Source organism: Oryza sativa, chromosome 1 (assembly GCF_034140825.1).
Source record: "Oryza sativa Japonica Group chromosome 1, ASM3414082v1".
Classification (NCBI taxonomy): Eukaryota; Viridiplantae; Streptophyta; class Magnoliopsida; order Poales; family Poaceae; genus Oryza; species Oryza sativa.
Window position 1 is genome coordinate 36,902,166 of NC_089035.1, and position 70,247 is coordinate 36,972,412.

Here is a 70,247-nt window from a genome sequence, read left to right on the forward strand (position 1 = left end):
GAGAACTTTCCGGGGGGGGGGGGGGGGGGGGGGAAATGAGACATAACCAGCGACAGCAAAGTAGCTTAAGCCACTTAATATGCGGTCAATTCCAAAGCCTGGCTGATTAGCACAAAAGAAAATTAAGCTCCCGGCTAACTACTCCTCTTTCTTTTCCCCTAGAGGTAGAAGGTAATCTGACCCCGAATGACAGTTGCTGTTCCTTTAAGGTCATGAGCACTCGGTTTGGAAATACTCCTCCGTTCCTTTAAAAAAAAATTTAATCTACAAAGAGATGTGACCCCTACTAAGATAACGAATATGTACGAATGATAGTTTAGATTCATTATACTCTGGTTTTAGACCCTTGTATTTTTCACTATAGTCTACACATTAACCAAAATACATTTCTAACAAATATGCAGGTCAGCCCCTAGAGTCATTCAAATAATTACACCCCAACCCATGATCCCACATGTCAGCTATCAAATGTTTCTCCTCTCTACCATCGAATTGATGACATTGGCGGCTCAACATTGCCATCCTAGCTAACCTTATTTCCGTCACTCTCCAATCTCATGCCATTGGCTCCTGATCCCCCCTACTCCCTCTCCCTTATCTTCCTGCAAACCGGATCACCATCGGCAACGAGGTCCTAGGCGGAGGGCGACAAGATCGAGCTTCTGCCTCATTTCCTCCGTTTGCCACTATTGGCGCAGATCGGTGATGGCTTGGACCTCTCCAGTGATGGTGCCTGCGACAAGCTTCCTCCCCACCACGCAACTCATGAACCTTGACTCCTTGAGCTCACCGGATTCAGCCTTGTGCTCACCGGATCCGTGCGAGGACGATAAGGTGAGGAGCAGATGACGACCTCGATGACCTTGACGGCGTGTTCTTTTTGCTTATCTCTTAGACCACAAGTCTAATCTCAAACAACCATCTCTCCTAAAATCACTGTTACCTATGCAGATTCCTCTATCATCCTGCGAAACAACTCCAAACTTTCAATGTGACAACCTAGTTGGAACTTAAAATCATAGACATGAGGCACCGCGTTATACATGGCCTAGGGTAAATTTTCAGACCTCTCCAATGGAGGAACCTTGCCGAGAAATTAAAGCAACAATCTCCTCCCCAACGCCGGCAAGAGCATTGGAATGCGTTTTTTTCGCGTAGCTGTTCACATGGTTACAACTTACAACTCCTGTTCGGTTGAAAAAACACGGGAAATCTTCTCCAAGATCAATGATGGATCCAATCATCCAATATACAAACGGACTGATTTGGCCATGGATGGACCATTTACCGTGCATTCCATTTGTGGGAAACTCACAAAAGGTCTCATCAGCTTCTTATCCAGAACTTGGCCCAGGATTGGAAACTCGTCAAGGATTTTTTTTTTCAAAAAATAAAGATTATACTCGTGCGAGTCCCCGTCAGAATACCTGAGGCCGTGCAGCGGGCAGGCCCAATCCGCCCCGTCCGTGCTCCCCGCACGAGCGAATCTAGGGGCTGCCACGTGGCTCGCACGCGCACGTGCCTGGGCCCCACCTGGTGCTCTCATTTACCACGTGCGGGCCCCACCGTACCGGCCCTAATCCCAAATTCCCAGTTTAACGAGAAGCCTGATGACCACTCCACCAACTGGGCCCCACATGTCAGTCGCCCAGACAAAATAATCATGTCACTTAATCCGTTCACTAAATACGCATAATCCGGTACAGGCCCCGGCCCCGCGTGTCAGTGAGGAGTTACTCCTGCGCCAGCGCCCGCAATAAAAGTTATAAAACCCTAGGGGTTCTTGCGGCGGGGGAGATCTGGGCCGTCGATTCGTGGATCCGACGGCGCCGGTGCTCCGAGGGCTCGTGCTTATCACTCCGCCGTCTCCTTCCTCGGGCAGTCGGGTTCCCCCCTCCGGACTGCTGCTTACCGTGTGCTCTCCCCCATTCCCCCACTCCCCCCTTCCGCGAGCAGGTTCGAGGTTTCGGTGGCCGAAAATGGCGGAATCGCCGGCTGATCGGAGCCCAATCTGAGCCTGGACGCGCAGATACCGCGCCTTCCTGGCCCGATCTCTCGAAACCCCTTGAAAAATCCGAGCCGAAATGGCGGCCACCGCCCCGATCGGGCTTGCGAAGCGCGATTCGGTGGTGCTCTGGCCTGGGGGTCTCGCGAGCTGCACTTATTGTGACTGAAAGTGTGGTCGGCTCTTTGCTGGTTGGTGTGGGCTTGGGTCGCGGAGAGAGTAAAGGTGCGTGTGTGTTCGCCGCGAGGGTGCGATTCTTCCTACGCGCTTGCCATTTTTGGGGGGATTTTATGGCGTGTTCATTTTGTGCGATTTTGGTGATTTGTGGTGTAGGGTTTGTGGCATGATCAGCGCTAGCGCTGTGGCGATGCGTGGGGAGATGGGTGGCGGTGGCGGCGGCGGCGATGAGGGAGAGCTGGAGGACGAGCTTGATGCCCTCCTCGGAACCGGTGGCGCTGGCGCGCGTCGGCGAGGTGAGGACGCGGGAGAGAGGGAACGGGAGCTCAACATGTTCAGGAGCGGGTCGGCGCCGCCGACTATAGAGGGTTCGCTGAACGCCATCAGCGGGCTGCTCCGCGGCGGTGGAGAGGCAGCCGTTACCGTTGCAGCGATTCCCGACGCTGAGACGTTGAACGGGCATGGTGGTCTCCTCTCGGAGGATGAGCTCCGGGCTGACCCGGCCTATCTATCCTACTACTACTCGCATGGCAATCTGAACCCAAGGTTGCCACCGCCGGTGCTATCCAAGGAGGACTGGCGGTCCACACAGAGACTGAAGGCGGGGGTGGTTGGAGGAATTGGTGACGGAAGGAAGGTATCGCCGGAGGAGACTGGACATGAGCCGACGGTGGGGAGGCCTGTGTTCTCGCAGAATGTTGGTTTTGATCAGGAGGAGGCTGCAAGGAATGATGTAGGTGGTGCTGCAGAGTGGGTGGATGGTGGAGGTGATGGGCTGATTGGTTTGTCGCTTGGGCGGCAGCGCAGCTTTGCTGATATCCTTCAGGTTTGTCTCGATTACCAGTTGTGACCTGGTGGATAATTCTTTGTATGACGTTGCTGCTGTGAGCTACTGGTGGTAATTATTGTGCATGTTAATATTTTACTGGCTTATGTTGGAATGCTGAATTTAGTCAACAGCAAACACACAATGGATTATCACGGATAGAATTTTGCAGTTTGTTGCTTCATGTTTTTGTTAGCACTGGGTTTTGGATCCACTTTGTTTGGCAGGCTATTCCCTTGTTTCTTCATGTTATCCATTTTTAAGTTGGATATGTCATGGGAAAAAGATGCAGCTGTCCCATAAGAAGTTTTGAATCAATGAATTGTTCCAGCTCGAGTATAATTATTGGCAAAGCCACTGGATGAACTTTAAGCCAGTTGTTGGAATCCTGTAATGTCAGCTCTTGAAGTCTTGTGAGAACACTGACTTCATTTCTGATCTTCCTGATCATCCGATAGTTTTTATGTAGTTTTTAGTATACCCGAACAACATTGTGAAATTATGCACCTAATAAAGCATGCCATTGAAATTACACATTTCTAAAGAGGGAAGTTCTATACACTCATCAGTGTCATGAATGCTATTTTACCTTTTAATACTTTTATCTTTTCGTCATTTAATAGTGCAGTAAATTTGTGTTTAGTTTCTGCTGACTTCGGTGAATTGCATGTTTGATTGAGGAGTCATCAGACATCAATTGGTTTGATCTGTCATGGGTTCAAAACTTCCAATAGCTTGGATTTATTTTATTCTATTGTCTTTGGACATAATTGATCCCTTGTAACGTAGCTAGCATTTTCTATCTTTGATAGATAGATTACTTTGCAATTACTTCTCAAGCTCTATGGTTTTTATAACCCTAGAGTATTTTTCTCGTTGCAGGACAATATTGGCCGCAGAACTCCTGCTTCAGAGCATCCCTCTCGTGCAGTTAGTCGCAATTCTTTTCTTGACAATCAGGAACTACTAAATTCTGCTGATAGCCAGTACTCCATGCATAATGATATTCTGGAAGCACAACGTGCTGTCGGAAATGTGCAAAATGTCAGTGGCCTTCCCAGTATTAATGCATCCGCATCTCAAACTTTTGCATCTGTTCTGGGTTCATCTATTTCAAGGAATGCCACACCAGATTCTCATTATGTCCCTAGGGTCCCTAGTCCTGGCCTTCCACCTGTCGGTGTTAGGATTAATTCTAATGAGAAGAAGCTGAATTGCTCATCATCATTCAACACTGCATCTTCAAAAGCAGTTGAGCCTGATGATATTTTAGCTGCAATATCAAACATGAACATGTCAAAAGATGGTACTTTGGGTGACAGTAACAGCATTAGTCAATCAAAGTTCCAAAGTGAGATAAGTGACCACCAGAATATTTCTCTTGATCCAAAAGCTCTCCAAGTTAATAAGAATCAGCATTCGCTGATGTTGGAAGCTGATACTGATTATTTGGGTATACCACCAATTTCACAACCTTCAAATCCTTCCTTTTCTGATATTAACAAGAATGTCTCAGGTTTAGCGAACATAAGAAATTCTACTAACACACGTATAGATGGACACGCGGAGATGCAAAGGTCTTCTACTTTGTCTACTCGGTCATATCAGAAGTCCCCAACATCTTCCAATGCGAGCCCAGGTGGTTCTCCTGCTCAACACCAGAATATTGACAATATAAATTCAGCCTTTTTGAACTATGGACTCGGTGGGTATCCACTCAGCCCGGGTTTGCCTTCTATGATGATGAACTGTATGGGCTCTGGCAATATGCCTCCTTTGTTCGAAAGTGCAGCTGCTGCATCTGCTATAGCTTCATTCGGGGCAGATTCGAGAAACCTTGGTAACAATATTTTGTCGTCACCTACCTTAAGTCTATCTGATGTGCATAACCTTGGCAGAACTGGTAACCAAACAGCCACAGGTCTTTTGTCGCCTCTTTCTGATCCATTTTATGTCCAGTACTTGAAGGCAACTCAATATGCAGCACAAGGAACTGCCAACTGCAGTGATCCTTCCTTGGAAAGAGGTTTCATGGGTAGTCAATATGGTGATTTAACTGCTGTTCAGAAAGCTTATATTGAAGCTTTGCTTCAGCAGCAGAAACAATATGGAATGCCACTTGGTAAGTCAACCACGTCAAACCATGGCTATTATGGCAATTTGGCTTTTGGCATGGGCATGGCATACCCTGGAAGCCCTTTGGGAAGTCCTGTTGCTTCTCCATCTGGTCCTGGCAGTCCACTTAGACTCAGTGAGCGGAATATGAGATTTCCTTCTAACTTGAGAAACTTGGGTGGCTGGAATTCTGATCCAAGTGGCTATATGAATGATAACTTCCCATCTTCACTATTGGATGAATTCAAAAGTAATAAGGCCAGAAGTTTTGAACTTGCTGAGATTGCCAGTCATGTGGTTGAGTTCAGGTATACCTAGTCGTGTACTTCTGCAATACTGATATGAGTTTGAATCATACTAAAACCCATGAAAAAACATCCAATTACAAATAGGATGAAATGGTCTCCAAAACACAACTGATCACTAATTTTTATTGCAACATGTTTATAATTGGTAACTTAGAATATTTGGACAGCACCTTTTATGGCAAATAAAGATGCATGTATAATGTCCAATTGTTCATTGAGATATTATCAGCTAAAATTTTTAGTAACTTTTTACTGCATGCGTCTGAAAGTCACTTTTTTTTTACTGAGGGAGTATCATCAAAGCATTCTGTTATAGTATCTATCAAAACATTATATTATTTTATTCTCGTCCACTAATTAACTTGTCAACAAAAGGTGAAAAATGGAACTGCATCTTGTTTTTCCATGGTCTGTTGCTCAAATGTAATGCACATAACTAGTCATTCAAGCTTGCAGTCATCAGAGCATCTAGTTTGTGTACCACTGCTTCACTGATAAATAATGATTGTCGACTGACTAATCCTTTTTAGTTATTGATGCATTCTAACTCTTTGAGCTGGTTGTGATGTTCACTTTGATTATGCAGCGCTGACCAATACGGAAGCCGTTTCATACAGCAAAAACTTGAAACCGCAACAGTTGAGGAAAAAGACATGGTTTTTAAGGAGATCATGCCTCAGGCTCTCTCGTTGATGACCGATGTATTTGGGAACTACGTGGTGCAGAAGGTTTTTTTTTTTTCTGAAACTTAGTGGTGCTTCTCATTAGGGAGCTGGGCCGACCATTTTTTTTCTCATAGTACTTTGTCTTTTAAGGTTTGTTTAGCAGCGTCATGACTTAACCTGTGTTTTCTACATAGTTCTTTGAGCACGGGAGTGCAGCACAGCGTAGGGAGCTGGCTGATCAACTATTTGGACATGTGTTAGCTCTCAGCCTTCAGATGTATGGATGCCGAGTTATCCAAAAGGTACTGCATGGCTTGGCTCTGTTTCTTTTTTGTGAAAAAAAATATTCTTATCTTTCAATGATATTTATATTCACATTACTGAAGGCAATAGAAGTGGTTGACCTGGACCAGAAGACAAAAATGGTTACTGAGCTTGATGGCCATATCATGAGATGCGTGCGTGATCAAAATGGAAACCATGTTATCCAAAAATGTATTGAATGTGTACCGGAAGATTCGATTCAGTTTATCATCTCAACATTCTATGGTCAAGTTGTTCCATTATCCACTCATCCCTATGGCTGCAGAGTCATACAGGTTCACCATTGAGTTCTTACATTTATATGTGGTTCTTCTGTCTCTAATATTATCTTGTGTAAACTCACAATTTCTTTTGTATTCAGAGAGTACTGGAGCATTGCACTGATCCAAAAACACAGGAAATAGTCATGGATGAAATATTGCAATCTGTGTGCATGTTGGCACAAGATCAATATGGAAATTATGTTGTTCAGGTTTGTATCCTCTGGAACTATTTTAGTCCATACTACTTTTTGGCTTTGATGTAGCATTCTAGTGTTCTTTTCTACTCTGCAAGACTTAATGGTCACGGACTTGACATTTTTTGCTTTAGTGGCTTGTATGAAAAACGGACATCGATCGTTTCAGATGTATTTAATATTTATGACTTTGTTTTGCTTCTACAGTGAGGTCTTATTTTTCTTCAAGGAATAGAAACATGACTTAAGAGCTGGGTTTGCAACACCAGTTTTGAACTTCTGGAATGTATGAGTTATGCAATTATTCCTCTGTGCTTGTCTAAAATGATTTCACAATCAGTTATAATAGATTTATGCTATCCACACTGAACAGGACAAGGATTCTGAACTTTATACATTCAAATAGGTTGCCTGTGCTGATCATTTTCATTGGATACTGAGTTGCACGGTGTAGGGTCTAACATGTACTGCAATGATTATGCCTAATCACATTTCTGCATTTCATGTCACTTTATTTACATGAGTTAGAATTAGGGATGAAAAATGTGATGGAAATTTCTAACCGAGTACCGTTTCTGTAAAAGTGGTACCTTTTCCAATTCTAGCCATATATAAAATTTTATTTTATTTTCTAGTTTCTGTCAACGTCATATTGATTTCGCTACTAAAATAGTTAAATTGATAAATATAGAAAATTCCTGATCAACTGAGAATTGTTTCTGTAGAGATGATATTGTTTATGACCGTTTTTCATCCCTAATTAGAATCAATTGGTCATCCATATTACTCTAATACCTTCTTTTAAGTGATCATATGTATTGATGACATCCCATTTACAATTGCGCAGCATGTTTTGGAGCACGGGAAGCCTCATGAGCGATCTGTCATTATTGAAAAACTAGCTGGGCAGATCATTCAGATGAGCCAACAGAAATTTGCCTCAAATGTTGTTGAGAAGTGTTTAACATTTGGCGGACCTGCAGAGCGGGAAGTTCTTATAAATGAAATGCTCGGAACTACTGACGAGAATGAGCCTCTTCAGGTTTTCATTATGATATTTGTGTTTTATTGGTGTCCAATTATCTCATGGATTAGAGCTTCATATTTTTCTGGGGGCAGTAGGGCAATTCAATGCGCCTTGAAATAATTTTTTTTTAATTTAACATGGTTTTTTAGGCAATTATTTATGAGATACCATGTTAGGCTCGGTACTGCATTGTGAAATTGTGATTACCATATCTTCTCGCACTTGGACTCGCATGGCAAAACTTTTATTCACCGTAGCACTTTGTCAAGATTTCCAAAAAAGATATCAAGCTTTTCTAGAAAGCTATGTTAAACTCATTTGTCAAAAACATGGCGTGCTGGATTGATCTTGAACGTGCAAAGCTTACTGAAGTATTAAGCTGAATTGCTGAAGAACTGTGTTGGTGTAACTGACCTCATATAAGATGTGAATTACTTTCTGTGTGGTGTTATTTTTCCGATGGTTTAGCGTTTTGCAGATTTTAGTCAGATTTCATATTTACTAAATCATAGACTTGCCTTTGCTGAGCTTTTCTTTTCCCCCCGGAAAAGTTGCATTCAACATTCTGATCTCTCTGTTTTTTTGTTTTTGTTTTTGTTTTGTTTTTGTGTTTTTTTTTTGAAAAATAACACTTGCAGGCCATGATGAAGGATCAGTTTGGTAACTATGTTGTACAGAAAGTACTGGAGACTTGTGATGATCAGCAGCGTGAGTTGATCCTGTCACGAGTAAAGGTTCATTTAAGTGCACTGAAGAAATATACATATGGGAAGCACATAGTTGCCCGGGTAGAAAAACTTGTTGCTGCCGGTGGTAAGCTTTTGTGGACATCTTCACTGAAAAATTATTGAAATAATTTTGTCTTGAAACCTTGGTATTTTTAGCCTCCCTGTGTTGTCTGGTTATATTTATCCTTTTTAACACAGTTTTCTTTTTTCAAAATTTAAATGCAGAGAGGAGGATTGGGCTTCAGGCACAATATCCTTCATAATGGCATGAAAATGACAATGTACAGCTAACCATGGCTAGCCAGATCTACCCTGTGTCTCCTGCTTTGGGCTGCTACAAGCCAACTTTAAAAATAAACGTGTTGTACTAAGAAGATTGTACATTTTGTAGTTTTTGCTTATAGTCATGTCAGGGGTGAGGCTCAGAGTTTATTTACCTGATGACGCTGCAGAGAAGATAGGCGTTTTGTATAAGTCGGTTAGGTGTAAAAAGAGGAAGAAAGTCTATATTTTGCGATGAGACTGTACAAATCTGCGATCCTGAGAGAGCTACCAGCTGTTCCTGTTTAGGATAAGATTTTAATGATCTCCCATGTTTATCACTGATGAATGTACTCAATACTAATGTAATTGTTCCAGCTTCTGAAGGCATGTGCCTTTTACAACCTTGAATCCTTAATTACTGGTTGTGCTGTGTGTTTGTGTTTCGACTGGTTAGACCAGCATGTTCATGATGAGCCGTGGACTGCCATTCTCCGGTGAAGCAATGGCTTCTTTCTGGTGAAGACAATTCAAAACTGGATCGATCGGTTTCATGTGCCGATGTCATTTGAGAGCTACCGTGTCTTACAATTGCAACAACTGAGCCGTCTAAATATAAGTGACTAGGCATTGGACAGCCCCGTCGTTGACATGCCCAAGCGATCTCAACTTACGGTTGTTTAACAACTGAGGAGAGTACGACTACAACTCCTCCGCGTAGCATCGCTGTTGAATCGTTATCCTTTCTACCGACGAAGTGACGTGAGTCTATCAAACCTTGGGGAACCCCAATATTCTCTCCAAAATACTACTCCACTCTTCAGATTTTAGGCGTCGCTCTGCCACTACCCAACGCCTACGGCGGTGAGACCTGAAACCGGATGAGAGGGGCGGCCTCACGACTTCACTGGCTCACCGCCTCTCGTATATATGCGGATATGCCCGCAATTGCAGCGCACCGCACGGGAGTTGTTCTCCTTGATCTGCCCATGGCGTATTGGATGGCCGCCTCGCGTTTTGTGTCGTTCCGAGGCAACGTCGACGGTCGCCACGCCCAGCGAAAACCCGTACCCGTCTCGTCTTATTTTAAAGACGCGTCCGCCTGCGCGCGCGCGACCGCTCCGACGGACTCGCTCCACCGCCAACCCACTCCCCTCGCGCGCCCACTGCCTCGGATCGCCAGCAGCATCCACCCGGCTGTCGTCAGAGGCGCGAATCTGCTGGGCCCCGCCACGGCGGCAGAGCAGAGGGAGAGGCCACCGGGACCCACCCGGACATAGGTTATGTTATCCGCTCGCGGCGGCCGGCCCCACGACGCCGACGCGCCATTGCCCTCGTCCTCTTCCTCTTCCTCTTCCTCGTCGTCGTCGTCGCCGAGCCGTCGCATGGTGGACGCCGCTGCGGCCTCCGGGGACGCGTGCGGCCGCGTGACGGAGTGGGAGACCGGCCTGCCGGCTCCAGGCGAGATGACGCCGGTCTCGCACCAGCTCGTCCCGCCGGCGCTCGCCGCCGCCTTCGGGATCGACCTCGCGGCCGTGGGCGTGCTCCTCCCCTCTCCCTCCGTCGACTCCCCTGTCTCCCACCTCTTCTTCCCCGTCGACGAGGACGACGACGAGGATGAGGAGGGGGAGGGCGAGGGGGGTAACGATGACGCCCCCGCCGCCGCCGCCGCGGGCGGCGGCGGCGGGAGGTGCGGGAAGAAGGCGAGGATGGTGTGGACGCCCGAGCTGCACCACCGGTTCGTCGAGGCGGTGGCGCACCTCGGCGAGAAGGGCGCCGTGCCCAAGGCCATCGTGCGCCTCATGAACGTCGACGGCCTCACCCGCGAGAACGTCGCCAGCCACCTCCAGAAGTACCGCCTCTACCTCAAGCGCACGCGCGTCGCCGCCACGCCGCCTCCTTCTCCACCACCACCTCCTCCTCCTCCTCCGCCCCTGCCGCCGGCGATGTACGTCCCCTGCTTCGCCGCGAAACCACCTCTCGACGCAGCTAACCGCAGCGATTCCCCTCCTTCCAGAACCTCGGACGCAACGACTAAGCAGTAAGCTTTATATTTTGCAAATTTTTTTCCCCAAAAGATAGCCAAAATCAGATAGTACGTTTTTTTTCCTTTTTTTTTCTCATATTTTCGAGGATCCAAGTAGATATATTGAGTATTTAATTTCGTCAGGAATCAAGTGAAACCAATCAAAGAGGTACAATATATTGAACTCCTGTCGTCTGCAAAATCGAAATTTGGCTTACCGTCCGATGGCAAGTTGAGGGATAGTACATTTCAAGTACAGTTATGCACATATCGGGAACAAGATATAGACCACACTAAAATGCCGCTCCTTGCAAAAATTTATCAAACCATTGCATATATTAGTTTTCTCTTGGTGATAGAGTTCATTCTTTTCGGTACCAGTGTTGTCCTCCTGGCGAAAATGTTTTTAGCCACAGACATCCTTGGGCCGTTTAGCTAGAATTACTCTCTTTTTTTTTTCTCTGCGCTTGATCCGTATAGAATGTTTGTTGTTTATACTTTTGTAAATATAATACTTACTACTAGTTACGAGTACTATATTATATTAAAAAAAACTTAACGTTTACATGTCTTCCTTCTTTCTTCTGTAACTTAAAAGCCAACTTTTATGTTTGGCATACATATCCATTGTTGTCGCAACCAAAATTCATTAGTTAGATAGCAAAATATAGTAGTTTCTGTTTTCAGTAACGCGATGATAGACTATTGAAAGCAACTTTATGCTCACACCACCTTCCCTTTAAGAGCAATTTAGGTATTTAAGTTCTTTGAAGGAACTGCTGTAATGATACCCAGTTGATGATTGAATGGTGGTGGGGTTATCTGTAATGTGCTTCCTTGAATCAGAAGACTTGGGTATATGGTTAGGAGTACTTCCCTCCCTTGCCACCACCTTGATGTTGAAATGGACTGCCCATTTCAATGATTATTTGATGCTTTCTGGGGCAATCAATCATTGTTAGAGGAATTATTTGTTCCTAGCATGATTTATACTTTAATATAATTAATATTAGTAAAGGTCAGCACTATGTTAATTCCATGGTTTGGGGGTTCTGGCTTCTAGCAGTATTCCCCACATTCATGGAGCTAGCAAAGGCATATGTCTAACCTTTTACTATGTGTGTTCACTCTTAATAGTTGATACAGTTTCTGAATTGTTTCCTCGTTTTATTCTAACTGGTTAGCTAGCTCAAGGCTAGAGAAGGAAATGCACCAAGAGTGAATTATATTCAGAAGTTGTGTCTCTTAAGAATTAGGGGACAGAACATACAATATTTTTGGATCATTTCAAGTGCATGCTTTCCATGCATGCTCCCATCAAAAGGGATAACGAGACTTGTCCACGAGGCTACGACGCAAAACTCGGCTAAAATAAATATGGAAATGCTGCTCATATCCAAGAACGGCCTCAGGAAAGATGCAAAGTTTTTTTCTGTGTGAGCTGCTAATGCTCGAGGTATTGTCTGAAGGCTACAGGCACAATAAGGTTTACCAAAGGAATTGTAATTAGGTTTCCTCTGATCTAGATTCAGTTTCAAATTCATGCAGCGTGCTGTATCAAATGCTGCCTAGATGTAACATCATTTTTCCTCATCATGTATGTGTAAGATGCTACTCTTTCTAACCTGGTGACATCGGCAAAGCTGCTCCTCAATCCCTTGCATAAGTTTTACTATCTGGAATCTTGACGATACACCCCGAATGCTACCAAAAAATTGCGTTGCCATCTGCAAAGACAGCAACCAGCTAACTCAGATCACCGACAGCTCTTCATACTCCGAACTTCCAAAGAGACAGTGGCGGTTGGTAAGCCGCAATCGTGGAGCTGTGCCTGTGTGTGTATCCATGTCAAGATTCTGGTGATCCGAAGAGGTGATAACGCCACGAGATCCCGGCGCCGCGGCTCGTGGGCTCCAGCAGAAACGAACCCTCGAATTCGTCGCCGTCTCCGCCACGCGCGCGCCGCCGTCGCGCTCACGCGTCGGCCGCTGAACACGACCGGATGAGCTGATCAGCTCAGCTCCGCGTGGCGTCACGACTCGCAAGCAACAAAAGTCTATGTATGGCCAAGTTTAATAGTATAGCCAACTGATAGCTTTAAATCATATATATCATTTATAGTTAACTTAATAGCCAACTCATATAATAGTCAATTTAATAGCCAACTTATATAATAGTTATTTATAAACATATACTCACTCCGTTCCTAAATATAAGTGATTTTGGTTGGATGATATCTAGTACTGAATTTAGACATAGAACATGTCCAGATTCGTAGTACTAGAAAACATCACATCCAACCAAAATCACTTATATTTAGGGACGGAGAAAATACTGCACAATTAATATCTGGTCCACCTATCATTCACACATGTATCTTAAAGTCCGTGCTGCAGCTGGCTACAAATCTATAGCCCGCTGCTCTTCTCTTATTTTTTTATCTCATCAAAATATGTTTATAGCTGGTTTATAGTCTGCTATTGTACCTATTCTAATTAGTAAGACAAGCCGGTAAGCAGCGCTGCCGCTGCCTCGACCGTCAAAACGGATGGCAGAAGCAACTGAATTTTTCTGCGAGGAGCAATCGAATTTAAGGGCGCATCACATGCAGGCATGTGTTATACTGATCTAGGAATTAAGTTAATGCAGGTCTGAACTAGCCAGAATTCCGGTGTGATTGGATGTATACAACATATGTTTATGTTTGACAGTAGACTTGTGTTTGGTATTCAATTCTAGAGCTTGTGCTCATGGGTTTGACAATACGATCCTTCGGAATGTCTAGCTAAAATGGTCGGTGATGTATGTGGGCCGATCAGTGGGCACAGGTACAACCCTGCAACTTTACTCCTATAATCATATATGCTCATGCTATATTTTTCTTGTTAGTTATTAGTGGCCTAAATAGGGTAAATGATGGCAAAAAAAAAAGGAGCCAGGCACACAGGCAAAAAACCGTTAACGAAACCACCTAGGCCTATTCGTTTCTTCTACAAATTGAGAATAAAATTTTGGATAAAAGTGGCACGCTTTTCAAACTGTTAAACGGTGTGTTTCGTGCAAAAACTTTCTATATGAAAGTTACTCTAAAATATCAGATTAATCCATTTTCAAGTTTATAATAATTAAAACTCAATTAATCATATATTATTATCGCATCGTTTTACGTGAAACATTTAATCTTACCTTCATCTTCATCTTCAGAAGAAAAGAGCATCACCTTAAGGTTTATTTCGACTAAACGAGAAAGCTTAGGGGAGTTGATGCCCGGTTTAATAGTTCGAGATTTTATATAGAATCTCACGTAAAGTTTAGTAAGGTAACTAGGCCTTTTTGTGTGAAATATGCAATATTATGTCAGTGTTCTTTCGCATGTTCCATCCATTTTGGGTGGTATATATCTCACACTTGTGCATTCTTTTGGTTTTACTTGAGTTGATTGACCACCGTCAAAATTATTTTTTTAGGAACACTTTCTAGAGTTCCAATATTTAAGTACTTTAATTATGAAAAGAGAGAGATGCCGACTTATCTAAATCTTATGTCAGATGCTTGTTACGTTGACTTGGTGAGTGCGTTTTGCACATAGAAGTTCATCATTTATCAAATGAGGAAGGCTCTTGATATATTTTTCTTTTTGTTCCATCTGTGCATCATTTCGAAAACAGCCTGTTATTACGGTGAATGATGAAGTTACCCTAATTTTTGAACATTGAAAATTCAGTAGCAGTTCCGACTTTTTCAGTTAGTCAAAACAATGCAAGTGGCATACACCTGAAACTCAAACGAAAGATACATAAGTACACCTCTATATCTTAATCTCCATGTAGGCTGTGTTTAGTTCACACTGAAGTCTGGAAGTTTGGTTGAAATTGGAACGATGTGACTGAAAAGTTGTGTGTGTATGAAAGGTTTGATGTGATGGAAAGTTGGAAGTTTGGAAAAAAACTTTGGAACTAAACAGGGCCCTAGTATAGCACCATGATTCCAATGCTACACCAGAATCCGTTGCCGGCTCTGTTCTTTTCTACTAGGTGATACCCCGCAATTTATTGTGGAATTGATGGATGTTGAAATGTTGTAAAGATAATGTGGGGGAGAAGATGGCGTGTCATGCTTGTGTAAAATTTAGGATGCTAATTGCTAGTAGATGATGAGATGGCATACTTGCATGTTGAGTTTGAGCTTTTAATAATTACTAGTGGGTATCAACTATATAAAGTATAGATACATGCAAGCATAAATAATTATACGCATTTGCTCCTGCTATCTCACAAAACAAATAGAAACACAATCAGTATTGCTTCAGAGAGCACTCTGAAAAAAAAAAGTCAGCAGTTTAACTAATTATGCAAGCAGAAATATGATTGGCACAAGTGAGCTGTATCCGCATACCTGCATGCATCTGCGCGTTTTCTGCTGAGCGCTGCTCGTCAACTGCGTCTGCATTCAGCCTGAAGAATACAATACTACGGCCTTTGATGGCCATGAAACGCGGTGAGCAAAGTGCGTTCTTGACTAGCGCACTATTCTAGCTTCCTCTCCTAACCTCTATAGTCTAGCAGTATGTTTGTATTGACCAAAACATACAGGATGATGGCTTGCTGAACAATATGTTTCTTTCTCCTTTTCTTTTCTTCAGACCCACAGGATTAGTAGTAGCCACAATGGTGCCAATAAGTTATGTCATGTTCTTCATGACCTTAATAACTGATAGGCAGTTGCTGCTTTGACTCGCAGCAATTTTTTTTCTTTTTTATGAGGCGTGGATTGTGCACTAAACTAGTCGAAATTGTTAATTAGTTTTCGAGCCATGTGATTTACACCGATCCTCTGAGTAGGTTTGATGTTTTTTTAATCATATAGGTTCTTTAATATATATGTGTGTGTATGAAAATTGCTTACTTAGGCTTCCATAATCGCCGAACTGTCCCGTTTGTTTATGGCCTCTGAACTACCGAAATCGCGGTGATTGAGATAAACGCGTGAATATGCAGCGTTCGGTGTCATGCAATTACGGCTGGAATACGACCATAAACGAACTCGAGCTGGCATTTAATATAGTCAATTACAAAGGGGTTTGCAGTTGGAACCGATGAATACAGGTCACATACGAAGGGCCTTTGTTCACAATCCAAGCCGAAATTCGTACAGAATGGTGAATGCCGCTTTCACCTTTTTTTTAATAATTATTTTCAGGGTTTCTTTGCTGATCTTTTTTACATACAGGGAAAAGGTAAGGATCACTTCTTTCTACGTTCAAAAGATTCCGTGTGAGACCCTGTGCCAAAATATTAGTAGAAATAATATGCGCCATGTTGTTGGCTTAATACTATATCATAAAAAGGGGTTTTGGAACAAGTCCATCACTACAAAATTTATACAGAGAAGGATTTCTCTCTATTTCCACTAATAAAAATTGATAAATGTCATATAAGTAATACTCTCCCCATCCCATATTGATGATCATATAATCAAAAATACAAAAAATTCTAAAATGACCCTCATATAACCATTGTCTCTTCGTTAATATTATTGCATCTACGAATGCAAATTGAGCATGCATGCATGTATGTCTTTCAAGGCAATTAAGCGCACATTTGTTATGCATATGGGGAGTTACAGTCTTTAAAGTCTACCTGTTTCTTGATACTCCACCACATACTCGCACTAAATAAAATGCATGGTAGTTAAGTCTTCGTTTGTCTAGGTGAAAAAAAGTTATAGAGTAAATTTCATAAAGCTATAAATTTAAAGTGTTGTATCATAAAACTACGGATTTAGTGTTAAATTTATCATGAAATTATAGGTTTAATTAGTACTATCAATTTAATCACAAAACTATAATGTTTATGGCTCTAACACCATGGTAGTGTTAGGGATTTGAACCCTAAAATATGTAGTTTTGTGATAATTTTTATATCAAATATGTAGTTATGTGATACTTGACCTTAAATCTATAGATTTCTAATAAATTTGACACTAAATATGTAGTTTTGGGATATAATGTTTTAAATATGTAGTTTTGTGATAGCTTGGTCAACATATCTATAGTTTTGTAAAACTTACTCATATAATGATCAATATAGAACGAAAGGAGTATATCATTAGTATAGGAGTCAACGGCCGGAGAGAAAAAGGGAATTAAGAAGACGGTTAGGGTGATGAAGCTATAAGAGCATCCGTAATGGTAAAGTAAGGTGCTCTCTATAAAACTTGTACAACTTAGCAATAGACTAGATTAATAGTAAACCACCTCAATAGTATGTCTACATGGGTATCTATAGCTCTCTAATGCATTGCCTCGTTTTTCTCTATAGACTATCTCCAGGTTAGTAGATAGATTTGCTCTCTCTCTTCATTTAATCTCTTCCAAGTAGGAAAATCTGCTGACATGGATCTCTGGTAGAGAGCCTATAGATAACCATTACGGGTGTCCTAATAAAAGGAGCAATGACTTGCGTTTTTTAATCAACTTGCTTACAGTATTTACTATGCGATGTGATCGCTAGGATGATATTGTAAGTACTTGTTATTAGGGGTTTCAAATTGTTATATATATATATATATATATATATATATATATATATATATATATATATATATATATATATATATATATATATATATATATATATATATATATATATATATATATATATATAATCTGAAATTAATCTGTGACTAAGGTAAAGTTGGTCTGCAATGACTTTTTAATATATGTATAAAAAATCCCCTTGTTTGAATTGAGTCTAAAACTTCATGGAGAAATCTGTTGATGTGCTTATTCTCGATCTCTCTCTTCACATATCTTAACATTTTATACAGGGTAATACTAATATACTATAACGATTCTACAGTCACTCGTAGATGCCAGCGATATACTCAAGAATTTCCTAAAGTCTGAGGGATTAGGCCCCTTTTATTCATACGAATGAAAAAACGAGAAAATAGAAAAAAAAATACAAAGGATTCCGATAGAAATATAAGTTTAAAACGGATTACTGTAAAAGAAAAAGAAAAACACATGAATAATTATTTGATTGGATCGCAGAAAAAATATAGCAATTAAATGAGAGAGATAGACTTAAAAGTAATTTCTCTAGGAGGTCGGCCCTCTGGCTAATTTTCCTCTAAAATCTATATGTAATGAACCATTTTATAGGAATGTATAGGATTTGGAAAAATCCAATCATTTGAATCAAATGACTACATAGAAAAAAATTCTATAGGATTTTTATCCTATGAAATTTTTTATATAAATTCTTTGATTCAAAGGAACCTAAGAAGATGGCCCCATGATCGACTATTAGCATTGTTAATCGTCAATGACATAGCATACCTATAAACACTGACAAACCAACGAGTTTGGACGGCTCCCCATAGTCATTGAGCTCAAGATCCACCACTGAATCATGCACTCTCAGCTACTCGTGGTCAAAAAAACGACGCAAAGACTGATGCAATGTTCTGATTAGTTGAGCTACGGTTGATAAGTCCTAAGAAAAAGCAAAACAAGAAAAGAATATTTTTCAGTACAACTTTTATATTTGTATTATTAACGATTTAAAAACTAAGACTGAAAAATAAGCTATACTGAAAAAAAAAATACTCAATACCGTTTCTAAATTATGTTACAAAATTTAAATTTTTCTTTAACTGATAAGTCAGCAAGAAGATAATAATAGCCTTTGTAGTTTTGTGAATTGTCTGTAACAAGTAGGGGTGAAAACGGTACGAAAACTTTCCGGATTCCGAACCTATTTTCGAAAACGGAATCTGTCGGTCGAAATTTTTCGGAAACGAAAACGAATTCAAAAATATTTTCTCGGAAACGGAATCGAAAATGATAAGGGCAGTTTCCGTCGGAACCCGAAATCGGTCGGAAACTTTCCGGAAATTTTCTCGGAATTTCCAGAAATCACAAAATACCCTTGATTCTTTTTTTAAGCACTGAATAGTGAATACCATGGTGTTTGGCTGTTATTTTCTTAAAAATATTTGTTACGCAAATCTAAAATTACATAAGAATATTTTTTCCTACATTGGGATTTATCAACAGCATTACTAATTTATTCTATAGATTGTGTTTCATGATGTACTATTTATACTTAGCAATTGGACTTATATGATTGTGTTTTACGATGAATTGTTAACCGTTGAGACTTGAGAATTGGATTTATCTGTTTGAGGAGGTTTTTTTTATTCCGATAAATTTTCGTTACCGTATTCGCGCCGGTTCGTTTTCGCTCCGTTTTCGGTTTCGATAATATTCGATTCTGTTTTCGTATCCGGGATTTCCGATTCCGATTCTGATTTTGAAAAAAATATAAAAATAAAAACGATTACGTTTTCGTACCGTTTTCACCCCTAGTAACAAGCAGTACTTCGCAGTAGACAAAACTATACACTTTCAAATGGTTACAGCTAAAAGTTTAGTTTTATAAACTTTTATAGAGCTACCAAAAGTTTTTAGTAGTAGCCTCTTTGACACTTTCGAAAGATAAAGTGCAGTTTTGTAAAAGCTATAGTACTAAATTTTTTTTAAAAAACAGCCCTTTCGGCGATAGTAGCTCGGCGCGCCTGACGCCTTGTGGCAATAGAGAGAAGTGCGGCCGTTTTCGTCGGTCAACAAAAGGACGGCACAAGTTTCCTGCTTGAACAAAACAAGCTTCAAAGAATCAATCGTGTATATTGTACAAATTTCCTGTAACACGTCTTACACACCGGACTCCGTCACCAGTGTGAGGCCGACACGCGGGCCCGGCATGTCAGCCTCAGACCACTGACTGTCGCCACACACAAACCAACCAATCAAACTCTCCTCCATCGTTTTTTACTTTTCTTTCTCCCTCCAACCTTTCAAACTATTACTGTTACTGCTACTACTCTAACCCGTTGAATAGTTCACCGGTTCTAACCTGATCTACCAACCCCCTCCCTCCCAAAAAGAAAACAAAAAAAATCAACTCTTTCAATCAAAGCATTGACAAATGAAGCGAGGAAGAGGAAGAGGAAGAAGGAAGAAGGAGAAAAGCCAAAGGTAGAATCTTTGGGCAAAAGTTTCCCGCGTGTTGAATGGTTGAACGGTTCAATGGATGGATTCAGAGGAGGCGGACGGAGCCGCGCCGCCGCTCCTCGTACCAGCAGACGCAGCTGAGCGCGACGAGCACCTCGACGAGCGCCGCCTCGGCCTTCTCCTTGTCCGCCCACCGGAGCGTCTGCAGCGCGTACACCCGCGCCCCGCCGTCGAACCGCCGCGTCCGGTCCATGTTCCGCTCCGCCTGCCACTGCACCGTGTCGCGCGCCATCGGCCCCAGCCACGCCATGATGCGGTCCACCGCGTCCTTCCACCCCTGCGCCAGCCCGGCGTCCAGCGGCCCCGGGTCCCGCCACCAGTCGCGCAGCTTGGACCGCACCGCCGCCCTGAGCTTCGCCGGCAGCATCTCGTACATCTCGGCGCGCTCCGCGTTCGCTTCCTCCTGCCGCCCCTCGGCCTCCATCTGCAGCAGCTGCTCCGCGGACACGATCACGTTCGCGTACTGCTGGTCCAGCCCCGCGCCGCCCACCGTGCTGGCCGGCGCGTCCAGGAGCTTGCGCCAGTCGATGGCGGCCTTCTGCCCGGACGGCCTCAGCCCGATGATCGGGCACGAGCTGCTGATCACCGGCGGGTGGACTCGCGACGGCCCGTCTCGCCGCGTGATCGGCCCGGACGACGCCTTCGCCCTGACCGCCCGCGGGTTGAGCAGCTTGGACAGCCTTGTCTGGACGCTGTCGGTGGCGGCCGACGGCAGCGGCGGCGGGAGGCCGGGGACGAACGCGCCGAAGATGGTACAGATGCGGCTGAACACGGCGCACGCGGCGCGCGCCATGAGGCCGACGGCCTTCTCGTAGCTCTGGTTCCAGAGGGACTCCTCCTTGAGGCGACGCACCTTGATCCTCTGCGCCTTGAGATCCTGCTGGAGCGAGTCGGCGCCGGGGGAATCGCCGGCGGCCGACGGGGCCACCGGCTGCATCGGGATCGGCCCGCTCAGGCGGTTCCACCCGCGGAACGCGAGCTTCCGCTCGCTGGCCTCCAGCTCGTCGAGCGCCTCCATTTCGGAGCACAGCCTGGCCGTGGACGCGACGAGCCGCTCCATCTTCTTGGCCTTCACCCTGAGGCCCTTGGCGACGAGCGGGTCGAGCCTCGCGTCGGGCGCCCCGGCCTTGAGGCTCGCGTACACGCCGCCGAAGTCGATCCCGCACCTCAGCCCGAGCCGCGCGACGGCGGCCGCGGCGGCGTCCAGCGACACGACGAGCTCGGCGCAGGCCAGCCTGAGGAGGAACGCCTGGTCGGTGGAGTTGAGGTACGCGACGCCGGGCGACCGCATCGTGTCGGACCGGAGCCTGGACACCTCCTGCTCCGACAGCGACCGGTGCAGCGACAGCAGCTTCGACATCGCCGCCGCGGCCTCGAACGCGAGGATCCCAAGCGCTGCCTGTGGCCCCGACGGCAGCCGGAGATCCACGGGCATCCACATCTTCTGCACAACCATCAATACTTCTCTCCAAATCTCGCAACAACACAGAGCATGGAGCGATCGATCGAGCTAAGCTTCTTTTTCTTCTCCTCTCTCTCTCTCTCTCTCTCGTTAAGGCGTCGACCTCGTTGAATCGATCAGATCACCTCAGCACATCGACGCGACGCGGTTGCAGGTACGGGTTTCGGTTGGGCTGGTATGGTGGCAATCTCTTTATATATAGCACGAGTTATTCTCACTTCTCTTGCCGGAGGGAAGGTGATGCTAAGCCAGCACAGGAGAAGTAAATAAAAGAGACAGTAAAACAATATACAATATACTACTACTCCCCCGTCCACTAGTAGAAGGGGTTTTTACATTTTACTTACACTGTTTCACCATTCGTCTTATTAAAAAAATAAATTATTATTTATTTTATTTGTGATTTACTTCATTATCTAAAATATTTTAAGCACAACTTTTCGTTTTTTATATTTGCACAATTTTATTAAATATAAGACGAGTGGTCAAACGCTAAAAAAAAATATTCCCTCCGTTTTAAAATGTAAGACTTTCTAACATTACTCACATATATATATATATATATATATATATATATATATATATATATATATATATATATAAAATAGAAAGTTTTATACTGTGAAACATAGAAAAGCAGTGAATATCCGGATGGAGGTAGTACTACTTTATTTGGTTGGTGATGGCGACGCGACGGTGTTGGGTGTGGGGGAGAGACACGGTCGCCTCCCCGGGTGAGAATGCGAGGCCAAAACGGTAGGCGGATGCTGCTTACCGGAAGACGTAGTACCACGACGCAACCGTCATCGTCTGTAGAGAGCGCGTGTGTTGATTCCGGTGTGGGACACGCTCTCTCGCCTCGTTTAATCTAATCTATGCGAGAATTTTGGCCTTGCCTTGGCTACTTGGCTCCGGATTAGTCCGAGGATGTGGCGAGATCAGCTGCTTAATCTAACTGGCTTTGAGAGTGATTATCTGCGCATCCCGTCGTTGACAGAGAGGATTCAGGTCCGGAATTTACCAAGAGCTTTTTAGCCTTTTACTGTCGGGAGCTTAAACGGACGTAATTTTCGTTGACCTTAGTTAAGGTGAGGCGTTTTCGCTACGTAGTCACGGGACAGAATGCGTGTTGATCGGTGTTTCTTCATTAATGAAGCTATAGCTATTAGTCCTGAAAGAAAAATGAAGCTACGCATATGGCTGCATTTTCAGATAGTATTGCCCATCCTTTCTGCAAAAATGTCTGAAAGAACTAGCTAGCACATGGCCGGAGTCAGCATTCAGTGGCTTGTGTACAAGGCAGCGGCAACATGCATATGCATGTGTTACTTCAGAATTAAGAAACTGCATATGAACTAGTAACATGTTGTATCTTGGTTTGTATATATTGACAATTAGTACGGGTTTCTGGAACTGTCGCTACTTTATCTCAATTCCCATACTCTAGCAGAACTAGATAATTAAACTTTCAGGAATTAATTACAAGTGCATGATTAAGAGATCAAATTTATATTGAACTCAAGTACTCCCCTCTGTCCAAATTATGCTCCAAAGGAATATATGTAAGCCAAAAAAATCGTTATCTTTTGTTTTCCTTTCTGACACAGCTTCCCTTTCCTTTAGCTAAATTATGGATTATAACTTTGTAAATGTTCATCAAGTTCTCGAGCGACATATGCTAAGCAGTGTTCTACGAAGGATTCTTTCACAACGAAGGTTTCTTTTACGAGATTTGCTACCGTCCAGTGCTTGGTACCCAAGATACCTGTATCACCGGGCACTGAAACAAATCCAACTATCTATTGTTACAACGTAGGATTCGTAATTAGTAAAAGGTCACTTCCAATACTAAAACGGTCATGCACGCCCCAATCTTGTTCCTTGGCGCCGCTGCATTCATATTTTCGTTTGCGTCCAATTTTTCCTCCCTCTGCCACCACTGTCCATCTGCGTCTTCGCATGATCAACAGTGGTACCGGCATGACAGCGCTACGGAACAAGGTCGCGCACAGCGCAATCTTCCTCGCGCCTGTTTTTTCCTCCCTTTCCCGCCACTTTTCATCCATCTTTGCCGGACCGATGGTGCCACCGGCATGACAGTTAACAAATCTACGAACACCTCGCTGCAGCATCCGCCAACGCCCAGCTGCAACCGCCACTGCCACATCACCAACGCCCCAACTACGACCTTTCTTCGCCACATCGCCTAATTCGAGGATGCGACGACCACCGCACTATCACATCAGTGTTGATGAAAAAACACACACTGTCCTGTAAGATCTGCTTAACTCCTGTGCAGGTCCAAAATATTGCTTTTAGGTCTGTGAGCATGCCAGTTAATTTGATCCTGCAATCAACAAGAATAAAGACAAGAAAACAGCAGTTAAATCTATAAATGATAGCCAATCGGTTAGTTGCCGATGACATATCATTTATCTTCGAGCCGATGTCATGTTGGAATCGATCGGCAATAATGAATGAATAATATAAAAACTAAATCTACTCGATCGGCTGTAGATATTAACAACATATAATCTTTACTTCGATACATATTTAAACTAACTGATTAGGATAGATCGGTCGGCATGCCGAGACGGTATAAATCAAGGGGCAGAATCAGGCATGGGGCAGCTAGGGCTTGAGCCACATGCCTAGCCCCATAATCCCCATTATAATCTTGAAAAATGCTATGTAATTTATGAAAATATTTGAGATCCCATTAGCTCAGCCCTAGGTGTGGAAATTTTCTGGCTCCGCCACTGAGTCGAAATATATACTAAAGTACTGATTATATAGACGTTTGTAGCATAGCCGATCAGATAGATCTAGTATGTATCGGCTAATACTCCGATACCACTCTATACTAAGATATTGAAACAAGCAAGATATGTCAAACAAGAATGCTTAATATACTTTTGATGCAATAAGATCTTAATATAAAGGGCAGATTTAGCATAATAGACGAGCATACGAGATAATGATAGCTAAATTAGATAAGATCGATTGAAACTCCGATACTATCTCTATTGATAATCATAAAATAGGCTAGACATCATAATTAAGGATATTACTTAATAGATCGAACTCAACCGATGCAGCATTAAGCATAAAGATAAGTATGAGATCTAAACAAGATGATTAGAATCTCTAAGAGATGATAGATACATGATATAATCTAGATTAATAATGAGATCTAACTCTATCGGCTACTTTCTAACAGTAAAAACCAGCCGATGGAAAGTTATATAACGAAACTAACAAAGATTATAAAGTATATATGATAACTCGACGAATTACATAAACAAGATTAGAGTCATAAGGATGGAAGCACTAATCCTGAGAACGCAAACCGCCATGACAAGTTTACCTCTAGTTGAAGATCGAATCGATGCAGCTCAACCCGAAAGCAAGAACTCGTCGAAATAGAACGAAAGTAAAAAGGGTGGCGATGCGCCGAAAGTGTTGTTGAACTGATGTTAATGATTACATTGGGTACGGGCCATATTTATACCCGAGATACAAAATATGTCCTTACCGGACACGACTTTTATCTCTAACAAACTTTAAGATACCATAAGTCTTTACGACAGACTTTTGCCCAAACATATCTCTAAGGAAATTACACAAAACATCCTAATTATTAGATACAATTGCCTTTCTGAGAGCTTTATCTCCATCGTGGCAATCCTTGTGAAGCACGTTGATCAATTCTAGAAACAACCTCGGAGCCATCCTCATCGGAATCGGCTATACCAGCTCTATCGGCTGTATTAGCCATCCTCTGTCCGATCCATCTTAGCCGATGCATACTCCAGGCGATACCTTCGCAGCCGATGCATACTCTGTTCTTCGAATCTAACTTTTTGCCGAATCCGCTTCGATTCCAATGCCGAACCTGGTTCATATCTTACCAAATTTGGTCGTTAACAATCAGCCGACCAATCGCCGCCACCACATCATCAGACTAGAACAGACTGTTGATGGGGTTCAAGATATGGATCGGAATGACTAAGCAACACACTCATGCAAAAATACAGTATTGCCCCTTTCACCTCTCTCACAATTGCCCGTACCACCACATCAGCAAAGAAAAAGGTACTAGGAGGTGCTGTATCTTGCAAACCGTCCGATCGGGTAGAATCAAGGGCCCAGATATGATATTGGGCCCTTGATGAAAATGGTCCGCGTAAAGAAAATCTCTAGCCTCTGCCAAAAATACACACAACTAATGAGTTGTAAAAGTTAAATATATAAAAAGGACTTGAGGTTATGGGATGAAATCTCATCTTATGTCATCTGATGATAAGCAGTTGAAACATTGAATTAATAGAACTCACATGAATTCTACAACCTACATCCTCAATGTTTGGACAAAAAATTTTGGCCAAAAACGTCACATCAAATATTTGGACACATGCATAGGGCATTAAATGTGAAAAAAAAAATCCAATTGCATGGTTTGCATGTAAATTGTGAGACGAATCTTTTGAGCCTAATTACGTCATGATTTGACAATGTGATGCTACAGTAAACATTTGGTAATGACGAATTAATTAGACTTAATAAATTCGTCTCGCAGTTTACATGTGGAATCTGTAATTTATTTTATTATTAGTCTATGTTTAATACTTTTAATGTACGTCTGTATACTTCAAAAAAGTGATGGTAGTACTTACTAAGAGTAACTACTAATTTATCTGTTCTAAAATATAAAAATTTAAACACGGGTATTAAGAAAGTAGATAAAATTAAATATGTGAAGACTGTGATAATTGGTTGAGAAGAAAAGGTAAGTAAGAAAATTAAAATGTGCAATGTTGTGATTCGTTGAGACAAATGTTAAAGAATAGGAAGTTGTTATATTTTGTGGCAGGAGAGTACTATCTTCTCACGACAACAATATCGTGTGCCCTTAATGAACAATAACACTGCCAATAATAGAGGTTGAAACTCTTCACAAAGTTTACAAACAAAAAGAAAATACAGAACAATTCACCTTGGAAAAGGGAGAGATCGTCGTTGAATTATGAGAGGTTTCTTGGTTCGGTTTGTTTTTTCGGACGGAGTCTTTGGCACTTTGGCTGCCTTGGTCCATGCACTTCTGTTCTTGGCAGAGTGTTCTACGATCTACAGTATAGTTAGTTCAGAGCTCATGTCGGGCCATGATCCTGTGTCGACGAGCCAAAGGGGCCTATTTCTATGTTATCGCATGTTTATCTTCTACTCGCTCCGTTTCAGGTTACAAACGTTTTGACTTACTCTAAGTTTGACTATTTTTTAAAGAAAAAAGTAGTACTATTTTTAACCCAAGATAAATATATTATAAAAATTTATTTAATTATAAATTTAATGAAACTATGTCGGTGTTGTAAATATTACTATTTTTTTCTACAGAGTTAGTCAAACTTAGAGTAGTTTGATTTTGACTAAAGTCAAAACGTCTTGTAACATGAAATGGAGGGAGTATTGTTTTGCATGGCTATGTCGCATGTTTATCTTCTATTGTTTTACATGGCTATAGTAAGTTACTTTTCACTATTTTTTATTACCACGATCAACAAATTTATTACAATAAAAACATCGTTTCATAATTGAACTTAATTTTTTCATATGAACACGAATTTTGAAAAAAATTATATGGAAACTATAGCTCTCAACGAGATCTATAATTTTACATGTGACAACTTTTTATTTAAATATTTTAGATACTCAAAGCATGATTCAAATCTCAGTTAGGTAGGCTCAAATGAAAATATATGTATTTTTGTAATATAATTGATGCATGGATAAGTTAGTAAACGCGAGCGTGTCTTGGGTTTAAATCCTAACCATGACAAGATATAAAAAGAACTAGTTAGGATGATAGTTTAATATTTAAACTTTTAATTTGGTATTTGTATAACTAATGCTGCACATGAAGTGGTAGCAATAATTATATATTACAACGATGTGAAGTGTTGTAATATGATTTTTTTGTCATATCTAATTTGTGGCAATATCGAAATTTGTTGCCACTAAATAAAAATCGTTGCATAACTTATTACCGCTATATTTATTACATCGGCTATCAATAATTTTAAAATGACAGCAACATTTATCTATCACCATGATTTTAGCATTGATGCCACGATTTTTTTATGGTAACAAATCATTTTGGTAGTTGTGATTTTAGAATGGAGATAGTAATAAATATATTTCCCTTTCCAAACAATATTGTAATGGTTGTGTGCAATAATTTTTATTCTAAAATGGTTATATTCGCAATCAAAGGGATTATTTCTTCCCATCTCATAGCCACCCCAATCAAACAACAATACACGCGTGATAATAAACAATGTTGGAATTGGGTAATTGAACAACGAAGGCTGAAGCTTGAACATCAGGGGCTGTTTGGATGGGACTAAAGATTTTTAGTCCCTGTTACATCGGATATTTGGACACTAATTACAAGTATTAAACGTATACTATTGACAAAACTCATTCTACAACCTTGGACTAATTCGCGAGACGGATCTATTGAGCCTAATTAGTCAACGATTAGCCTATGTGATGCTATAGTAAACATGTGCTAATTATAGATTAATTAGGCTTAAAAAAATATCATGTGAATTAGCTCTCATTTATATAATTAGTTTTATAAGTAGTATATATTTAATACTCCAAATTAATGTCAAACATGTCCCTATATCCAAATCAATGAATAGTCTATCCATACGACAAATGACAAGTGTCGCATCCAAAAATCGTCGAAAATTTCCTCGGATCCCCACTGCAGGGTCCATGCTTCATTGATTTGACCCGACTTTTATACTCGGAACCATTGCGTGGAGGCTCTCGAGAGAAGGGAAAGAGAAAGACTGGTTACTGATGACAACTTTGGAAGCTGCCGGTACTGAGCTTGACGCGCATCGCATGGCCGGCCGCTGGCTTTGGCTCGACCGGTCGTACGGCCTGGGTCACTCTCACTCACTGTCAAACCCGAATACGTGTGGGGCCCTTTCGGCCGGGTCGTATCCGGATATGGCTTTCACTTTGCACTTTCCATCTACTGCGGCCAGTCAGGCCAGATACCCAAATCGGTTACTGCTAGTTGTTTACATCTATCGACGTAGATGACACTTCATGAGTCCTATAATCAACTCCTCCCGTACAAAATTTGACCGGCGTTCCAGTGCTCGAGTTACCTGGACATTTCAGCGAATCGATCGACACATGGTAATGCAATACTCTCTACCAGCACTAACCGAGGCAAAAACCGAATTAAATTTAAAAATATATTCTCACTTTTACACAAGCATTACACGAAAATGATGTGGACATGACAACGCGGACGGTCTCACACGACAACGGCACGAGATCGTGTGGTGTTGCACGATAAAACGGTGACCGCGTGGCCTCGCACGACGAAATAGGTGAGACCGAATGGATGTGGCCGATTCAAATTGTTTAATTATCATGATCACTTACTGTGATAATTAATCACTAATTAAGCGGCAGCTCAAAAGCTGTTCGCTCTCGCTCATTCCTTGTGCAAGACAGTTCGGTCTCGCTGTTTGGTTGCACGAGACTGCGCGGTCTCACATTGTCGTTCCACAACACTGCGGGGTCTCGCACCGTCGCCGCGCGAGACCGCCCACATCATTTTCGTAATAATTATGCAAGACCTACGGTATATTTCTGTTAAAAAAAATTACTTCCTAAATATTTTTGAGAAAAAACAAATCAACAGTATATTTTTAAATTTAATTCGGCAAAAACCTGCGTTTCCGCAAGTCCACGGCCCACATGATACAATGGCCACCATGATACTAATGATCAGGTCGTCGTGATTGACTTAAAGTACATCATGACACGACAAGACGAACGTACATATGCATGCATGACATGACAAACATTTGCGCGTACCGTGCAAGGACCCCCAACAACAACAGCGACGGACCCTCTAGTAAACGGAGTCGCGATCAACCACGGGACAGATGCACGCACTCGTTTTCTCGTACGTTGATCATCAGACAGAGAGGCGACGTCCACAGTTTCTCCTCCTCTCGGCGCGTCTACGGGATTTTTTTGTTTTCTTTTACAGCTTCTGGGGACACGCAAAAACGAGTGATGATTTGTGTCAGATCGATCCTTCCGTGGCAATTTCAGGTCAGAGACGCGAGTCCGCCCATGTTCAGACGGTGAGAGGGACGTCGCCGCACGTAAGTACTCCCTCCGTCTTAAAAAAAAAAAAACCATAGATTCCCGTGGTAACGTTTAACCGTCTGTCTTATATGAAATTTTTTATAATTAGTATTTTTATTGTTGTTTAATAATAAAACATGATTAATACTTTATGCGTGACTTATCTTTTTAATTTTTTTCATAACTTTTTCAAATAAAACGAACGGTCAAATATTGAACACGAAAATCAGGGTCTGTCTTTTATTTGGAGGGAGAGGGTAGGCGCACATCACGGGATCTGGGGAGGAGTGGGTACCAAATCCACAAGTCACCGAACGGGAAAGCGGGCTCCCCTCCAAATCGGTTAAAATTACGGAAAGGCGAGTCAAGAGGCTGCAGGTAGAGACAGAATACAGGCGAGAATTTCCGGCAGATTCGCCGCGCCAAGCTTACGACCCCGTATGGTGGCTTCGTTTTCGCGCTGGGTTTACTGGTAGCTATAGCTGCTTGTGTGGCTCCCGTTCAGTCCGCTTTTGAGGTTTGATCAACGTAGACCCGAGCTGGGACTGTGAACGCCGTAAAACTTATTGTTTCTGTTTCTGAACCGTAGACTGATGGCAGAGGCCAGTGTAGACTCTCGACCTGTACGCCGACGGCAGAGGACTAATTCTCAGGTAAGTAACAGTTGGGCCAACGTATCGAAAAATGATACTAGGTTTTAGTAAAAATGAATTCTTTCGATGATTTGGAAGCAGTTTCGCTAAGCAGAATCGAATCGTATGCGATACCACTTGATAGCAATGTGAGACCAGTTCGTTTCGTTTGACCCGTACCGGCCCAGTTTAAAGCCCATAACTACCCCTCATGGGCGTAAGTTGGGATAAAGTCCGACTTGCCTCCTCAACTCCAATGTGATTCGCATACCTCAAAAGTCAAAACCACAAAACCACAAAACCAGATCAATTAACCTCACTCGGTTGTTTAGGCTGTGATTCCGTCCTACGTGACATTACAGTAGTTCTGTCTAACCTGACACGTTGACTTGGTCCACCCATACTAATATTGCTCTTAAATGGCAATTATAGCCACATGAAAAAAAAAGAGAATAGTGGATCAGCCAGTGAGTTCTACCTCGAGACGGCCATCGCTGGCGAGCTCCAAGATATCGCCCACATGAAACTCGAGCTTAGTGAAGGTGGGCATCGGGATGTGCCGACAACGGCACACATGGAACGGGCCTTCCTCACGCAGGGGAAGCATGTAGGTGGCCATAATTCCTTTCTCGCATCAGCAAGGTTAACGAAGGAGGGGGCGGTGGAGCCAGAGGTGGGGGCAATATGATAGCGGCAGTGGTATCCCCTCAAATCCTCATATTTGCTTCCAAGGCGATTAGCAAAGAAGCCTTGGCGTCGAACAAAGACAAGGAGAGAGATGAGGCACTGAGTTGCAGAGAAGGCGACAACCTCGGATTCAGCTGCCGATTGGCTACGGTGACAACCCACGGTGCAGATCTAGCTCATCGCCTGGAGGGGAACTGTCGGGTCTCAAAACTAATGATTCGGTAACCGACATGTTTAGACTGTATCAAGCCCTGGATCAGTAGATTGATACAGGTTCAACAATCTGAATCTTCATTGCATACATTTGAACAAGGTTCCAAAGGAGATATTATTATAAAATACATGGGTATTTACAAACTTGTAGCTATCTAATACAACAGAAGCTATAGAATAAATCAACTCTAATGTTTTGCTATAGAGTTAAACCATCTAACAATACTAGACTTCAAGACTAGGTTTAAAGTGAACTAACTTATGTGATTGAACTCCCGGCTTCGATAAGAACTCCAAATGGACTCTGAAAAAGGTGAGGTTGAAGCAAGGGTGAGTACAACGTACTCAGCAAGCTATTATATTCAATATGAATGTATGAAATAGCAGTATTTGAGTAGGGCTAGATTTACTTGCAGAAAGCAGAGAATGTAGAAGAAGAAAGCTTGTAATGACTTTAATGCAACAATATTTAGTAAAATCTCGAATTAGGTTTCTAACCAAATACCATATGAATCTCGGTACTCAATTCCGTGAGCACGGCTATTCGAATAGTTTGATGAATATCCTACTGCAGTAGATGTACGCTTTACCCGCAGTCCACGACTTGCCAATATTCATTAGCTTAGTCATGGCCCAGTATTAGGTTATTAACAATTGTGGTACCTGTTCCATGAACTTATATCCTCATGCGCTCTGAACGTGACGTTAACTGCAGCGAGAGGAGTTCTGGCGTTACCGGGGTCTTTAGAGAGGACTGATTGTATGACACCATGTCATCGCAATCAGGGTTCACAAACGTGATCACAATATATCTCAAATACATATTTACCTGTGCCTCGGTAAATATCACAATTGCCCTACTCGGCGTAAATTTGCCTCCTACACGAGGACTTTAAAATAGAACCACTGTACAGAGGTACCACATTGCTAATTAACATAATAGCTAGGTTTGTCCCTATTCTAGAAGCTGCGGTCGTACTCGTTCGTTTGACATAAGTATTTGGTATAAACTTATATCGACTGAGACAGTACTAGCCACCCGGAAATCAACCATTTCTACCGTACTGTCCCAATCTAAGTTCATTAAATTTTATGCATAATCTAACTAGGCAGGGCTAAGCAAAAGCTAGCATATCTGGTTTGCTATATGTTCAGGTTATGCATTGAAAATCATGAATGGCTAATGCATGAGATATCAGAGATATAGAATACAGGGCATTTATGCTCAAAGGAGATGAATAATAACTTGCCTTGCTCCAACGCAAATAAATCCGAGATAGGCAACCTGATTATCCGATTCTCGAAATACCAAAGGTTGCCATCCAAAATAAAATAGACTCTACTAAGAAAGACGAAGAACCAATTTCAATAAAATCCATAGAATAGCAAGAAAGAGATAAACAGTTAGGAGGGCTAGGGTTTAGGGTATAGTCTATCTCTTTTATAGGGTATATGGATTACTGTGCTAATATCTTATGCGGAGGTTCTAGAGAGTTGGAGGCTAGAGGGGATTAAGCAACTACTATCGCTTATATTTCATATGTGGGTTTGATTAGTAGGAGGATGGGAAGTAACTAGTTTGGATAATGGTATTGGTTAAAAGGGTATGTGGTTGGTATTCATTGGCGGTAGCTAGGTTTAGGTCGTATGGAAACTAAGGTCTAGTTGTCCTCGAGTCGATACTGAAATAGGATAGCATATCAGCTCGGCTCTATAATTTTATGTGTAGGTTCTGGTAGGTGGAGAGTAGGTGGTGGAGAGTATGGTGGATAGGCGATACTGGTGGGTGTGGAATTTGGATGACAACTGGAATTTGACTGGGAAGGTATTAGTTAGGGTTTGGTTATATGCTAGTCAATGCTAGAGCATAACGACTAGATTTGGTACCTTCTCTAGCCGGTGTCAACCGACAACATATTGGCTAGAGGAATAGGAGGTTGGTGTAGGTTTGGTGGGGCGGAAGTGTTACTCCGACAACCGTGGGTGGCGGCGGAGCGGCTAGGATTACACAGAGCTCGAGAGCTAACTGTGCGGCGTGCTGTGGAGGTCGAGGGAATAGTGAAGCTCCGACTGTTATACGCGTCGAGGCGTAGGGTGCCAGGAGCAGCACTTTGACCTTGGGTTTGGGTTCTGCCGGGCTTTACAACCAACGGTTCAACGTCGGGGCCAGTAGATCGCGCGAACGTCCCCATGAAAGGCGTAAATTTTTAACCGGGCGGCTTTTAAGTGGCTATAGGGTATTTTGGAGTAAAAAGGAAATATTTGAAAGTCAAATATAAATTCAAATGGCATGAAGGAATTTCAAATAAAATAGTAAAATAGCAAATTTGATATCAAAATGTAGCTTTTGAATTTAGATGAATTTAGGTCCATGTTTCATTGGAATCGGATCTACGGTTTAGGAGATATGGGCTTCTAAAGATTAGATTTGAAATCAAATCTAGAAAATGTGAAATAATACTGTAGGGGCCCACCTGTCAGTTCCCTTTTCTTTTTTTCTTCTCTCTTTCTTCTTCCTTCTTCTTCCTCCCGTTCTCTTCTTCTTTTCTGTTGCCGAGTGAGTTGAGAGGAGGGAGAGAAGGGGCGCCGGCTCTCCGGTGGATGGAAGACTGTGACTCCGGCGGCAAAACGCGTTCCCGAGCAACGCGCACTTAGGGAGGGTGGTTGCCGATAGAGAAGGTTAGGGAGGAGACCGGAACGGCGACGGCAAGAGCTTGCTCCGGCAACAAAGGAGGTGGCTATGATGGTTGGTTTCGGAAGGGAAAAGGAAGGGTAAACTAGGAAAATGAGTTCGCCTCGTCGAGGCAAACCCGATGGCGCAAGGGCTTGGCCAGAAACACTCCAGTGAGGGAGATCGACGATGGCCGGTGGTGGTTTGACATGAGAAGAGAGAGAGAGAGAGACTGAGCTCACGGCTCGGTTGTGGAAGAAGAGAGGGGGCTTCACCGGCTATTTATAGGTGTCGAGAGGCGGTAGAGTAGGTCGGTTCGGATGGAGAACAACGAAGGATGCACGGCAATGGCGACGTGGGGAAGAGACGACGGCGCCGGCTTCGTTCTCCAATTGGCTGTTAGTGGCGGCGCGTACACGCGGCGACCGCGGGAGGAGTTGGGCAGCTGGGAAGGGAGGACACGGCACGGCGTCGGCGCGACTTGGCGGCGAAGGAAGGGCAGCGGCGACGGTTGCTTGGCGGAGGAGGAGGGCAAGGCACCGCAGCGGCGGCGCAAGTTGGCGGCTCGGCTGGGTGTTGGGCCGGCTTGGACTGAGGAAAGGAAAAGAAGGAAAGGGAGAATTCGGCCCAAACGTAGAAGGAAGAAAGTCTAATTTTTCCTGGGGCTGAATAATTTGATTTAGAGGAGAATTTTTATTTGGAAGGAATTTGAATAGAAGATTTTGAAAGGAAAATATATTTGGAGATAATTTGAATAGGGAAGGTTGAAAGGAAATTATATTTGGATCTAATTTCCAAAAGAGATATTTCTAATTTGAGTGCAATATTTTTGGAAGTGGAATATGGTGGAATTTAATGCACTCAAATGAGAGGGGAATTAACAATATAATTCCTCAATATATATATATGTTTGGAGGAGAATGGTTGGAGGTAAAATAAATAGGATTTGAATCCTAAATTTGATAGTAGAAGTATTTGAAGAATTATTTGTGGCTAATAGGGAAAGTTGAGTGAAGAATATAAATTGGTATTTTCTTAGCACAAGAGCAATTATTCACAATATTTGCAATAATACTATTCTTGTGCCGAAGAGGAAATCAAGCCACAGGAATTAAATCAGTGGCTAGATCAAAAGGAAGAATTTGGATCAAGAATCAAAGGATGGGTTTAAGATCAAAGGATGGGTTAATAATTAATTCCAATAAAATTGGAATTACTTTGGTTAATTTAGGTTCAAGGGAAAATTGGGAAGGTTTCTTAGACCATAATCCATAAAAAAAATAGAAAGGGTTTTCAAACTAATTTTGAATAAAGAAATTTTAGTCAAAGGAAGGTTTTAAATTAAAACCAAATCAAGAAACACCTTAATTTAACCAACTATATTTTTAAATGAAAAACACAAAAGAGATTAAATACCAGAGAGGTTTTGTGTGAGTTAGTTTTAGGAGACCCCACTAATTATATTGTTTAGGAAGTTATTAAGAACATAAGACTCAGCATGATGCAGAATTAGAAAATGGTTAGTTTTCGGTATGTTACAGGAACGGTGGGGATCGGAACCAATCTTCGTCTATGGTGTCCTGTATCTAGCACAAAAGCGTCGTTTTAAACTTTCGATGTCACTTACATATAGGCTTACTAGTTATTTAATTATTTTTATTTGCTGACTATAAATGTCACATAATCACCACATAAATACCACGCGTGATGAATATCATGTCAATGTACCATCTAGTTGGCATGTAGGATGAAAACAACCATCTAAAGCACCAAGGGAAGTAATTGACTCGATTTTGACAGTTGGAAGGCCTATATATGTGATTTTGTGGTTGAGGGATGTGAATTAGACGATGAAATAGTTGAGGAGAACAGATGGACATCGTTCCATAATTTGGTGCTATTATATAAAGGAGCAAATGGCTTGCGTGAAGTCCGTTGCAATTGGTGAGATGCATAATGATGGGGAATTTTTTTCGGTTTTAGATTTTTTTTAATATTTACAGAAATAATCTATCGACCAAAAAAATTGCAAAAATAGCCCCTGCCGCCCACCTCTGGGGTGGCAAGCTGACGTGGCAAACATGGGAGGAACGGGCGGTGATGGAGGGAGGGTTTTTTGCAGGAAAACCCTTGCCGCCCTCTGGTGGGGCGGCAAGGGGCCCGAATGCAAAAAAGTCAGTCGGGGCCGGCTATTTTGCAGGCGGCCCCTTGCCGCCCTCTGGCCGGGCGGCAGGCCTCGCTGCCTATAAAAGGCCTGCTGCCCAGCCCCCAGCCCTCATTCTTCTCTCCTCAATTCCAGTGAAAAAAAAAGAAGAGAGGGGAGGAGAAGAGAAGAAGGGGCGAAGCCCTGCCGGATTCAGACGCCGATTTCAGGTAATATTCATAGATCCTATATGTGACTATTGAGTTAAATAGTGTGTATTCTTTAAAAATTTGTTTGAATAAATGCATTATATTTTTAGGGTTTTAGTTGTACTAATCTAGAAGTGCGTATTGTAGATATCGGTAACTACGTAGATCTGCTAGTTTGGAATTAATACATTACCGTTGCATTGGCTTACACAAGAAGATATTACGTTGTAGATGTTTATTGCATGAAAGAGTAATATGATCTAGTTATTTCGTTGACAGATATGTCGAACAAACAAATATTCCAAGTTTACCATGGACCAGGAAACGTCCGTTACGGGCCAACTGGGGTAGATCTGTTAGATTTTATTGTATCAGAAAGGGGAATTGATAGACCGGCTGAGAGGAGTGTACCTTCTATAAAAGGATGGTTAATGAGGGGCTTGAGAGTTGATCCACAGACAAGTGACATAACAATCAATGTTATAGTAAGTCGGGCAACTGAGGGTTTTTATTGGGAACTAATGCCAGTTCAAAACTCTTGAGTGTGGAGATGGTATTTGGAAAATGCATTGCAACGCGGGTGGCCTCTAGCTTTGGTTCCGTTTGTTCACCCAAAGGATCCAGGTGTGCAGACGAACATGGATGATGGCGAGGGACCAAGTGCTAAAGTAAACGAGACTTCTGTGGAGGAGGTCAACGCACGAGAGGACGGGGGCGTAGTAGCTCCAGTGGGCATTCAACCAGGTGGAGTAGCCGACGAGGGGGAGACTGTCGGTGCCATTGTGGATGAAATGGAGAGGGACGATTCTGACAACGAGCGTGTAGAGGAAGGTGATTCGTCAGATGATGAGACAGATATTAATCCAGCAGAATGGGCTAGTGAGGATTTTTCTGGGCTGATCGTCTCTGAAGAGGATAGTGTGAGATGGGAGTACAAAGAAAATGAGGTTATTCAGGGAGCGATTTATAGTAGAGCAGAAGATATGAAGGAGGCGGTAAAACATTTTGCAATGTCACTTCATAGAGAGTTTTGGGTTGCCAAGTCGAACCGGTCGCAATATGAAGTTCGGTGTGTTAAGGAAAAAGATGGTTGTCCCTGGAGAGTGCACGCGTATAAGGGGAAATGGAAGGATTATTGGACAGTGTCAGTTGTTACCAAGCATACATGTTTTCTACCTGGTGTTCAGAAATACCACAGGAACATTACATGTGCATTTGTTGCATCTGAGATGTATGCGCATGTCATCGATAATCTCACATATGAACCAAGGTCAATAATCCGACACATTGAAGAGACATACAAGTATACTATTAGCTATGCCAAGGCCTGGAGGGCCAAACAGAAAATAATAGAGATGAGATTTGGAACTTACGAAGCCTCGTATGACAATTTGCCACGCCTGCTTGGTGTTATCGAGGAAAGAAACCCTGGGAGCTCTTACGAAGTGAAGAAATTCCCCTCAATTGAACATCCTGGCAAGAGTGTGCTGCAAAGGGCGTTCTTAGCTCTACATGCATGCAAGATGGCATTCGTGAACTGTCGTCCTGTTCTCTGCATTGATGGGACATTCTTGACAGGAAAGTATCGGTGCCAGATACTAACAGCAATAGGGGTAGATGGGAACAATCAGGTATTGCCCTTGGCATTTGCTTTTGTTGAGAGTGAGAATACCGACAGCTGGTACTGGTTCATGAAATTGGTTAAAACAAAAGTTGTTGGTATGAGGCCAAATGTATGCCTGATACATGATAGGCACGCTGGCATTCTGCGAGCGATAGGAGAGTTGCAGTTTGGGAGTATGGAATGAGGATACCCCGGTGTTTGGGAAGATGTACAGAGTAGGTGGTGCATGCGTCATATGGGAGCTAATTTCTTCAAGCAATTCAAGAACAAGGAGCTCATGAACATGTTCAAGAGGCTGTGCAATCAGAACCAGGAGAAAAAAATTCAATGAGCTTTGGAAGAGATTAGATGAGTTGACAGCCAAATGCAGTGATCAGCGTGCAGCGGCTCCATCGACCGCCGTTGCTGACCCTCCTCAAGCTCTTGGACCTCTCCCAACGGATAGTCCAACATTGGTTAGAAGAACTGGATTGGAGATTCGGAAATTTTCTCAGTGGATTCTGCATGAACCAAAAGAGAAATGGGCCAAGGCGTATGACACAGGTGGTGCTAGATATGGAATAATGACAACAAATTTGGCAGAAGTTTACAACTGGGTGATGCGCGGTGTCCGTGGACTGCCACTAGTTGGCATAGTGGAGTTCATTTTACATGGGACATGCAGGTATTTTAGGGATCGGTTCCAGGCAGTTCTTCCCTCTATGCCGAACAACAACATTTTGTTTGGAGCTTTCATGCAGAAAAAGCTAGAGGAGTTGCGTAAAAAGGCCATGAAACATCGAGCTCTAGTGCAAGGTACCCAACAGCACAGGTTTGAGATACTATGTCAAGATAAGGCAGGCAGGGGTATCTACCGCAAGAGAGTGAAGCAGGAGTGTGTTCTCAAAGCCGACGGCACATGTCATTGCTCTTGTGCAAAGCCGAAGCTGCTCTACAGGCCATGCACCCATGTCATTGCTGCCGCAGCGGAGTGTGGCATACCAGATGCAGTATATGTGTCACAGTACTTTAGTAAGCAAGCAATATATCATACATGGAGCGGCGAGATTTATGGGTTCGGCATAGCTGGGGAGTTCACAGAGACTAACGATGAAGTACTCAATATTCCTGACCCATCGAAGCTCCGAGGCAAGGCTGGAAGGAGGAGGACTCGTCGCATCCGCAACGATATGGACGAGTCGGAGGCTGGCAGGGTGAAGCGTTGCAGCAAATGCGATGAACATGGGCACACCTACAAGCATTGTCCTAAAGACAAGGAGAAACCAAGTGCGGCGGAGGCAGGACTATCAGGATCAGCAGCAGATGGAGCTCGCCCTACGGGTGAAGGCACTACCTCCACTCGACCACGTCCTAGGCGTCGTCGTGCCACGTCTGGCTACGTGGTGTAGTTCTTATGTTCTATGTCGGCATGTGGATTTGCTTGTAATTCGTTTCGAACTTATCGATGTGTTTATGTTTCGTCATGTAATGTCAGACTTCGGCATGTCATGTCTTTAGGTCTCGTGATATAACGTCGGACTAAGGTGCCTAACGTCTTTAGGTATGCTGATGTATGTCGGACTTCGACACGTAATGTTATGTTATATTATTGAACTCTACATATATGTTAAATTGCACGTCATCGTTATGTACCATTAGTAACGTTTGCTATATTTAAATAGCCTGTACTCTTGTTGTACATAATTAATCTCATGATTTTATTACTATTTCATAATTTTGCAAGTTATCTTTTGTTTTACAGTACTATTTTTTGAATTGTTCTAACACGAAACACTATATTTTTCAGAGATGGCACGTCAGGATACACCTCAGTTGTTGGACCCGGCGATAGATCACCGACACCGGTCTCACCTTACTGCGGTGCAGGGGGCTCAGCTTGGGACGTTCCGGGCACGGACGTGCGGTGAGCTACTCACGGTTCACGACTCCTTTGTCGAGAGGTACGAACAGTGTTTTACTATAAGTTAGTTGCACTGTAATATTTTTTATAATGACATATTAATTTGTTATTGCAGGCTTCACTTTCCAGTACTGTATGCTTGTGTAATGACTACGTTGTTGTTATATGTGCACGATACCTTTCGGCGCATGCACGACTACTTTCTGCCGCACCGATACAGTCTCCTTTATTCGCGTATGATACGAGTATTTGCCCGCCATTTGGCGCATACGACCAATGTAACTTTCGGCGCCGATCATGCATGTATCTTTCGGCGCCAATCAGGCGTACCCACCATACCCCACCACGTTCACATGTCAGGGGTATCACTCGATTTTTTGCGCCTATATAAGTCGCCTTAACGAGTGAGGCCTCACAATCTTTCAAAACTCAGTCACATTCAGTACTCTCTTCTCCACTTGCTTCATTACAAATCCGACCGGCTTTCGTCAATGGCTAGACGCCGAGGTGTTGAGGATCCAAACTGGCGTAGCGATCCTTGTGTATACCTACTACCACCTTGGTGCCAGCGTCCTCTCTGCCTATGCGGTGATCGATGCCAACTAATGGCTTCGAGGAATCCTGATATTCGAGGAAGGCGCTTTTTTAGGTGCCCTAACTATGACCGTGAGGTATTTTATTATCTGCATATGCTTATTCATTCCGTATGGGCAATCGCTTTATTCTTCGTAACACTACTCTATTCGGCAGACGCGCACTACGGCTTGCGCATACATCGAGTGGGTCGATACAGAAAATCCCGTTCTCGACCTAACCACTTGTTTACAAGAAGGTCGCTGGTATTTCGCATCCGAAAGTACTGAGCAATACTTACAGAGAAAAGCGGCTTATGAACAACAATGTCGTGAACAACAGAGCGACTGGCGGGTGTTAACTATGGCACTCCCTCCATGGGAAGCCCGTCCAAGATGCAGGTGTGGTGATCGTTGTCAGGTTCTTCGTTCCATAAATCCTACAACATTGGGTCGAAGGTTCTTTGTTTGTCCAAATATTCTTGACGACGATTTCATGGTAAGAATATTTTGATTACATGAATCCTTATTTTCTCACAACATTTACTAACTTTGCTTGCTTTACATCTATTCTTTCCTCCCAGGAACCACCAAGGAGATGTCAATACACAGAATGGATAGACACCAGAAGGGTTCTAACTCCACCTAGCCGTGTTGTGCAGCTTGAACTACCAGAGAAATACAGGGTTACTAAAGCGCGGTTTGAGAGAGGAGAGGGATCCTCACGTAGGGGTTAGCTATTATCGGACAACTTGGCATATTGAAATTTCTACTGTCATGCTTCCTTGTCCCATTACTACATCGTCGTTGTGTTCAACTATTGCACTACCTCCCTCCTAGTTCGAATCTAATATCATCTATGTCACGCCCGGAAATTCACTAGTAATTTCCGAACTTATTTGTGCATAAAATCCTCGTCCAGGAATCAGCCGAGGTACACAAACTGACAATTTAATATACAAATCCATCATAATAATAACGTTACACACTTACAAAAGAAAAGAAAACAGCAGCGGAATTAACGGTCTAGCGATGGCTTCAGCTCCACTCCCACAGGCAGCTCAACTGGGGTATAAGCCAAACGTCTTCTCCTTCTGGATCCTTTTTCTTCAACTGAGGTTGATTGATTATTGCAAGAATGAGCATATGACATACTCAACAAGCCACACAGCAAATATGCAAGTGCACAAGGATACCAAAGGATGGCATAATATAGGCTCATTTGCGAAAGCAGCATTTAGCAAAGAGTTAAGAGTAGTAAAACAGTAGAGTAATTAATTAAAAATTTTAATCAACACTGAACAGCACACCCATGCTGTACAGGCCCAACCATCCTGAACAACCATACCCGGCTGTACAGATCTAACTCCAAACCAGGAGCTAGGCAAATTATTATCAGGTATTAACATCCATAATTATTGTGAGAGGTGTGAGACTAATCACGAAAAACATTGCTCAACCCGCCCATAACCGCGGGCACGGCTATTCGAATAGTTTTACTCTGGCCAGAGGTGTACCACTGTACCCACAAGACACAACCCCACATCATGTCACCATGTGCCTCAATACCACCACGGTACCTCGGAAAGGAGTTGTGACAATACCCCTTGCACAACATAATCCATTACAGCGCACCTTTCCTGGATCATAATCACCCCCTCAAAAACCAGAGGCATGGACTCTCCAGCGACCCCCGTGGACTTCTCGCCACTTCTCAGTCTGGCGCACTATAATGAATCACGCTATACAAAAGATAAAGCCGTTGCCCACGCTGGCTTGTGGTTGGCACGGTAAATGTCTCACAACAGTAGCTCGCGAACCGGTCCTTAATTGTCATGAGCACGACTCTCAAAACCATGTGCTCACAACCCACCATTATCAAGTTTTAGTTGGCAAGTAATTAATTAACCAATCACGATTAACCATCGTGAACTATCATTAAGCCATCCTTAAATAATAGTGAGTCATAAGTTATCCCAATAGTGTGCTAATGTTTCTAAGCATGGCTAAGCAATCATAACTAATATCTAGCTGAACCAATATATAAAGCCCAACTAGTCAAGTTATAATAACCCAAGGTATCAAGGAATAAAGTAATCAATGCAAATTGGCCATAACAAAGGAATAAGTTCACACCACTCGGTGACATTCGAAAATAAATGCACAGTTGAAATAAATAGAGAATTTAAATATAGGATCAACATGCTCAAAGGATTGTGTTTAGGATCTGTGTGACTTGCCTTGCAATAATCGGCCTTCAAGTAATCTTCTTGATCACTTCCGACGCACTCACGAACCTTCGCAACGACGGAAACGACAAGCTAACACGCAAAACGAAGAAAAAGACTAATAAAAACCAAATAAACAGTACATATAAAGTAAACAAACATGTAGATCATGATTTTAGATGAATTTAGCAACTTGAACCACTCAAAACCGAGTTACGATGATTTAGTTATGAATTTCCGAAGATTTAATCTATTAGAAAAAACTGGAAAAGGAGAAGATGATGACGTCATGATGACATCATCAATGGCCGGACCAAGATGGCGACCTCGCCGGAGATAGAGCGACCGGCTGCGGATTTGGAGGACATGAACACGTAGAGGACGACGAGACGAACCCAACGATACTCACCCTCGTGCCAAACGACGACCGACGACGGCCGGCGACGAGGAGGCGACGGCGGCGGCTCGGGTTGCACGGGGCGGCGGAGCTCCGATGACCGGCGACGGAAAAGGAAGGGTGGCCGAGCTTCCCCTCACCACGGCGCACCCAACGGTGGTGACGGCGACCGGCGACGACGATGGAGACGGCGGCGCGGCGGCACCGGAGATGGCCGGCGGCGGCGGTTTGCTTGGCGGCGGTGGCGACGGAGCTACGGAGCACGGCAGAGGACGGGAGAGGGGGCAAACGAAAGAGGAGGACTAGGGGGTCCTATTTATAGCCTTGGATTGAAGAGATCGGACTCCTCCCGCAAGAAATCGATCCGGGAAATCAAAAACTCGGTTTTGGAGATAAACTCGAAAACGAGTTTGATTCGGATAAGATACTCAACGATTTGCTCCGATTTTTGGGGGTAAAGATAGAGGAGGATAAGAGGAATATTTCCCCTCAACAAAATTGGAGAAAAAGAGCAACGGGGAGGCGAGAATTGGAAGGAAGAGGCGGCGGCACTGTGCACGGCACGGCTGGCTCGGGCTCTGCCTGAGTTGGAAGATGAACAGTAGCGCAGGGAGGGAAAGTAGACTTTTCCGGCTGAGCTGAGAGGAGAGGAGGCGGCTCAGGTTGGGCCGGCGGAAGAGAGAGGAAGGAAAGGAAGGAATGGGCCGAAAATGGCCCAAGCTGAGGAGGAGGATTTTATTACTTTCCCAATTAAAATAATCACTTAAATGATCTTTGAATTATTAAAAATACTTCCAATGCTCAAATAATTTCAAGAAAAATCCTGAAAATACTTGGACACTCAAAGTACTTAAAAAAATTACAATTAGACCATTTAATGATTAATTTAATATGTGGGTAATTACTGAAATGCTCTTTGTATGATTAAAAATTAGGAATTGAGCTCCGAAAAATCCGAGAAAATTCCAGAGAGTATAATTAACCATGGAGAATTTAATAAAAATTAAATCCATCCATGCTTTATATTTAGGAAATTTTATTTCCCACATTTAACTTCACTTGTAAATTAATGAACATTTAATATAAATTCTATTATTAATTTATTAAACAATTTATAAATCCTGAAACGAAAATCAGGATGTGACAATCTATGTAACCGCAATGCAAATAGTTGTATCATGTTCAAATTGTACTACTATTTCTTCATGTTACATAATTCTCCTAGTTTAAGTCCATATAATGTTTCTACGACCCAGACTGCGATAAGCCTATATAAATTATCCGAGTACTAATACGTCGAATAAGGTACAAAATAATACCTCACTTAACATATGAAATTGCGCAACAACCAACTTCAATACATTTTTATAACAATATTAACAAGTTTTACCAATAAATACTTCTTTATTTATTATTAACATAACATAGAAAAATCTTTTGGCCGTACTTTTTCATCTGGGTCCTTTGCCGCCCAGGGACCCAGATGAAAAAAGTACGGCCGCAAGCTCTTTATGGGCGGCCAAAATTGCAATTAGCCCCTTGCCGCCCTCTGTACGGGCGGCAAGGGCCTAATCGCAATTTTGGCCGACGGCAGCAGACGGCGCGGTCGACCCACCGTCTGCCACGTCAGCTTGCCGCCCACCATTAGGGCGGTAGGGGCTATTTCTGCAATTTTTTTGGTCGATAGATTATTTCTGTAAATATTAAAAAAAAATCTAAAAACGAAAAAAATTCTAATCATGGGCTGCTCAGTCTAAAAGTACAAAATAATGGGCTATCGAATAATGATGGGCTGCTCAGTCTACCGCCCCTTGCATTCTTCATTGAAACAAGTTCACTTAACGTTAACGTTCCTTATCTTTGTCATCAAGTTTTAAAATCGTCTCTGAACTGGAATATCAGATAAAATACAGCTCTAATCTTACATTCGACCCGCATTTCAGTAAAACAATATATTCTTCTTTATCTCTATCCTCATCTTTTACCCTTGGCGGCGGTAGATGTGGTGGAGGTGCACGGGCAATAGGGGGGCGAGGAGGTGGTGGCCGGTGTGCGGTGTGCCCCACAGTGGACGAGGGCCAGTAGTCGGTGGAGGCGCACCTCGTGCAGGACGATGTAGGTTGTACAACAGAGTTGCACGGGCGCCACGGTGCTATTTGGGGGCTACGCCATCGGCGGGGAGGGGGGGGGGGGGGCGGGTGACGCCTGCTCTCTCGTGCAAGACGGCACGGGCTAGGCGGGCACGGCCGCACGGGGGTGTCGTCATCGGTGCTAGCGTTCAATCGCAAGCCACAGGTCATGATCCCCAGCATGATGTCGTGGACGTCACCGGGCTCGAGTTCCAGGAGCGGATGCACCTACTTGAGCCCTTGAGCACCTTGTCCGTGCCGCCAAGGAGGACTACGAGCACTTCCTCCTCAAGCTCAGGCAGCGCATTCCGTGGAGTCATTGCTGACATGCGGCTCATGCAGTTGACAGGCCATGAGCCCTGACTTATTGACTGGATCATCTCTCTCATCTTATTACGCACATATTATAGCTATCATCAGATCGATCGACTCCGATAGTAAAAAGAGGTTGTTTGGATGAATTCCATAGTATACCACAAAATATTTAGCAAAGTGTGGCATGCCACACATTTTATGGCTAAAAATTTGTTGGCCACAATTGTGGCAAGTTATGGCAAAAAAAAAACGCTCAATGACAAGTGGACCAACTTGCTAAAAAATTGTAGCATAACTCACTTGTGGCATGAACCAAACACAGACCTAATTGGTCAAGCTTCATTGCCACAAGTTTGGCAAAGGTTGGCACTCAACCAAACAGCCCTAAGTTGCAGCATACAAGTCACAAGTTAGAGTCACTACGATATGTATTCTAATTATCGGTCCAAGAGAAACCAATTAATACTCCCTCCGTTCCATTTTAAGTGCAACCATGGTTTTTTCATCCAACTCTAATCGTCCGTCTTATTTGAAAAAAATTGAAAAAAAATTTAAAACATAAGTTATGAGTAAAGTACTATTCATGTTTTATCATCTCATAACAACGAAAATACTAATTATAAAAAAATTTTAAATAAGATGGACGATCAAAGTTGGGCACGGAAACTTATGGTTGCACTTAAAATGGGACGGATGGAGTATCATATAATCACTGTCAGTGCCATGCCATCATCAGCGTCGTTGGTGTTCGAGGCATTCGGCAAGGATGGCGACGACAAGGTTTCCGTGTCCGAGTTGTGCGGCGACATGGCGGCGACGCTCGGTGAGGACATGCCCGAGGAGGAGGAGGCGGCGATCCTCACTACAATCAACACCGACGACAACGGGTTGTTGGACCATGACGAGTTGCTGAGGTTCCCTGATCAGTTGCAGGAGGCGGACGAAAAGAATACATTGTTTCACTGATATAAGGGTCTCACACTCTCACATGGTTTTTTCTATATTTTTTTAGTGTCACGTTATCCAAACCACTCTCAATACTGCCTTGGTGTCTAATGTGACCCGGTTTTATAATACTAGAGCGGTTACGCGCGCTACGCTGCGCGGCTGCTAAGAGATGGGTTTTATCTGGTACGTACTGGTGCAGTATATAGAAAACGTATTTTTGGTAGTGGAGGTATGTCAAGCTGTTATTATGGGCTGATCGTGCAATGCCATAGAGGAGTTATGGCCTTTTCCTTTTATGTTTGACCTTGGGCTTTTAAAGATGTATAGTCCCATAATTAGTGGGCTGGTTTTGGGATTTATGATGCATGGCCTTTTTGAGTTAAGCTCGGTTGTCCCAGGGCAACGTGTCATGGTGGGATTGCATCTGCTTTGCTGAGGCTGGTATATATGTGGTATAACTGGCTGCTTCTTTATGCTGAGTGGTTGCGGCGGCGCTGCTACTGCTTTGTTAGATCTTGTTGCTGTAAGAGGGACTATCCAGTTGGTATGGAGGAACCTGCACAAGGTATGTGTATTAGTGTATTTGTATATGCTCCGATTAATCTTGGGGACCTAGGTATACTCTTATAAATTTGTGGTGCTAGTTTTGTTCGGTCTCTTGCATCTTGTTTGGTCTGAAGGAGCTGTGTATGAGGGGCTTGTTTTTTTAGATGTGTGATTATTTTTCAGTTGACCCGTGTTGATCTGGATCTTTATAGCAGCATATGGTGATTTGGATGATATATATATAAATGGATGATTATAGGAAGTTTTAGGAATAAGGGAAGAAAGGGGATGGTTTTATGATGTCGGTATGGTTAGTGATGTTGTTTTTGTTATGGTTTAACAGAGCAGCGTCGGCTCATGCAGATCAGGTCCAAAACGTTGCTATCTGAGGTTTTGAGAGGCATAGGCGCAAATGAGGCACGATACAGTTGCCGTGCTGTAGCAGATGGCTATGTTGGGTTTGCTGAGGCAACTGTTTATGGTGCAAGAGGAGTTGGAGAGCCTTTTGTTGTTCGTGCACAGGGTATTTCAGCTATAAGACCATGCGATGCGGAAGAAAGCGCTGCACATGCTTTAATTTCTGTTATCAAGAAAGAATGTAGTGTGGAGTTCGATGATACAAACTGGTTTGACATGAATCACTATCATGTTGAGACAGAGCGACTGAAGAGAGCTCTTGGGTGAGCTAGGAAGAAATGCAATACTCTTGCAAAGAAGGCACGGTTGCTGGAAATCGGCTGGGATAGAGCTTTAGATTCATTGGGTTCTGTCAACCAAATATGTGATGACATATGTTCTTCTGTTCTAGGAGGTCCTGATGCTGATGATCTTAGTCATCGTGAGGTTGGAGTATTATACGATGTGCACCGTCTTAGTGAATATGCTGAATCTTTTGTGGACGAAGGGTTGGCTAATCTTACCAGTGTTGCTGCTAGATATATCTAAGCCTAAGGAGACCTGCATGGATTGCTTTTGGGAACTAAGCTGAGCGAAAACAACAGATGTTGTGACTGATATTATGTCTAGTATTTTATCAGTAGGGATCCTGCAGTTGATTGTAATAAGTGTCTGTTATATAGCAGCAGTTGTGTATAGCTGGGTGTGTATGCATGGAACAGCATGTAGGCATGATATATGGTGGTTATGTATTTGTCTATAGTATATAGTCAGACATATGTAATCTGCGATGGAATGGTAGTGTAAGCAGTAAAGCCCTATAATTTCTATGTATGGTGGCTAGCTATGTTTGTCGGTATCTGGAAATTCTTGAATACTATAACAGCGCGATCAATTAATATGTACATGTAAATGGTCTGCTGCTCTCAAATGGCACGGGTGCTTGTTCTGATGAAAAGAATTGCTGAAAAATAGAATAGTGCCTGACCACATGCTTTGGACATAAAAGGGAGAAAAATAGAGTGTGCCTATGGTTTCAGGAATATGCAAGTATGCTTTTCAAGAATAAGCTAATCGATGCATGGATCGTAAGTATTTGGTAACACATGGTTGACTACAGCCGCTGCATATATAAGAAACAGTAGGAAATTGTGTTTTTCCGGCACAAACATAAGAAGACTTTGGGAAACAGTGTGCAGCGAATAGATATAGCACCAATTATAAGAGTATAAGTTCTGGCGATATTTGATTAGAACGTGCATATCGTACAGACACCACATACTATTTATACGAATTCATTTATCGTTCTGCTAGCCACTAGGGCTCGCAAGCCTGTAAGACGTAGAAGTAATGTCATTTGGTCTAATGGCTTGCACAAAAGAACACATCCCCTATTTATATTCCCACTGCAAAATACATTGGGCAAAATATGTGAGCATTAGTCTTGCTTGATCAGGGACAGGAGTATACGCCTTGGCATGCCAGGTGCAAAAGACCGCTTTGGTGGGGTGATATTATATGGAGCCCTCAAGTCCTAAAGGGCAAAATGTAATGTACAGTCAGTTTTTCTATAACAAATGAGCACACAGGTAATATATAGTTGGCTAACAACGTTTACTTACATTTTGGGGGCTGCGGGGGCAGTTTGTCTACGAACAGCGCACGCACAACTGATGCTTTCTGACAATCATGTTCACGAGGAGATGAACTACAGATGCAATTTGTTTGAGCCATGAGAAAACTCAAAGAAAAAAAATAAGGAACGTAAATATGAAACTGTGCATTGTCACTTACCCTTCCTGAGCAAGATCCTCATCAATTACAGAAGATTTATGTTTTTTGTCTGGTTGTGCCATAGCCAGGACCTGATAAAGCATTAGTGGTCAGTTAGGTTTGATAAGGGACAGACATACATATTTGCTCTAAGTACAGAATATAGTGCTAGCCTCTGAAGTAGGCGGTGTTGTCCCATGCTGATCATCACGGCTATCAGTTGTGGCCTATGCATAAGCAATATTAATATAAGAATTTACAATTGTTTATATGCAAGAGAGTACACATTGCTGCAGAATGAAGCTATTAGATTATACCTTTGGATCTGGAAGCACCAGTGGTGTAGAAGGTGTCATAGATTGGAGAGAAGAGCCAATTATCGTGTGCGGTTCAATTGCATCAGCTGGTGATGAGCCATGTTGAGAAGATGCCACAGAAGCATCATGGCTGGGCAGAGTACTTGTGTGGGCTGCATCTAGTGAGGCTAGCATAAGGGAATCCACTTGGTAAGATATCCGATTTCTTTGCAATGAGCCACGTGACACACTAGTTCTAATGACATATTGTTTTCCAAAAACTGCTTTGATTTCTGATGGAACTATATCTCGTGCTCCTTGGACAGATGCAACCAGGTTAAGAAAAGGGATGCCAATCAACTGGTAGCCAATTTCTCCAAAGAAGGTAAACTCAGCTGTTTTGGCGTCATGGTTCGTCTAATGGGTCGACACCTATGATAGCCACTCTGTACCTATTATAGAAGGTAGCAGAAGTAGGTCTTATGTTCTATAGCTCAAATTGTAGCATACTGAATGGTTTATTATGTAAAATAATTGAGAAGAGCTGAACGTGTGTAGGTGGTAAGAGTACCTTGTTTCAATTGCATTAGTGATGCACCTCGAGCATTTATATGTGTTCCCTTCTCTACCTGCTCCTCTCTTACTGGTGTTGCATGCTATGTACCACCAGGCTTCAGCAGGGACTAAATCCTTGATGGCTATCTTGACAATATAGCTGTTGCCCTAGTTCACATGCGAGAAACAGAGGAAGTAAAGGATGGCACTGATAACACATGGATGGAAATTATGCAATGTAATCATTAGATGTGGGGAGGTACACTATATTACCAAGGCTTCGTGGGGATTAAGGTCACAGATATCAAAAACTTTTACATGCACAGCTTCTTTCTGACCAAAGTTCGGCTCTATTGCCCTTACCACCTGTGGGTTACCATGGAGGCTTCAAATATGAAACAGATTAGTGTTTTGGTCTGTAGGCTAGGGAAATATGGTTGATCCATATAACAGATAAACTAAGGAAGATATAAGTTGAACAAAGAAGAAGCATGTTTATGTGAATGGAAAGAGTGCAGAAACAGATACCTGCTTATGAGAGAAATTGTTTCCTAGATTGGTGCATTGGGATACCACCTACAAACAGTGCTACCTTGTAGGGCTAGCTGGTCTGGCAAGCATGAAAGAGTACATTATTTAAGCAAGAACAGGCAAATATGTAAATGGGAGAGGTGATAATAGGGTAAGAATTTATTTCTTACCGTCTCGGAATTTAACAGTTAATCCAACAAACAATATAACAACAGGTCCATGGTCTGGTTGCTGCTGTAAGTTTTCAGCGTGGAACTGTGTAGCATGGGCACCCCACAATGCAACGACAGCAGTTTCGCTGTAGGCACATAGAAGAATGAAGAGGTGGAAAATAATGTGCATGAATTAAGCTAGTATTCACATTTGCAAATAAGAGAGTTGTGAAACAATGTTGATATTATAAACAAAAAAGAAGGATTGTACATGTGTAAAAAGAAACTGACAATGCATGTGCGGACAATTAAGTCATTTTGTATCTAATACAAAAGCAGCTGGAACAATTAGCGGATTAACGCATACATACCTTCCATTGGTTATGTGGACATTAAGCACCGCTTTCATAACACCTCCACAAGAAACAGTTTGCACTGGTCCAATGGCTGTCATTATACCTATAGCATCTACAGGAGTAGTATAAGGGATAAAATTTGCACATGAGTAAGTGAGAGCAGTAAGCAGGGAATGGACAAAGCTAATAAGGAATGAGATAGATTGATCTGGACCAAACAGAGTCACCTGAAAGAATATCTTTCCTGTAAGCACGACCTCTGAGTTCATCAAAAGAAAGAACCTTGTAAGCATGAGATGGGAATGTGGATGGTGCCTCAGTGTCTTCTCTAACGGTTGTGTGGGCAGTGAATTTTGCCATGACCATCCGATCAATAGGCCTGTACTGGGGGCGCGCCTCAGCAACTTCGAAGTACTTGATGTAATACACAGCATCCTCCTTCAGCAAAGGCTTGAATTGAGAAACATGACGTCCTGGGATCTGCGCATCCATCATGTACCCTTGTTGATGTTTGGATGTGTAAGAGACAAATAGCATGGAGGTAAAATAAGGCATGACCATGTGCTTATTGCTATACCTGCTCATCAAGCAGGACTAAATCAAGTCGCAGAATCTTGTCAGGTTCATTTGCTGTAGTGAACTGCGAGAAGCGCGTGACCCGCACTCGGACTTGCCAATGGTGTGATTCCTGTGTCACATTCCTTAGCATAGTGTAATCCATCTGCAACACATAAAGAAGGCATTACATAGGTTAGAGGGAAACTATAATAATAATAATACTTTGCATGATATGAAGATATAAAGTCCTAATTGTTGAAGGAACTGTGGTGCAGGATATATCTTTTTCTTTTTCGAGGTGGGAAATGTTTCCCAACTGACAGTGTTTCAAGCAGGCATGTTTAAAAGCAACTGATTGCATCCAAGAGAAGAATATGCAAAAATAAGAAAGAACAATTAATAAGCAGATATGGAAGACACTGCAACAATCAACTGGTCAAATAGGAAGAACACAAGTATGAACAACAACTCATTGAAGGGTAAAAAGAAAGCAGTAACAAATAGCGAAAACCAAAAATATGGATAGTCATTGTGGATAGAACACTGTATGACCATGAGTTCTTGCTTAAGTTACACAAGCAAACAGTAACACGGAGAAATGGGATCATAGAAGAAACAGGTGAACAAAAGGAGCAAAGTTTCCTAGCCGCAGTCACAGTGACAAACTGACAATAAGATTAATCTATAGCAACGATAATATTTCAGTGTAGACGATGTTCCTGGTAGTGGAACAAGGCTTGCCATCATCATCCTCTATCAACAACTTGAGGCCTTGCTTCGATGTAGCGCGCGAAACAGCGACATATAGCTGACCATGTGTGAAGACAGGGTTTCTGAGGTATACACCAACATTCCCCAAAGTTTGCCCTTGGCATTTGTTTATTGTCATTGCATAACATAGCCTAATTGGGAACTGCCTTCGCTGGAGCGTGAAAGGCCACTTTGGACTGTTCCCACTTAGGACAATCCATGGAATACAGACCAGCTGGCCAATATTTGTGCCAGTCATGATTTTGGACTCGAAAACATAATCACTGAGTCGGATGACCATCAATCTTGTCTCATTGCAAAGGCCGAGTGATTGGTTAATGTTGCGAAGCAGGACTACAGCTGAACCAATTTTGAGGGATATGCGATGTTCCTGGAAATTGTTTATGGATATTGAGTTTAGAAATTCTATGGGGTACAATAGATCAAAATCTACAGGCTTTTCAAGTGTATTTGAAATAGTGTCGCTGCTAAGATAGTCCTTTGCATCCCCAGGCACTTTAGCAAGCATATTATCATTAATCTCATCAACAACTGTATTGACAGGACAGACAATTGCACGCTGAGAAAGGTAAGGAATGCAGTCATAGTTCAATTCAAAATCTGGGTACACAGCATCAATTATAGCTGTAATCTTGTCACCGCAGGGAGTAAGCAGCAACTCCTTAGGTATCTCTATCCATGTCCTCTCAACCTCACCTTGTCTTTTGTTCATGGGAGCACGACCCTCACCAATGTCAAGAACCCATTTAGCAAACTCTGCCAATTCACCCCTGGCTTGCTGCGACAGGGATGGATTATGTAGCCTCATGTTAGTGGTAAGGTGTAAGACTTCAACATGCTTCCATAGTGCAGACCTAACCAGCGAAGCATCTACCACATCAGCTCTTGTACCTTTCTCAATCACCGGTAAGACTTGCCTAAAATCACCACCAAGTAAAATGGGTTTACCTCCAAAAGGCTTATATTCATTAGCTGGTTCATCAGCGGATTGAATATCTCGTAGAGTTCTATCCAATGCCTCAAAGCACAGCTTGTGTGTCATAGGCGCCTCATCCCATATAATCAATGATGCTTTCCTAATAAGATCTCCTAGGATTGTCCCTCTACGAATAGCACACATCGACCGATCATGTATATCTATAGGTATCCGAAACCATGAATGAGCAATCCTTCCACCAGGCATGAGTAGAGCTGCAACCCCAGAAGAGGCAACTGCAAGAACAATTTCACCTCTTGATCTCAGGTTTGCCATAATAGCATTCCACAAGAATGTCTTCCCCGTTCCACCATGTCCAGATATAAAAAAAAATACACTTTTCGTGATGGTCTATCCTGTCAAAAATCTTGTCATATATCATCTTCTGGTCATTGTTCAAGCTGGCATACATGGACAAAGATTCTTGATGGAGGCTATGTTGGTTAAAGCTAAGATCTTCTAAGATAAGCCTGTTTGCTGCACTGGATCCTGAACAATCAACTGGTGTTGGCAAATTGTATGATGAGATTGATAAGCCATTATTTGAGAACATGGCATCCAACTCTTTGAGCAAGGTATCCTGCAACATAACTTCTGGAATAGCTGTGCGCTGTACTCCAAGAGCTTTGGTTAACTTGTAAGCAAAATCATCTACCATGTATCTCCAGTACTTATCAAACAAAACCCTAACATCACCTACATCACAGTGTGCTAGTACAGTCATGAAAAGGTTCCTGAGCTGGTATGAAGTAGCCCAGATAACTGCCTCCTCAAAGAGGTGATCCCATTCAGCGTCATCACCAATGAGACCACGTGCCTGACAGGCTTCACGATAGGTGCCATACAGCACACCTTCATATGTCCTAATATCTTCAAAACTCATACATCCTCGAACTACCATGAGCAACATTCTAAGGTAGAACGGCTCCCAGTACTTGGATGGATGTGCCTTAATCTCCCTATCTTGGTTCCTCTTTTACGCTTTGTCCAAACTTTCTTCTCAGGATCCCAGCTAAACTTGGTAGGAAATTCACAATAGGTGAGATCCCTGGCAAAGATGTGACGTTGGTTGGTAGCAACCATTCAGTAAGCATTGTTCTAGAGGAATCAGGGTCTTCTATGACCTCTTCAAGGTCAGCTCCATCATGGTATGTCACGAACTGCATGCTCGGCAAGTGCACAATGAGGCGTTCAACAGAAGGACTCCTTCCATGGATCTCAAAACCATATAATCTCCAGAATGATTCACAAGTTGATAGGTATCTGGATTTGATGTGTTGCATAACCTCATCTATGCCTCCATTGCTAGCAGTATGAGCCTCTGTCTTTTCTGAAGTCCTGTGGCTGAAAACGAACATAGTCGAATCACTTCCCTTATTTATATACTTAAAAAGGTACTTGATAAGGTATGTTTTATTGCACCATTCCACATTGATATGAGCTTGGAATTTCTTCAGAAGAGCTGGATTATAAGGGACAACCCACCGGTTATCTAGTGAAACACCATTCTTCACCACATAGCAGCCATCATTGCGTCATCGATAAATAGGATATCCATCATCATCTATGGTAGTAACATCACAGAACTGTTTTGGATAGCCCTTTGAACACCGACCATCCTTCATGCAAGGGCTGCTTGGATTGTGCTCACCACATGGGCCATGTATCATGAATTCATCAACAAGACCAACCCACACCTATCAGCTGTTATATCTGGTATCTCAGCACAGATTAGGTTGTCAATGAATGCAGGTGAAGGATCTTCAGATTGAGCTGTGAGCCATGTTAATGTGTGGGAATGCGGCAATCCTCTTTTTTGGAACTCAACAGTGTACACAACTGAAAAGCAAAGCAACAAGAAAAGAACAGATAATGTGTTAGGGGAAGCAATAGATGTGTTAGGAAGGAGATGTACGTAAAGATAGGACAGCTATCATGAATAAGACAAGTAACACACCAGCTTTTATGGGACCGAAGGCTTCTCCATTCTTAATAGATGTGATGTACTCATCTAGCTTCATATGGTAAACACGTGTGACCATATCACTTCTATCACTTGGTTTTTGCCCTGCCTCAAAACGAATAGCTTCAATAATCTCTGGCCATTTAGAATTGCAGGTGAAAGTTGAGAATATTTGAGGAGGACCGTAAGAACGGCAGATTGCCATTGAATCATGGTAGTTTTGAACCATGTATCGCCTTCCTCCTATGAAACTTGATGGCAAAATTACTTGGTGCCAACATCCTTTCCATCACTGTCTCCCCTAGCAACAGCATCAGATATACCTTGATGTGTCTCAGAGCGAAGTTTTTTCTGGTTGAGGGCATGGTATATGAGTCGAGATGTCTCTATACATGAGAAAGCATTCACAGCGAGCTGATCAGAAAGCCTACCACAACAGGTGAATGGATTGGGCTCATCCTTTCGATAGTGGGACTCGTACCGATAAAATTCAAGCATCGATGCTTCGTCGTGACTACCGGGTGGCTGATCATCTACCTCTCTAAGCTTGATACCAGTATGAAAACCCACATCACCATATGGGAATAGAAGCGGGTACTGCAATGACATAAGGGCTGGATGAATAGGTGACAACTGACATAACTCACCTGAATGCTTCTGCACAATGACATCAAACTTTGATACCTCACAAGATGCACTAGGTATAATCAGTGCTGCCAACTCAGAGGTGGTGGGAAGGCTGTAACGGTCACTCTGAGAATGGCCTGACCCAATGAGCTTGATAGCAATCTCAGGAGCACTTGAAGAAAGCAGCTTGTTTCGAGCAAGACGGAACTGCTGCACAAGAGGATTGAACTGATCAAGCATCGAGATAAGCTCTTGCACAATAACAGGATCAGGGACATCCCCAGGATTATCAGTGTGATCAAAAATATTAAGCCTATTCTGGAGCTCATTGGCGGTGTCATATATGTACAGCTGGGCGAATTCCGGACGTTGTCCAGGAGCAGGAACCAGAGAACCAATTCTGTGATGGACAACACCATTGATATGAAAACATAAGGCCCCGGACCAGTGTTTATGCTCCTATCAATGTTAGCCCCAAGCGATGTGAATGCAAATAATGAATTATATTGCCTGATGAGTCGCATGAAAGAGTTGGAATGGGCACCGCCATCAAAACGAATCAAGTCTTGTAAGATAGGAGGAAAAGGCTTGGGTGCGGGTAAGGAGATCTTTCCACCACGACAACACAGATTGTATGCAATCCTCTTGGCTCTGTGCGAGCTCTGGCTAACAACCCTTTCTTGGTACCAAAATAATGCACCACAATGATTGCATTCATAGTCAGGGCCACCATAATAGGAGCGATCTGGGTACGTAGCTATAAGAGCGGAAAGGAAACCTATAAGTAGAGAAGCATGCATATGTTTGTCCAGAAATAGATAGAGAGGCAAAAAAAAGGGACAAAGGCGAAGCAAAGCAAGGTTGGTACTAAGATATTACCTTTAAGAATTTGCATGTGCTCCTTTGGTATGGAATATGTGAATCTCATCGACAGTGAACGCGGCACATGTTCTGTGCAAATAGAAGAAGAACGGAAGAAGAGAAATAGCAAATAAGAAATAAAGGTAAACAAAAGCAAGAAAGAACATCGCCATAAGCGACAAGAAAGGATCATGTACATAAGCAGGTCAAGAACCTTGTCGCAAAATAAGACGCATTTTCCTAGCGGCCTGTCTTTTTTCCCGGTTCACTCGAGCAACACGTGCTGGCACTATTGGGCAAAAATGATCTCCTATGAAAAATTTAAACAGGAAAAACAATCAATCGGAAGAAGGGAAAATGCCTTAGCAAGCTAAGCAACACAACAAATAGTAGTCCAGAGCTAACTGTTGGGTCGAGAAGACTGAATGTGGCCAGCTCCACAACTCCCTGTGGAAGTGATGCGAGGAGATAGAATGAGGGATCGGAGAGAAAACAAAGCTAAGCTAGAAAGAACCAATGAGCAAATAGATGAACTTATCAATATGAACATACATTTTGAGTATATCATATCACAGCAAGTGGACAACTGTACAAAAATATGAGAAAATGGATGTGCAAGGGATAAGAGATGACACTAAACATTGAGACAGCAGCGACTACAGCAAGCGTACATACCTATAGTGCATGATGAACTACCCGTGAGCATTGAGAACCCAGTGGCACCGTGGGATGATGACGGCTCATCTATCAGAAGGCAGAATTGCGAATCAGGAAACAAAAAAACAACAATTATCCTAATGACCTCGCTAACTCTCAGACTATTGAGCGTACATACCTATGGCACATGACACACCACCCGTGAGCTCTAAGTGCTTATTGGCAGCAGATGATATGGAGGACCCATCTATTGGTGAGCAAAAGTGTGAATCAGGGAAAAAAAGGATCGCTAATGGCCTTGCTAACTCCGAGGCTTGCATACGAAACTATAATGATATCACCAAGTACCATGTGGACGCTTCCGCGGGCAGATGCGAACGAATCTGGATGGCTCCATGTCATTTCTATACACCAAGAAACGAAAGGAGCAAAATATAGACACATTCGGAAAAACATATGGATGAATATATAATGGAGAGGGAAAGCATAAAGAACAGAGGCACGAGCTACTATAGAAATATGGAAGAAAGATAGATGCATATAAGCAAGCACTGAATAACTGGACATAATATGACATATCTAACAGCAACAAAGTGGGAAATCATCAAGAGCTGAACCAGGAGCTCTCGGATGCTTAGACTGGAACATACAAATATTTGAAAATGCGTTTACGAAAATGGTAAAACACCAAAGACATAACCACATTGAAAGGCTAACCCAAACATATAACTGTATAAGGTCCAGCAAAGAAAGAAACAGATGGACGCCGAACGAAATCAACTGGCAACAACACAAGCGTTCGAAAAACAACCAAGAATATATATCACAGCGGAACAATGTAAAACAAAGTAATCAGTAATTGAAGGAGGGAAAAAAAGAGGAGCGAATATATATCATAGCGGAACAATGTAAAACAAAGCAATTGGTAACTGAAGGAGGGAAAAAAGAGGAGCACCATATATACGAAATCCACCGAACAGCTATACTGGAGACAAAAGCATCTCGGTTTATACATATCGCAGCATCGCATATGTGAAATGAACTAAACATGTATCCCACATAAGCGATAAAAAAACCAACCTACGAAAGAATATATAACATAGCAGGACAATAGAAAAATGAAATAATGTAAATATATGCCAAAGCACAGCTAATTAGCAATCCAAGGGAAAAAAACAGAGGAGCACCATATATGCGAAATCAAGCAAACAGGTATTCGCTGACATAATCATCTCAGTTTATCCATATACCACAGCTCCACACATATGTAATGAACTCAACAGCTATCCCAGTGATAAAACAATGTGATCTTGTACTAAATACCTTAGCGAGCATTAGCTGACGAAGGCAAAGATGCCCCCCTCCCTCCCCCCAAAAGAAGATGCGATGTGTGGGAGAGACGCCAATTGGAGCCCGCAACCTGGAAGGCAGAGAAAAAAAATACACTGAGCACACGCATGGATGGAACAATGTCGGCATCGCAATGGGGAAATCGACAGCGAGACACGGCAGGAAAGATGAAAAACGAAATAACATAAATATATGCCAAATCGTAGCTAATCAGGAATCCAATGAAAAAAAACAGAGGGGAACCATATATGCGAAATGAAGTGAACAAACATCCAGTGACATAATCATCTCAGTTTACCCATATACCACAGCACCACACGTACGTACTGAACTGAACAGGCATCTCCGTGATAAAACCAGGTGATCTTATACTAAATACCTTAGCGAGAAGTAGCTGAGGGAGGCAAAGATGCCCCCTCCCTCCCCCCAAAGCAAGACGTGATGTGGGAGAGACACCAATCCAAGAGCGCAGCCTGGAAGGCATAAAACAGGGAAAAAACAGTGAGCACAAGTATGGCTGGCACAACATCGGCACTGCAATGGGGAAATCGAGAGCTTGCAATGGGGAAATCGAGAGCGAGCACAGCAGGAACGGTCGGACCACACGAGACGATGCGGTGAGGGAAACCACCGAGCTAGAAATCCCCAAGAACTAAGCGGGAGGAGCAGCAAATAGAACCAGCTCCATATATGGAAGAAAAAAGGGAGTGGAAGAAAGAAGGAGCGATGCAGATTACCTCCCCTGGTCCTCATAGGGCTCTCCGCGTAGTGGAGCAGCAGCCGTAGCCAGCCCCGTCGTCGTCGTACGCCCATGGCAGAGCACTATCGTTGCTCCGTCGCTGATGGTCAGATAGGGGATGGAGAAGGGGCACGCGTCGAGAGGATAGCGGCGACCAACGGATGATCCAGCGCACAGGAAAACCAGGACGGAGCAAGGTCACGGCACCGATGCCGCGATGGGCCTATGAGCACTAAAAGGCTGCCGTGCATTGGGCCAAAAAATCAGCTGGCCCATATGTCACGTCCCAAAACGACTCTAAAATATATCCCTTAAATGATGCCTAGAATAATTAAAATCCGTGTGAAAGCCTCCAACAATTAAAATGTGTAAAGTTAAAAGCCAAATAAGGCTTAGAGGATTTTTGTAAATCTCCTAAAAGCCTAAAATGCGTAAATAAATTTTAGTGGAATTTTCAGAGCACAAATAATAATTATTAAGAAATAAACAAAGTTAAAATGATTTTATAAAAAGAAAAACCCTAAAAGTCCCCCTTCCCTCCCTTGGGCCGGCCCGGCCCATCTCTCCTCCCCCCTTTCTCTCTCTCTCCTCTCCCCGCGGCCCACTCGGCCTCTCCCCGCGCGCGCGCCGCTGACGGGCGGGCCCGCCCGCCACCCTCGCTAACGGGTGGGGCCCACCCGTCATCCCCTTCCTCCCGCCGCTCCCGCCGCCTCCCCCGCGCCCTAGCGCCGCCGCCGCCGTGAATCCCGCCGCCTCCCGCCGTCCCCGCGTGCAATAAAGTGGGGGGAATCACTCCCCGTGATCCCCTCTCCCTTTCCCCCCATTTTTTCCCTCTCTCTCTCTCGCGTTCAAACGGGCGGATTTGCCCCCGCAAATCTCGTCGGCGCCATTGATGGCGGCCGGACCTCCCGCGCCGGTGTCCTTCCCCTCCGGCCGCTCTCTCCCCCTTCCAACCCTATTTAAACCCTCCCCGCGCCTCCCTCGCCCGTTTCCGCCCCTTGCCGCACCGTCTCCCCGCTGGAATCGAGCTCGCGCCGTCGCCCTCTCTCTCCTCCGTCGCCGACGACCTCCGGCCGGCCTTCTCCGCTCGCCGGGACCGTCTCCCGCCCCGGCGTCGCCTCCTCCGGCTTCGCCGCACTGCCGTCGACCCCGTCCACCCCCTCGCCGAGTCCGCCGACCGCCGAACGCCGTCGACCCCATCGACCCGAGCCGCGTCGCCGCCTTCCTCCGCTCCGGTCGCCTTTTTCGTCGTCGCCGTCGACCTAGGGTGAGCCGTGGACCGCCGCCTCTTTTCCTCCTTCCCTTCCCCTCTCTCGGCCGCCGCTCCGCCGTGCCTATGGCCGCCGCCGGCGACCATAGGGACGCGGGCGCCGCCTCCCGCCGGCCGCGCCGAGTGGCCGCCGCGTGGGGCCCGGCCGTCAGCCGCCCGCGCCCTCGAGTGCGGCTGACGCGTGGGGCCCACGGCGCCGGCCGGTGCGAGCCCGGGTGCACCCGGTCCACCGTGGACCGTGAGGCTGCCGCGTGGGCCCCACTCCCGTGGACCCGGTCCGCGCGCCCCCTCCCCTCGGCTGACGCAATAAACCCTTTTTAAATTAAAATTTAAATGAAGAAATTCGCAAATATTCATTTAAAGAGCATATAAACTTCAAATGGCCATAACTTGGCCATTTGAACTCGGAATTGGACCGTTCAAGTCTCTTTTTTTTCCTTAAGAAGTCAAGAACCCATTTTTGTGCTTTGTTCCTACTTGTTATATGGAGTTTATTAGAGTAAAAGCCCTTTTATTTTTCCGTTGGTCATGTAGACGTTGCAGCTTCGGAAGATCCGCTCTTCGTGGAGGTTGAAGCCGACGTTTGGGAAAGTGAGCAAGGCAAATCACATCATCCTTGAACATATTGAATCCCAGTTTATAAAATTATTTTGATTTAAATTATTGCACTATCGCTTTATTTAAATTCTCGCGTTATCACTGTTTTATCTAGCCATGCCTATTTACCTTTGTTATGACCTTATTATTGTTATTGTTATTATTTCCTTGTTCACCCTAGAATAAACAAAACCCCAACTAGTGGACACTCTACTCATGGTACCACTAGTATGATTTTAGGTAGATGCTTCGCTGGTTAATTAGGCAACATTAGGTGGTTTTACAACTCTAGACTTTGGGAATACTCTTATCACCTGGACACTATGGAATGGTTGGATTATTGTGGAATTGGATTCACACCTCCCCCTCTATTCAAAACCCTCAAAATGATTTTAGGCTGGGCTTGGGGTGCATGGTTTTGATAGTAGCACCTCGGCCATATAAGGACCGGTCTTCGGGCCTCTGTTGCAAAGCACTACCGTACTTCCACATGTCTAGTGGGTAAGGCTTAGTTTGTGGCTCAGTCTGGTTATAAACAAAAGTACACGGATGGAGATGGACGAAGTCGGGGGTCGATGGACATCTCTAGGGCAAATGAAGGCTACACGAGCTGCGGCCCGGTAGTCGAGATGTCATGGCACAGGGCCGGTGTCCTGCTGCTAGGGGCTCAGTCCTGCCTACCTATCCCGGGGGTTCCGGCCGTAGGTGGGGTTGGGTCGGTACTCTTGTTTATGGCTAGGATGGGTTGGAAACTATGTCATGTCTTCCGTCCGTATACCATGGTGGTATGTGGCACGTGGTTACACGTGAGGAAGATGTGTCTTGTGGGTAAAGATGTACACCTCTGATCAGAGTATAACCTATTCGAATAGCCGCGCCCTCGGTTATGGGCAAGCCGAGCAATGTACCCAAGTTAGTGTTTTAATTCTTAAAACCTGCCTAACAGCTAAAATGTGGAATGGTTGGCCTGGGTTGGCTTGGGACAAGCTGGGACCCAGGGTCGGGTTGCCAGTTCGGTCTGAATCATCGTAGGCCTTGGGTTAAGGCAGGTTCGTGTGGGTTCACGGCCTTAGTTAATAATATTGTATAGCTCTAGGACCGTGTTTACAAAGTAGCTTTAAGCAACTAAGTGACTTTTAATGCTGTTTACTGCAAACCCTAACCCCCTATATTATGGCTCCCTTGTACTCCCTTGCATTTATTCTGCACTTGTGGGTGTGTCTTGTTGAGTACGGTGGTTGTACTCAGTCTTGCTCAATTTTTCCCAAACCCAGAAGAGGAGCCCCTGGATAATGAAGGCTTTGGTGTCTAGCTCGTGCCTGCCGTCAAGCGCTTGTGGTCGTCGCCCTAGTCTTCCGCTGTTTTTCGTTTGTCTTCTTGTGTGCTGGGTCTTCGTCGCCCATGTAATAAATTAATTAATTACGCTTCCGCTTGTTAAACTCTGAATTGTATCAACTTTTGGTGTACCTTGCCTCCTGGGACAAGGAATAATGCACGCACGTAAGGAACGCCCGTTAGGTTATTTCTGGTCGTGACACCATAGAAGCGCTATCCTGGCTTGGCAGCTGATCAACTGTAACAAAACAACGTGTCATGATTGTATTGGATAACGGCTGGCTCAATCGCCCGGAAGGCAGCTAATCCAGCACCTTTAAGATATTTAATATTAGGGAAGCGTTATATCTGTTTTGTAATTTTGTAATATTAGGGAAGCGTTATATCTAGAATTGCAGTTTAGTGATGATTTTAAAATTCGAGGACAAGAAAAAGGGACGTCAAGTGAACTTTTTTCCTTCTTCATCAAATTTAGGATTCCTACATAGGCCGATTTATTCCTTGAAAACTCAACAATTCACAAGAAGGGCTTTTAGGGCCAAATCACCACATAATTTGCTCGTGGCCCATAAATAAATCTACATCTATATACCTAATTAAAAATATGTAAGGCTTCGAGAAGGATTTTCGTCCGTCCCTCCTCACGTCGGTCAAGGCGACACGACTCCTCCTTCCCTCCCGCGTGCACCTCCCCCTCCCCCTCCCCCACTCCCTCCCTCCTAACGGACTTCATCTCTCCCTCACGATCCTGACAATCCCCCTTTCCCTCACAGCCCCTCTCCTATGTGGCGCCCCTCCTCCCCATCGCCCCTTCCTCCTAGCGCCCATCTTCTTCCCTTTCGTTCCCTCCCTCCTGCGCGTTTAACGAATATGGAACCCCCTCATCCGGGAACGCGTTTTGACACACTCACTCGGCCGGTTCACCACCAGAGCTTGTCGTTACCATTTCTCTCTCTGCCAGGACCACTTGTTGTTGTTTCCGCTATTCTAGTTTTCTTCATTACCAACCGCCACCATTTATGGACGAGTCACGTCGTGGGATACGTCCGGCCACCTTACTCACCACCGTTTGGTTTCCATATGACCGATGCTCATCTTCCCTTCTCTTTTGTTTCTTGTTTCGGCTAGGAAAGGCGATGGAAAATGTTAATCTTTTTTTCCATCTTTCATTCTTATTGCGTATTCAAGGAAGACGGAACCCTCTTGTTAGGGAATACGTTTTGACACACTCATCCAGACATCCAGTCATGTTCACCACCAGAGCTCGCCATTGTCATTTCTCTTTCTATCGTACCACATTGTTGCTAGCCGCATGCATGTTTATTGATTTTCTTCTTAGCCAACCCCCACCATCTATGGACCACTCATATAATATTGAAACCATAGGAATATGAATAAAACATGAAAATTCGAATTTATGTTAATAAAACAGGACCTATTCAGAACTAATAGATCGGATTTTCATCTATATGTTAAAATAAGCTTTTTTAAAAAAAATTCTAGTTAATTTCAGTTGTTTTTCCATTTCCATTTTTAATTTTAGCACTATTTGATCCACTAAAAATTGTTGTAACTTATAATATTGAATTGTTTGTAGCTAAATTAAAAAGTAATTTATTGATATATTTTTTTGATATTAAATTATCGTTCCGGCCAAAGTTATTTGTAGTTTCATGTTGATATTTCTATGATTATATTTTCTTCAGTCCAATTGTGATATATGGTTTAAGATTTTAGTTTAATCATATTTCTTTCATTCCAATTGTGTTATATGGTTTGTAATTTTAGTTATGTCAGTGTTATTTAGAATTCGTTGCAACGCATGAGTATTATGCTAGTTAATTAGTAATGAGTAAATTTCATTAGCGGTACATAAACTTGTCAGGTGGGTGCAATTTAGTGTATAAACTTGTAAATTACTCGTTTTGGTGTATGAACTTGTCTGGTATGTGCAAACTAATACTAAAATGGCACGACAAGACCGATTTTTCTATGATGAACATAATAAATTATATATTAGTAGATGTCGTGCTTATACATAGTAGAAATGTTATATTTATAAACTTAGGTTCCAATTTATCTTTCTTTGTTTCTGTGCCATGCATCATTGCTCGGATGTTTATTTTTTTTATGCAATCATTATACCTTATTATATATTTATCCTTCTTAGACACATGTTTACATAGAGTTTAATCTTGCCGTGCGATTTTGACCTTGTTCACACTCACCAAATAAGTTTGTGTACTAAAACGAGCGTTTTACAAGTTCATGTATTAGATTGCACCCACCTAATAAGTTTGTGTACCGCTGATGTAATTTACTTATTAGTCATTTATAAGAGAGGAATTAACTAATATATTTCCACGTGGGTGATTTGACTATACGGAAGCAAAGGCCAACTAATTAAACATTTTCTTGTATAAGAATGATTTCTCTCGTATTCCAGGAATGCGAATCGGTGAATTTGAAGACTAATAAAGAGAGAAGACGACTTATGCATGGCTTCTAAATTTTGCTAACCGTGACTTTGTGGACTAATAATTTCGTCACATGGTTATTCTTTAAATATATCGTCTCTGTGCCCCAGCTGTTTTACTTTATTTTGTTGGAGTCGATCCGTGGAAATAACTGTGGCTTGAAGTTATAGTAAACCTTTACCCTCGTGCATGGTTCATGATTGAAGTCTCACCGAACGTTTTGTCACAACGTTATAGAAATCGACCCCAGAACGGCTCAGCAGGAAAGAGGCACGTCCAAATGCGCACGACCGAGACAGAAACACCATAGTTCTGCCACCGAACCCAAACAGTGCGTCTGTGCGTGCAGCGACACCAGTGTTGCCACCGTATGCGGAATCGCAGTTACCTGTACCGTGGAAATCCCTTCGTGTAGCCTGGCATAGGTACGTAATTCCAGTACTAGGCTCCCATCGGTTGCCCATTTGGCCTAAAATGGCTTATTTGGCTTATTAGAAATTTCAAATTAATTTATAAGTAAAACTTTTATAGATTTGTTCGTAGCGACTTAAAAGCCAATATTAACAAAAAAAATACGTTAAAAGCATTTTAAAATCAACTTCAAAATCAAGTTCAAAAATTTAAATTTTGGCTTATTTTTTGCTTGTCTAGGCCAAACGATGGGGCTACTAGTGTTTCCGGCCCGATCTGCTCTGACTTTCTGGAGCGAGCCATCGTGCTTGTGATCACGTCGTCTCCGGCGAGTCACCTCACTCGTGGTTAGTACTGCCACTATCTGAGGTAACCACCAGCACAGTACATCCACTGATCGAGAGAACGGAAAGGGCCTATTCATTCATCCCCAGCGGTCGGCGCCGCGGAAGTCCGTGCCAAATTCTCCCCCACGCTGATCGAGATCTGAACGGTGGTGACGACTCACGCCTCGTCAGTCGTCAGTGCCCGCCTCGGCGCCTCGGCTGCCCGCAGTTTCGGCGCGTGCGTACGCCGGCGCAGACGCCAGATGCAATTCACCTCTCCGGGTCCGGGCGGCAACGCAGCGTGCGCGGGCGTGACGAGCCCGAGGGGGGGCGGCGGCGGCCGATCTCGTCTCGGCATGGTGCCACGGCGCCACGCACCCTCGTCTTTCCGCATAGCTTTTCTCCAGGTTCACCTCCCCTTGCTGCCCCCACCAACGTGGCCACGCCAGCGCCCAACCACCGCCCCCGCCCGCCCGCCCCGTTCGGCCGCCTGCCCCCACGGCCCCACCCACGCAAGCGCCCCTTCCACGCGTCACGCCGTGCGGCGACCGACCACCCTCCCACTGATTGCGACCGCCCCCTCACCACGTGTCCCTCCCACGTCGTCCCCACGCCCGCCCTCACACACCCCGCGCCACTGTAGACACTGTCGTGTGGAGCCCATTGGCTCTGTCCCCACCGGTCAGTGAGGGGTTGGTGGACGACTATCCAGTCGTGACTCGTAAGGGCCCAGGGTAAATAGGTAGGCCTGATATTTGTGGGTCGCCCATGAGAGAGACCCCATGTGGGGTGGGCCCCACCAGGCATCAATAAATAACCTGTCTGAAGGCGGGCTGGCGCCACGTGTTGGCAGCACGGGGTTAGGCGATAACACCGGCGTCGTGATCGCCGTTAACATCAACCGCCTGGTGGACCCTACCGCGGGTGGGCCCCGGCGCACGGATACCTTCCACGTGTTGCGGGCCGGGCCGGGGCGTGGCCACGCGTCGAGATCAGGTGGAGATGGACGGCTCAGATTCCCCGGAACGGGAGCACGTCACAACAACTGGACCTGTCGGGCGCTGCCCGTGACGGCGACGGGCACCTGCCCTCCTTCCCCTCCTCCTCCTCTCCTCCCCCCTACCTTCTCTTCTACTCCCCCCACCACCCCCGCCTTCGTGCTTGCGTGTCGTCGCCTCACCTCGCGCCTCCGCTACTACTGCTTGTCTGCTGCTGCAGCTGCTGTTATTACCATACCGCGGGAGAAGGGGGGCCGAACCCGAAGGCGTGCGAGAGGGAGGTGAGGTGAGGTGGAGCCGTGGAGGCGCTTGTTTCGCGTGCGAGACGGTGCTTCGTTTCGCCTCACGTTTTCCGAGGGCTACGGCGACTTGGTGGGAGCGCGGAGAAAATCTAGCGAGCCGTCGGAGTTGGGTGGCGCGCGGCCGGCTGTGCTTCTGAAGGAGGAGTAATTGGAGTAGTTGCTTGCCATGGCCGAGATCTGCTGCGAGGAGGCCATGTCGCCGCCGGCCACTGCCACGGCTGCTGTCGCGGCAGCGGTCTCCGCCTCGGCCGCCGCAGCCGTCTCCTCGGCGATAGACAGGCGGCGCCGCAGGATGGAGATGAGGCGCATCCGCATCGCAAGTGATCTCGAGCTGCAGGCCGGAGAGGATGGGCGCCCTGGAAAGCGGCAGAGGCTGGCGCGCACGGCGTCTGGCGCCCCGCGTCCTGACGAGGATTCGGCGTCTGAGCGGCCGAGTTGTGGCCGTACGGAGGAGTTCCCGAGGTATGGGGTCACCGCTGTGTGCGGCCGCCGTCGCGAGATGGAAGACGCCGTGTCCATCAGACCGGACTTCTTGCCGGCATCCGGCAAGTTCCATTTTTACGGCGTCTTCGACGGCCATGGCTGCTCCCATGTAAGTGTTTGCTGATGTCTAAATGTGCGAACCGGATAGTGATCTGTGCACATGTAATTCAGCGTGCTAATTCGAGTTCTATGAATATTAGGTTGCGACGACGTGCCAGGACAGGATGCACGAGATTGTCGCCGAGGAGCACAACAAGGGGGCCTCCGGCGAAGTGGCGCCTTGGAGGGATGTGATGGAGAAGAGCTTCGCGCGGATGGATGGGGAGGTCGGTAACCGGGCGTCCACCCGCAGCGACGACGAGCCCGCCTGCCCGTGCGAGCAGCAGACGCCTTCGCGTCGCGACCACGCGGGTTCCACCGCCGTCGTCGCCGTCGTTAGCCCAACACAGGTCGTCGTCGCCAACGCCGGCGACTCCCGCGCCGTCATCTCCCGTGCCGGCGTCCCCGTCGCACTATCCGTTGACCACAAAGTACGTATATGCTCGCATCACAGGGCCGGCTGAGCCTTTCCCGTCCATCTGCAAAAAATCGTTAGTTTCTTGTCCATGAGCGTGTGCCTGACATGGTTGCTACTTGCTACCTCGGAACGGTTCAGCCCGATCGGCCCGACGAGCTGGAACGAATCGAGGCGGCGGGCGGCCGCGTCATTTACTGGGACGGCGCCCGGGTGCTCGGCGTCCTCGCCATGTCTCGAGCCATCGGTGAGCTGATCTAGTTTTACCTTCTTCTCTCGTCGTCTCAAGAATTTTGATTTGGCACCCGGATCCGAAACTCACCTGCGTATGGGCGCGCAGGGGATGGGTACCTTAAGCCGTACGTGACGTCGGAGCCGGAGGTGACCGTGACGGAGCGCACCGACGACGATGAGTGCCTGATCCTGGCCAGCGACGGGCTATGGGACGTCGTGACCAACGAGATGGCGTGTGAGGTCGTGAGGGCGTGCTTCCACAACAACGGTCCGCCGGCACCGGCCGCGCGGCCGAGCGGCGTGCCCTCCTCGGCCGAGGCGGCGGAAACCGAGAACGGAGGAGCCGCATCGGTGAAGGGGATAAGCAAGGCGGAGTCCTCCGACAAGGCGTGCTCCGACGCGGCCATGCTGCTGACGAAGTTGGCGCTGGCGCGGCGGAGCGCGGACAATGTCAGCGTCGTCGTCGTAGATCTCCGCCGGGGATTGTGATTCTTGGCGCAATATTCTATGCTCCATGATTGCTTTCTTTCTTCTTCTTTTTTTTATTCTAAGTTAATTTTTCCCTTCAAATTTCTTCCTTATTTCTCTGTTTAGTTTTAGTTTTACTACTAGCTCCTACCAAGATAAATGAATATAATAGCCTTTTTTTTCGCACAAACACGAACCAGACAGATATAACAGGAGAGTGATCGTAGGCGTAAGATTTCGGAATCAAGAATCAATGCGCACATCTTTAATCCTGCCGTAGTTAATCGTTATTCGATCCTAATGTCTCTGCAAGTCTGCATCCATATGGGTAAAATTGGATCCATGGGATGCTAGGTTCCGTTGACACTACCAAAATTAGAGCATCTTCATGAAGGAAGCATGAAAAAGCTCACCACTCGTGTGAGTGCTAGCAACACGTCCATCGTGCATCCTAGAAAAGGAGAAAAAGGAGAGGAAAAAAATAGGGAAACCCAAAAAAAAAAACGTCCCATCGTGTGAGGCTATTTCGGTGGCCATCCTAGGATGAGGACAGACAGCAGAGCATAGAAATTGATGCTGATCCATGCGTGGGGGCCGCCCCCATGGTGGTGAGCTGAACTCGGACGAGATTCTCCTGCTCCACCGCTTTCTGTGTGGAAATGTATGGTGTTTCTTGTGATAAAGTTTTGAGCCCCAATGATGCGACCCACGAGCAAATAGCTGGGGTCCGCGTGTCCAGCCTCGTCCCCCTTTTCCCTTTCTCCCCGTCCTCGATGCCCCTTTGCGTTGGCGACGGAGCACCGAGCCACCGAGAGGCGGGAGAGCACTCCCTTCGCCGCGAGTTAGGCGCCGCAACATTATTGGGGGCTGCACGCTCTCGACGCACCCCGGGGCGTTTCCGCAACAGAACATGACACGACGCGACCGGGAGCAAAAGGGAACCAGCTGTCGCGATACAGCAGGTGGGAGGAGTAGCGACCACCAAATTTTAAGGCAGCGTCGTGGTGGTGACTCCGTGCTGACTCGACCGTGCGTGCCGAATCGTTCGACTGGATTCCCGGCCAACCCCTCCTAAAAATAGGCGTCGGGGGGCAACGTGGCGCAACGCGCGCCGAGAGGTGGGGTGTGTGTCACTCACGCCGCGCGCTGGGGACGACGGGACGATGAGGCGTGTGCGTGTTTCCCCCGATGTGCCCGGCACGACACCTCGCCCCGCGTAGAGTTGACACACGGGAGGGCGCGTCGCCGTCGCGGATCCAGCAAAGGAAGATATGGCGCGATCCATCGGCGGCAAGGGCGGGGGAGGCAACAGACGAAAGGCGTGCCGCGATCGCGATGGGACGCCATGCGTTTTTTTGTGCGATGGGAGATGAGGACGACGGGACAGGTTACGGAGCACGGGAGCAGCGGCGA

The 70,247-nt window shown here is 44.3% G+C and overlaps 5 protein-coding genes and 2 long non-coding RNA genes across 16 annotated transcripts; 3 read left to right on the forward strand and 4 right to left on the reverse strand.

Annotated features, from left to right (window-relative positions):
* Nucleotides 1–1,884: 1,884 nt before the first annotated feature.
* Nucleotides 1,885–9,311, forward strand: LOC4327511 (pumilio homolog 1). Its single transcript, XM_015755739.3, has 10 exons — nucleotides 1,885–2,230; nucleotides 2,339–3,008; nucleotides 3,891–5,431; nucleotides 6,018–6,159; nucleotides 6,291–6,398; nucleotides 6,483–6,695; nucleotides 6,782–6,892; nucleotides 7,725–7,919; nucleotides 8,543–8,717; nucleotides 8,858–9,311. Exons 2-10 carry the CDS (start codon nucleotides 2,349–2,351, stop codon nucleotides 8,893–8,895), a joined length of 3,183 nt encoding a protein of 1,060 aa, XP_015611225.1. The 5' UTR covers nucleotides 1,885–2,230; nucleotides 2,339–2,348; the 3' UTR covers nucleotides 8,896–9,311.
* Nucleotides 9,312–9,850: 539 nt separating this feature from the next.
* Nucleotides 9,851–12,573, forward strand: LOC4327512 (transcription factor PCL1-like). Of its 3 annotated transcripts, none has more exons than XM_066305367.1 (2): nucleotides 9,851–10,934; nucleotides 11,064–12,573. In XM_066305367.1, the coding sequence occupies exons 1-2, from the start codon at nucleotides 10,177–10,179 to the stop codon at nucleotides 11,356–11,358; spliced, it is 1,053 nt and encodes a 350-aa protein (XP_066161464.1). In that variant the 5' UTR covers nucleotides 9,851–10,176; the 3' UTR covers nucleotides 11,359–12,573. The 3 variants fall into 3 exon arrangements, with proteins under 3 accessions (XP_066161464.1, XP_066161473.1, XP_066161468.1); XM_066305376.1 differs by having other exon boundaries at nucleotides 12,104–12,573; XM_066305371.1 differs by having other exon boundaries at nucleotides 10,012–10,934; nucleotides 12,108–12,573.
* Nucleotides 12,574–19,591: 7,018 nt separating this feature from the next.
* Nucleotides 19,592–21,629, reverse strand: LOC9269673 (protein PSK SIMULATOR 3). Its single transcript, XM_015766730.3, has one exon. The coding sequence runs from the start codon at nucleotides 21,452–21,454 to the stop codon at nucleotides 20,024–20,026; it is 1,431 nt and encodes a 476-aa protein (XP_015622216.1). The 5' UTR covers nucleotides 21,455–21,629; the 3' UTR covers nucleotides 19,592–20,023.
* A 9,608-nt stretch (nucleotides 21,630–31,237) lies between these two features.
* Nucleotides 31,238–34,098, reverse strand: LOC112937595 (uncharacterized). Its single transcript, XR_003240220.2, has 2 exons — nucleotides 33,651–34,098; nucleotides 31,238–31,480 (listed from the first exon to the last, which is right to left on the reverse strand). It is a non-coding gene; the product is annotated as an uncharacterized lncRNA (long non-coding RNA).
* A 6,955-nt stretch (nucleotides 34,099–41,053) lies between these two features.
* LOC136353961 (uncharacterized) lies at nucleotides 41,054–43,513 on the reverse strand. Its single transcript, XR_010737598.1, has 3 exons — nucleotides 42,933–43,513; nucleotides 42,536–42,616; nucleotides 41,054–41,408 (listed from the first exon to the last, which is right to left on the reverse strand). It is a non-coding gene; the product is annotated as an uncharacterized lncRNA (long non-coding RNA).
* A 4,935-nt stretch (nucleotides 43,514–48,448) lies between these two features.
* Nucleotides 48,449–59,568, reverse strand: LOC9267360 (uncharacterized). 8 transcript variants are annotated; one of them, XM_015765535.3, is made up of 15 exons: nucleotides 59,418–59,568; nucleotides 59,060–59,153; nucleotides 58,654–58,750; nucleotides 51,495–51,638; nucleotides 51,145–51,397; nucleotides 50,933–51,029; nucleotides 50,580–50,707; nucleotides 50,407–50,488; nucleotides 50,152–50,263; nucleotides 49,895–50,046; nucleotides 49,345–49,775; nucleotides 49,201–49,254; nucleotides 49,049–49,119; nucleotides 48,877–48,962; nucleotides 48,449–48,788 (listed from the first exon to the last, which is right to left on the reverse strand). In XM_015765535.3, the coding sequence occupies exons 1-8, from the start codon at nucleotides 59,491–59,493 to the stop codon at nucleotides 50,430–50,432; spliced, it is 948 nt and encodes a 315-aa protein (XP_015621021.1). In that variant the 5' UTR covers nucleotides 59,494–59,568; the 3' UTR covers nucleotides 48,449–48,788; nucleotides 48,877–48,962; nucleotides 49,049–49,119; nucleotides 49,201–49,254; nucleotides 49,345–49,775; nucleotides 49,895–50,046; nucleotides 50,152–50,263; nucleotides 50,407–50,429. The 8 variants fall into 8 exon arrangements, with proteins under 8 accessions (XP_015621021.1, XP_066161502.1, XP_066161497.1 ...); XM_066305404.1 differs by lacking the exons at nucleotides 48,449–48,788; nucleotides 48,877–48,962; nucleotides 49,049–49,119; ... (7 more) ...; nucleotides 51,145–51,397; nucleotides 51,495–51,638 and adding exons at nucleotides 51,975–55,061; nucleotides 55,180–55,536; nucleotides 55,617–55,782; ... (5 more) ...; nucleotides 57,509–57,577; nucleotides 57,679–57,734; XM_066305400.1 differs by lacking the exons at nucleotides 48,449–48,788; nucleotides 48,877–48,962; nucleotides 49,049–49,119; ... (7 more) ...; nucleotides 51,145–51,397; nucleotides 51,495–51,638 and adding exons at nucleotides 51,891–55,061; nucleotides 55,180–55,536; nucleotides 55,617–56,569; ... (4 more) ...; nucleotides 57,509–57,577; nucleotides 57,679–57,734.
* A 7,389-nt stretch (nucleotides 59,569–66,957) lies between these two features.
* LOC4327465 (probable protein phosphatase 2C 9) lies at nucleotides 66,958–69,084 on the forward strand. Its single transcript, NM_001406343.1, has 4 exons — nucleotides 66,958–67,727; nucleotides 67,819–68,148; nucleotides 68,274–68,379; nucleotides 68,473–69,084. The coding sequence occupies exons 1-4, from the start codon at nucleotides 67,302–67,304 to the stop codon at nucleotides 68,853–68,855; spliced, it is 1,245 nt and encodes a 414-aa protein (NP_001393272.1). The 5' UTR covers nucleotides 66,958–67,301; the 3' UTR covers nucleotides 68,856–69,084.
* The last annotated feature ends 1,163 nt before the right edge of the window (nucleotides 69,085–70,247 follow it).

Bases quoted from the DNA above. Each gene is read 5' to 3' on its own strand.
- LOC4327511 (XM_015755739.3), top strand. From the start codon at position 2,349: ATGATCAGCGCTAGCGCTGTGGCGATGCGTGGGGAGATGGGTGGCGGT. The intron at 5,432-6,017 runs GTATACCTAGTC...TTGATTATGCAG, and splicing joins AGTCATGTGGTTGAGTTCAG to CGCTGACCAATACGGAAGCC. The intron at 8,718-8,857 runs GTAAGCTTTTGT...ATTTAAATGCAG, and splicing joins AAAACTTGTTGCTGCCGGTG to AGAGGAGGATTGGGCTTCAG.
- LOC4327512 (XM_066305367.1), top strand. From the start codon at position 10,177: ATGTTATCCGCTCGCGGCGGCCGGCCCCACGACGCCGACGCGCCATTG. The intron at 10,935-11,063 runs GTAAGCTTTATA...TAATTTCGTCAG, and splicing joins TCGGACGCAACGACTAAGCA to GAATCAAGTGAAACCAATCA.
- LOC9269673 (XM_015766730.3), bottom strand. From the start codon at position 21,454: ATGGTTGTGCAGAAGATGTGGATGCCCGTGGATCTCCGGCTGCCGTCG.
- LOC9267360 (XM_015765527.3), bottom strand. From the start codon at position 53,498: ATGGCAAACCTGAGATCAAGAGGTGAAATTGTTCTTGCAGTTGCCTCT.
- LOC4327465 (NM_001406343.1), top strand. From the start codon at position 67,302: ATGGCCGAGATCTGCTGCGAGGAGGCCATGTCGCCGCCGGCCACTGCC. The intron at 67,728-67,818 runs GTAAGTGTTTGC...TATGAATATTAG, and splicing joins ACGGCCATGGCTGCTCCCAT to GTTGCGACGACGTGCCAGGA. The intron at 68,380-68,472 runs GTGAGCTGATCT...ATGGGCGCGCAG, and splicing joins CGCCATGTCTCGAGCCATCG to GGGATGGGTACCTTAAGCCG.